The sequence below is a fragment of the Vigna angularis genome, chromosome 1, assembly GCF_016808095.1.
Source record: "Vigna angularis cultivar LongXiaoDou No.4 chromosome 1, ASM1680809v1, whole genome shotgun sequence".
NCBI classification, from domain to species: domain Eukaryota; kingdom Viridiplantae; phylum Streptophyta; class Magnoliopsida; order Fabales; family Fabaceae; genus Vigna; species Vigna angularis.
The window spans coordinates 21,087,519-21,139,950 of record NC_068970.1 but is presented as its reverse complement, the minus strand read 5'-3'; the positions used below and the strand labels follow the sequence as shown (position 1 = coordinate 21,139,950).

General features: G+C 33.7%; 7 protein-coding genes across 9 annotated transcripts; 1 reads left to right on the top strand and 6 right to left on the bottom strand.

Moving 5' to 3' along the window:
• Positions 1-7,059: 7,059 nt before the first annotated feature.
• LOC108339505 (transcription factor bHLH103) lies at positions 7,060-10,528 on the top strand. Of its 3 annotated transcripts, XM_017576643.2 has the most exons (8): positions 7,061-7,195; positions 7,318-7,464; positions 7,908-8,499; positions 8,824-8,937; positions 9,029-9,097; positions 9,204-9,269; positions 9,880-9,933; positions 10,124-10,528. In XM_017576643.2, exons 2-8 carry the CDS (start codon positions 7,331-7,333, stop codon positions 10,223-10,225), a joined length of 1,131 nt encoding a protein of 376 aa, XP_017432132.1. In that variant the 5' UTR covers positions 7,061-7,195; positions 7,318-7,330; the 3' UTR covers positions 10,226-10,528. The 3 variants fall into 3 exon arrangements, with proteins under 3 accessions (XP_017432124.1, XP_017432132.1, XP_017432140.1); XM_017576635.2 differs by having other exon boundaries at positions 7,060-7,464; XM_017576651.2 differs by having other exon boundaries at positions 7,061-7,464; positions 9,032-9,097.
• A 199-nt stretch (positions 10,529-10,727) lies between these two features.
• On the bottom strand, positions 10,728-15,292 carry LOC108336185 (phosphatidylinositol/phosphatidylcholine transfer protein SFH12). The gene is made up of 14 exons (XM_052866816.1): positions 15,139-15,292; positions 14,659-14,863; positions 14,204-14,303; positions 13,800-14,066; positions 13,595-13,672; positions 13,403-13,504; positions 13,274-13,323; positions 12,999-13,098; positions 12,801-12,875; positions 12,599-12,661; positions 12,036-12,138; positions 11,477-11,856; positions 11,281-11,355; positions 10,728-11,187 (listed from the first exon to the last, which is right to left on the bottom strand). Exons 1-14 carry the CDS (start codon positions 15,164-15,166, stop codon positions 11,176-11,178), a joined length of 1,638 nt encoding a protein of 545 aa, XP_052722776.1. The 5' UTR covers positions 15,167-15,292; the 3' UTR covers positions 10,728-11,175.
• Positions 15,293-23,670: 8,378 nt separating this feature from the next.
• Positions 23,671-29,278, bottom strand: LOC108347518 (thioredoxin domain-containing protein PLP3A). Its single transcript, XM_017586851.2, has 9 exons — positions 29,049-29,278; positions 28,880-28,972; positions 27,297-27,371; positions 27,145-27,192; positions 26,894-27,036; positions 26,723-26,795; positions 26,547-26,608; positions 24,326-24,423; positions 23,671-24,259 (listed from the first exon to the last, which is right to left on the bottom strand). The coding sequence occupies exons 2-9, from the start codon at positions 28,961-28,963 to the stop codon at positions 24,153-24,155; spliced, it is 690 nt and encodes a 229-aa protein (XP_017442340.1). The 5' UTR covers positions 28,964-28,972; positions 29,049-29,278; the 3' UTR covers positions 23,671-24,152.
• A 1,864-nt stretch (positions 29,279-31,142) lies between these two features.
• Positions 31,143-33,109, bottom strand: LOC108333949 (AAA-ATPase At3g50940). The gene is made up of 2 exons (XM_017569480.2): positions 31,994-33,109; positions 31,143-31,810 (listed from the first exon to the last, which is right to left on the bottom strand). Exons 1-2 carry the CDS (start codon positions 32,972-32,974, stop codon positions 31,301-31,303), a joined length of 1,491 nt encoding a protein of 496 aa, XP_017424969.1. The 5' UTR covers positions 32,975-33,109; the 3' UTR covers positions 31,143-31,300.
• Positions 33,110-38,541: 5,432 nt separating this feature from the next.
• On the bottom strand, positions 38,542-41,580 carry LOC108328699 (uncharacterized). Its single transcript, XM_017562597.2, has one exon. It carries the CDS (start codon positions 41,578-41,580, stop codon positions 38,542-38,544), a length of 3,039 nt encoding a protein of 1,012 aa, XP_017418086.2.
• Positions 41,581-42,350: 770 nt separating this feature from the next.
• LOC128197587 (uncharacterized) lies at positions 42,351-43,709 on the bottom strand. The gene has a single exon (XM_052879718.1). The coding sequence runs from the start codon at positions 43,707-43,709 to the stop codon at positions 42,351-42,353; it is 1,359 nt and encodes a 452-aa protein (XP_052735678.1).
• Positions 43,710-46,749: 3,040 nt separating this feature from the next.
• LOC108335746 (AAA-ATPase At3g50940) lies at positions 46,750-49,350 on the bottom strand. Its single transcript, XM_017571877.2, has 2 exons — positions 48,121-49,350; positions 46,750-47,386 (listed from the first exon to the last, which is right to left on the bottom strand). Exons 1-2 carry the CDS (start codon positions 49,144-49,146, stop codon positions 46,892-46,894), a joined length of 1,521 nt encoding a protein of 506 aa, XP_017427366.1. The 5' UTR covers positions 49,147-49,350; the 3' UTR covers positions 46,750-46,891.
• Between the last annotated feature and the right edge of the window lie 3,082 nt (positions 49,351-52,432).

Here is a 52,432-nt window from a genome sequence, read left to right as displayed (position 1 = left end):
TTTTGTTTTTGAACGACCGTCCGGTAGTTCCGTTTGTAAACCGTTTGGTCAGAAGTGTACCTTTGTACAGTTTTAAATTCTCGTTTTGCTTTGTACAGCGTTCGGCCATAAACTTACGTTTGGCTCTTATTAGTGTAAGACTGATCTGTATTATTATTTAATGTAATTATTCTATTATATAGTTTTAGACTGTATGGATGAGACCAATTTTCTTGCTCTAAAAGAGAAGATGGTGGTAAATGGTATGTTGTAAGGAAGTAACCAAGTAATTCAAGTGAAAAAATATCGAAGGAATTAATGTTAAAGTGTAGTGTAGGTTGCAAATTTGTCACTAGTATTGTCCTGTTAATAAGCTTGGCGATCAAAAATAATCATCACAATGATCAAGGACACTACAAAACAGGAAAAATTAAATCACACTACTACACCCTAACTGAAATAAAAAATACTAAATTTTACCAATATAATTTAGATTGATTATCAAATTATACATATTAAATTATATATAATCTTTAATATATGGTTTTTATGTAAGTTAAAATTGGAAGTTTAAGGATTTAAAAATACAAAAATGTAAATTGAATAATAAAGGTATATAGCAAAGTCAAAATACAAATTCATAGATTAAAAAACCAAATAATATGAAAATCATAGTTTTTTAAAGGTTAGGTTTATGTTAAATAATTAACCAATTCAATTAATTGACTAAACCGATTTATACAAATTAAATTTTAATATAATTCAATTCATATTCAATTATCAAATTGTAAGATTCAATCAATTCCTTATTCGAATTTTAGTTTCAAAAATGCAATTTGCTATGATAAAGAACAAAACTGAAACTAGGAAATAGAAAAACAAACTCAAATCAAAGAACAATTAATGCAAAATTCAATTCATATTGTTGATAAGCTCTTAAAATAGGCTTTAAATATGAATATTAATGTTACAAATTCTAAAAAATAATTAGCTTAATTAGGTTTAGAAACCCAATTAAAAATGTGCAAAACCGGCAAGATTCATTTATAGCAAATATGCCTAAATTTCTAAAAATTGTAAATAATAATATAGGAGTCCAAATCCAACTATATTGATTTTGAAGTTATGAAAGTGTAGAATTCAATGCAACTAGAATACGTAGAAAATTATATTTATAAAATAAGTCATGACCAAAATAATGAACTAAAAATATGAAATTAAAGTATTTATTAATAAATTCAATTTATTACTAATGATAGAAAATGAAACAAAAGCTAAAAATAAACAAAATAAAAAATGCAGTCTATGTATAGTTAGGTTATAAATGTATATACAATATGTACTATTGTGAAAAAAGAAGCACGAAGAAAAAAAAATACAGAGGGAGGATTGAAAGGAAAAAATATACAAGAAGGTGATACTTTTTTGTAATATGCAAGACTGTTAATTCAAGGTTAGACTAAGCTAGAGAAAACACACGAATATATAATATAAGATGGTATATAAGGAACACAAGTGCTAAAAAAATTGGTTAAGAGGGAGAAGGTTTAAAGCTCTAAGAGGATACAACGCATGCTTTTTTTTTCTTTTTTTGTTATCCTAGTGGTAATTAATTATTAAATATTAGTAAATGTGTTAATTTGATATATGGCTTATGTTCTAGTTCTAATTCACTCCTAAACAAACTCCTTTTTATATACCAAATGAGTGGACCAGGAAAAAGTCTTCAACTCCAAAATCTTCTTTTAAAATAGGTTAGGATCAAGACTAAAGTAAACTTAGAGTTTGTAAAGATTGGTTGATCTAAGCCAAAAATCGAGACCAATTGGATCAAGGCAAAGGTTGAAATTAGTCAATCAAAGACGAAGGTCGAGACAACAAGCTAATCCTAGATGAAGGTTGAGTTGGGATAGTTTTGGGACAAAGGTCGAGATAAATCAACCCAAGATAAAGTTTGATACGGGAGTGCTGGAGAAAATATTCGAGACGGATAAGTTTAAAGTGATGATTAATATGAGTAAGCTTGAACCTAAAATCAAAACAAGTAGTTTTTAACAAAAAAATCAAAACAACTTAGACTAGATCGGTAGTTGAGTCAGACCAACCAAGTTGATAATCGAAATATAAATTCTGATGTGAAAGACTAAATACATACATTTAATAGAAATTAATAATACAAAATTATGTTTTACACAAACTCATGATTATTTTTTACTGTTAAAGATATATGACTTTTTTAGTACACTAATCCCCTCCTTTAAGAAAAATTAGGTACAAAAACTAAATGCATGTTCTTAATATGTCTTTTTTACACAAACTTATCATTATTGTTTACTATTATCTCACTTTATAGATATTTTGTTAGAATAAAATTAGAGAATTTTTTTTATATTTTTAATTCAACATGATGTTGTAATGTTACTTAATATAATTTGCAGAAGCAACTAATTGAAAGACTTATGTGACTACAAATGTAATTATTTTTTAGTCTTATTATTTTATTTAATTTAGTCTAATTTTTGTGACTAATATAAATAAAGAAGGGATAAATTTATATATATTAAGGATGAACATTTGTGGAGTTAGATCGGATTTGGATCTAATCTGACTAATTTAGTATAATTCAATTTAATATTTTAAAATTCATATTTGATCATTTAATATATTGGACTAATCATTTAGATTATTTGAATTGTGAGTTAATTTAATCAAAAAATTTGAATAACAAATTTATATTGAAATTAAAATTTTTAATAATTTTTTATTTTATTTTGAACAAATAACATAAATATATTGAATCTTTAGCTACCTGTATAATTTTAATAATGATTATTATAAGAAACTATAATTTTATATAAATTATTATTAAATTTTAACAAAATAAAAAATATTAAAAATAAAATTTAAAATTTAAAATATATTTAAAAATTTATAAATATTAATTCTATGTAAATTATAAATAAGGAAAGACTAATTAAGAATAGGTCTACTAAAGTTTAAATTAATTTGTAACTCCATGTTTTTCCAAGGGAATTTAAATGAGAAAGAAGGAGAAATTGAGAAGATGAAGTAATCTTGTATGAATCTAGTTAGTCTCACTTATCCCGATTAAAGACTTATTATACTTGCCTCCACAACAATAAAAATAAAGTGAAAGGGAAATTTATAAATGTATATTACTACATGTGGATAGTGTCTTCACATATAAGATAATTTTGTACATTGATACGAATTACATTTCTGAATATGCCATGGAATATGAATAATCAAAACAATATCATGACTTTTAATGGACAAGGATCAACACTCCTGATATGATTATTTGACCATAATATCTCTAACAGCCTTATTCCAGTTACGTCCACATATATGAACTCACTATACACTATACCGTTAGACTAGTCTACCTTTGAAAATATGAAATAATGTTGTAGTGCTACTAGAAAAATATGTTTATAACTATATATATGCAAGTAAACAAACACTGATGTATAATTATGGTTAAAACTTTTGTTAAATATTGATATATGAAAATGAAACTGTGAAATATATTTAATAAGTAATTAAAATGTTATACTTTATTTTAGAAAGTATATAATTAGGAGGTCACAAACAATACTAATAGAAAAGAAGAAAAAGTTTGTTTGATAAATATACATTTTAGGAGATGTGCACTGAGAAGTCTAAGAGAATTGGTGGAGAAATCACTTAGATAAAAAAAGTTGGTGATGGTCAATGAATCCAATTTTGAAAGGACATATTGTTAAGTGATTTAGGGTTTAGGATTTAGAGTTTTAGGGTTTAGGGATATCACCGGTACAAAAAGGACTTGTAACATCATTTATGTATAAATAACAAAATTTGACGTTAAAAATGTGTGGTAATATTTTTGTAAATATCTCGGGATCTCTCTTAATAAAAGTTAATTTGCCTTTTAAAATTAAAAAATAGCGCAAGTGCCTTTAACTTTCTATTGATGGTTTGCACAAAACCTTCAACCAAAGTATAGTGACAACCTCAAACTTGTAGGGAAAAGTTTTTCAACCCATTTTCCATCTTTTTGTCATTATAGTGTTTGTTTTGGCTAAAACTTTCATTATCTCCTATTGTGTTTCATATTAAAGTTAGTTTCATTTATTAGCCATTGTTGTGTCTTAGATATTACATTTTTTTATTTTTAGTTTAATCTTGAGTTTGTAAATTTCAAATGATCATAACTTTTGTTACGAATCTCAGATTGAGACACTTAAAAAATGAAAGTTATAAGAAATGAAGTGATGAAATTGTTGAAATTTTAAAAAATTCATCGTTTAAGGTATGTTTTTTATTTTATTTTCTAAGTGTTTTTCACTCATTTTTTACACTTTTATTTTAAATACCCATTCTACTTCTAAAATTTTAAAAATTTCTTTAGTGTACTTTTGTATTGAATGTTAATTTTCCATGATTTCAATGGAGAAAAATATTTACAAAAAATTAAAAAAACCCACAAATTAACTGACGTTGTTCTTGTAATAGATGTCAATTAACGTTTTTTATAAATGCAATAGACGTTAAGACATCTCTTCATAGATAACATCTCCTACTATGATTTTGAACCTTCAAGACATCAAAAGCTTAAAATGAAAAGCCTTTTTTATGTTAGTATATCTTCACATTTGAGAGAAAAAAAACACAAACACAAATAGATGGAAAGATTGTAAGAGAAATGAGAATGAAACCTTAATTGGAGAAGAAACTGGTTTAATTGGAAGGTACAATAGATACATAAGATCTTACAAATTATTTCTTTGGTAAAGTACAAAAAAGTATAGGTATATAAAGGAGACACATATGAGACATACAAGGTCAAATCTTCATGCAGTCCGGTACACTAAGAGGGGAGACCTACAACAATAGGGCAGAATAAAAGTAAGTCCTTATATTGACAATTTTGAAAGATAACAGTCAAATATTGTCCTATAATACATGGAGAATGATAAGGAGTATATTATAAATGAAAGATGGTTTGTTAACTAGAAACATAAACAAGAACAAGAAACTAGTCATCATCTATTTATTTTGGGTAATTTTTCTAACTTTATTTGACTCATGATTGGTTACACATTTAGGTGTTTGGTATAAAGAGATTGTTACACATTTTCTACAATATTATCATCACACCAGGGACAGCGTGGCGATTCGAATGGTTTGCAACAATAATCATTTTGGTTAGATAGAATCATTTCTAAAGAACTAGAACTAAATAGCATTATGGTTATTGTTGTTACTAAATTCAAATCTTATATGCTTGATTGTAAAAAAAAAAGAGCGCAGAAATTTTATTTATCGTTTGTAGAATAACTTATAGAGGGATGAAGAAAATAACACGTTGATACACACTTCTTACACGTACATGAAATATAAGAAAATGACAACAAATAAGATGTATAAACAACGAATCACAAAAGAGAGGTTCAACATGTAATTAACTTACCTATTTTAAAACACATTACATATAATCTTGTATGGTATGGATAAGTGTCAGGTCAATGGACTAGACAAACAAACAATTAACAACTCTTAATGAATTGGTTAAGATAACCGTTGAGATAGTTACAACTGATTGATATTTAATAAAAATATTAATCATTTATTGGTAATGGGTCAAGCTTAAGGATGAGTTCATTTTAATATTTATAAATATATGTTTGACAGGAAGGTCAGGTAACTAATTCTGAGTAGTCACTTTTTATTAAATATTATCATGCAAAATCACTGACTTGAGCGTTGAAGTGTCTTTTGCAAGTACCTTCCCACGGTGGGTGTCAAGATGTTTCGAGTTAGGAGTTTCCTAATGGTCTTCCGATTAACCGATTGGTTTAGAGTTGTTAATTATTTGTTTGCCCAATCCATTGACCTGACAAGTATCCATACCCTACAAACTTTTTTTAATCTCACTATCTTTCTTTTAATCTTTTTACTTTTTTCTAACTATTTCACAGCAAGAGATATAAGTAATTTAGTCAGTTAGATAAAATTTGCTAATCACTCTTATCTTTTATGTGCACAGGTATTAAATTTTACAAAATTTTTCCTTGACCTTTCAAACCGAGAAATGAATATTAAATTTGTTAATTATTTATATAATCTTTTTAAAATTATAATTGAAATTTTTGGAACCCATCATCCCGCTTCCCTGCGAATTAATAAAATGCACTGAAAGAGAATTGTGATTCTATGCATTTTATCTTATTACAATTTCGATGTTAGTCTTTTTTTTAATCATCCCAATGAAAGAAACATTTTGGAGAGAGTTTCACAAAAGAATCTAGCTAGTTTCTGAAAAGATTCCTACATAAGAAATTAAAAGTAATGTTTTTAACCTGAAAAGTTCATTTTATTTAAACCTTTTAAAACTTTCATTTTTATTTATGAAACTATTTCTGTGAAAAGTTACAAATTTAAATTTATGTGACTCGAAAACCTAAACCGATCTAATCCAAATTTGATTAGATTGGTGCAAGTTAATTAGGTTGAATATTACTGAAATTGAATAACTTTTTCAACCTTACCCTAAACCTAAGATAAAGAAAGTGATGTACCAAAAAGAAAAACTGATAACCCTTAGCCATCAGAAAAACGATTGACCAAATACAATACAACTTCCCTAAGTAAGATCTGGCTTAAATTATTAAACCAAATCACCATTCCCAATCAATAATGATGGTGGCTAAAATTCTGGTTTGAGAATACAAGTACAATTTCCCCAACAGAGATATGGTTCAAATAATTAACTCAATCACAGTTTGGCGCATGAGTCACATTCGATCTTAACCAAAATTAAATATAGTATTGTTTTTTAATACTCTATATTATTGTAAGCAAAACAAAAGGTCCACTAACCTTTTACCGAGGAAAAAGGTCCATACCACTAGCTGAGCTTTACAAAGAATTTACTTATATTCATGCATATTCCCCGAAGGTGTCATGTCTGTGTCTATCCTAAAAGCATAAACACAGTCAACTTGCTGATCCAAGAGGACCAGTATATATAATAACCTTGCTGTCTACCACCATAACCTTCTTTCAGGACCCTTTTTCAAAGCTCTATGCAGTTGCTTTGGGAATTTCCCTGTATAACTAGAGTTCTTTGGACTGAGCATAGTGATCTCAAAAATATCACTTAACCAGGGAAGAGAGCAAAACAAGGAAAAAGGGCTTCAACTTGTGCATGGTATCAAATATATATATATCAATATATCCCATCTTGTTACATTGTAAAAAGTTAAAGGTCTCTCAAACTCGATTCCCTACCTAGCTAATTAGCTCCATCTCTTTTGTTTGGGGATCTTCAAGGTTTTAAGTAATCATGGAGTTTGCTAGTTTCCATCTTCAGCATCAGCTTCAAGAAGAATCTGCTCACTCTATAGCTTCAGCAACCCCACCACCTGACTCTAAACCTTCCATCACCTCTCATCAATCATGGATCCCAAGCAACATATAGTAAGTTCCTTCACACTCCTTCAACATGAACTCACTCTCTAATATCCCCTTATATAATAATCATTGTCTCAGGTGAAATTACTATGAATTCTTATTACCATGTTTGAAACCCTCTTAATTAAACATTAGCTGGTTTCTTTTATTGCTTCTTGGGTTTGTGGTTCGACAAAACTAACTACTTATGGAGAAGATATGGACATATATAGTAGAAAAGCATGTACACCAGTTTGCACAGAACTCTCCACTACAAAATCTTTTAATTATTATAGTCTGATAGCTGTAGTGATGCTTTTAAATAATACTACTGATCTTGATTTCACATTTTACCATTTCATGATTATTCTACCGCTCTTCTTTGATTCCTTTTTAGTTGTTTCATCTTTGAAACAGTGATATAACATGCACCCATTGGCTTATATATCTACGTGTGAGTTTGTTTGCAGCAATGGTTGTAACAGTGGCTTTCTAACTGATAGCTTTACAAATTCAAGAGAAGTACAGCACAAGCACGCCATGACTGACTCACTTAGAATTTCAACAAGGCAAGCCTTGGGTTTCCACAATGGAAAAAGCGTTGCTCAACAGCCAGTTAGTGATCTCTTTGCAGCAAGAATCAAAGGTGAAATGATGAACACCTCCATGAAGGCTATGGAGGAATCGTGTTCACTAATCCCAATTCATGAACCACGATATCCTCCTAGTTTATTACCTAGTCTTGGTGTAACTGGTGTAGAGTTTTTTCCTTCGGAGAATGTCTTTCATAATGAGAAGCCTATTGATGGAAAGACCTTAAGCAAGAGATATAACAACTTTGGTGATGCTAGTTTAATTTCGAATTTACCAACCCTAGATATGACCTCTTCTTTGGTTTCAAGTTCTTTGGGTTTAAATCCTAAAATGTTTGATTTGCATACAAGTTACAGTGAGAGTTGTGAAATCCAACCTTGCTATGATACTTTTGGTCTAAACGAGAGCATAGCTTTGTGCCACAGCGACATGCATGGCCGCGAAAATAGTCCATCAAATAGCTCAAAAGTGAGTACTATGCTTTCTCTACACCTCTTCTCACGTGCAATGCATACAAATACTACGAATTAAACTTTTCTTGTGCTTTAACATTTATACACAACTTTTGCTTATGTTTGTTCGCCAATTTTGATTTTTGCGAAAGTTAAGCAGTAATAGTAGTCATTGATTGTGTGTGTTTGAATTTCATACTGTTTAAATCAGGTGTCTTTAAGCATAGCAATGGCTAAAAATAATTAGTAAATTTGAGCAATATTTGGAACATGAATTTCGTTTTTACATTCCTATAAACAAAATAATTGTCTTTTCGTTGATTCTATTCAATTGGGTTAGTTAAGTTTTTCAAGTGAAGTTGCAACGGCAAAAAGGCCTAGTAGTTGCTCTCTACCAAAAGATTCAGAGGCCAAAGCTAAGAGGTCGAGGCCATCATCATGCCCTCCCCTGAAGGTAATATCTTTTTATGATGAACACTTATTTAAATTGATGATTTGTGTCACTTTCACGTTAAAGTAAAACCATGTGTGGACTGATTTTAAAGCAGATAAGAAAGGAAAAATTGGGGGATAGGATTCAAACTCTTCAAAGATTAGTAGCACCTTTCGGGAAGGTAAATCATTTCTGATCTTTAGTTATAGTCTGATACATAATGTGTGTGTATATATATATATATATATATATTATTGTTTTTTTACTTTATGTTCTTTAATTTGCAGACCAGTACAGCCTCTGTGTTAAGTGAAGCCATTGGCTACATCCATTTCCTTCACCAACAAATCCAGGTGGATATTTAGACACCATTAGATCAATCGTTCTTTATTGAACAAAATAATTATAACATTGTGCTGTGAGTATAACTATAAATAGAGGTCTTTATATTCTTGTAAGGTAAGGATACACACTGAGTAATAGTTTACTACTGATTTCAAATGACATTTAATTCTTTAATTTCAAACCAATTAATGATATAAACTTCTACATTCTCAATTTTTGTTTCTTTACTTCAATTAGAAATATTGCATTTTCTTAGGTATATATAGTACGAACATTACATATACATCTCATTATTATTTAAATTATTTTATAAAGTAATTGCTAATGAGACGTTTGTGTTTATTAGTCTATCTAGGAAGATTATTAAAAGAAAGAGTTCAATATGTTAAACTTTTTTATTTGTTCTTATATATGAGACTTTTATAAGTGAAGTTTAAATTTTTAAAATAAAATAAACTAGAAACATAAAAAATAATGTTACACATAAATGTGTATGTGGAACCTAGGGCTACTTAATTAAAGGATTTAACTAATTAATAGAACTAAGGGAAAATAAATAAATTAAGAAATGACGTTTATATATTTCTTTCATACTCACATTCTCTTTGTTCACTACAGACTTTGAGCATTCCTTACATGAAATCCACGCAAAGCAATAGAATGGTGCAGCTGGTAAGAAATGCAGATACTTTAGCTTCGTAACTTTCTTGATATTTCTGTTCGCAAATTGACTCCTATAGCTAAGAGTAGACTAAAAGAATATAAATGTGATTATTATGGCGTAGAAGTATTAGGTTAGATTATAAAGTGATAATATATTCAATACGTGATATTGATCATTTATTGTTTTGTGGGTTTACAGAGTACAAATAAAGTAGATAAAGAAGTGAAGCCAGACCTAAGAAGCAGAGGCTTGTGTCTTGTTCCCCTTTCTTACGCATCGTTTATTCATCGTTGTGTTTAGTCATTTTCATACTATTATTATAGTAGCAGATACCAGAGATAACCCAAAATTTGAATCAAAGAGCCTTTATTGTGTGCTTGTTTTAGTTTCTGAGCAATGACAAAGTTGCAATGTAACATTTATAGAGCATTGAAAATTAAAAAAAGAAAAAGAAAAAGAGACTTCACTTCGTTATTTTTGAAAGAAAAAAAAAACTCAATTCATGTTATTTCTGTGCTTTAAGCAAATAGGAAAAATAATTATCAGCTATATATGGTAGCTGTAATTAGTTTACACTCAAATTCAAGTCTGCATTTTTGGTAAAATGGCTTTTAATGATTTCCGTTTTTCATTTTTATACTTTTCACATAAAATATAAGTCTTTCAAATAACTAATTTGATGAGAAGTTCTTTCAAATAGCCTCTAATGAAGTTTAGCATTTTAAGCTTCTGATTTTGTTAAAGAAAAACTGTAATAGCACATAACAAAGTGATTTTTTTAAAGTAATTATTTGATGAAAAAGGCTTAACGAACATGCCTATATATGAAATGAAATAGGAACTTTTGCATTTCATAATTCGTTACCCACAGGCCACGTTTGACCAAGTTGACTTTGTCACCAAAACACTTTTGTATTATTATTTTTTAAATTGTTATTAAGCATCTTAAGAAATTATGAAGTTTTCTTTTTGTGATAATTAAGTTTCATATGTATGTATATTTGATGTAATAAGAAAAGAGAGATAAAAAGAAAAACAAATATATATAATAGATGTAGACAAAATCTAAATGAATTTGTATCATTACTCAGATTTGTTATATACATTGAGAGAAAGTCCAATCCTTGAGTGCTAGCAAACATGCTTCGGTTTAAGGTGTTCAAAATTTGAACATTTTATGAATATAGTAATAAAATGGCATTTGGGAAGTCTTCGGAAAGCCGAGTGTTAGAACGAAACCCCAGTTAAATTTACCAAACGAACTGCAAAAAGAAACAAAATATTAAGCAACAAACAACAACTTGGATAAACAAATAACTACGTTAAACATGGGTATGTAGTTGTCGTGTACGTACCAACAACTTCTTCTTCTTCTTCTTCTCAACGTAAGCCGAAAGCTCCTCTTGCTTAGAAAGGGACTCCTCCAAAGCCTAACAGAGCCGATACATTATTTTTTTTATGTGAACATTTTATAAAACGTTGTGCAGCAATGTGAACGCAAAGATCATGCATGTGGTTTTGAAAGAAATAATGAGTTATTGATCTGTTTACCTTTTTGGTTGCCATGAGTTCTTGCTCCAATGCATCTGCTCGGGTGATGGCAGCATTGAGCATTTCCTCCTTCTCAGGTGGCATGCAGATGGCGAGGTTGTTCATGTTGCTCATTTTCTCTTCCAACTCAGCCATGCGCTTCATCACAGTCATGAACTCTTGAGCAGAGATTGCAGGGACGGTCATTTGTTCGTTATTGGCCTGCCCCTTGTATTCACCACCGAAGTTGGAGTAGAAGTTGGCGTCTGTGAGCTTCTTCGGCATGTTCCTGGTCATCCTCACCATTGTCACTATGCCCATCACGAAGGCCATCACGCCAGTGAAAATTTGTGAGTTTACTCTCTCGTGGATATTGAAAGAATCCATGGCGTATGAATCAGCTGCATCAGTTCCACAAAACACATTAATTCTTCACTTCACAAGTTGCCTTCAGTACATATATATACAAGAATAACCCTTTTGTCATAGGCACACATAGAGGACTTTAACAAGTCTCTGTCATTAGGAATTAATATGCATTACTATAAAATAGAGCCAAACAAAGAAATTTCAGTTCTACCTTTCGATACTGCATATCGGTCGTTGTCTTCTACCTTCTTCCAGGCAGTTTTTTCAGCTGCGGGGACAAAGTCCTCGTATTGGTAACTCTTGGAAGGAGCAGCCTGTTATATTTTGACAAGGTTTAGTACTTAAAAGTTAAGGAAACATGGGCCACTTTTATTATTTTTTCAAGCAAACACTTACAGAATTGTTAATCTTCTGTAAATTCTTTTTATGGGCAAATAATGCATATATATTGTTTACATAGTTAACCAGTATACATATACTTACAAAAGCCTTCTTCCACCACTTTGTACCTACAAGATACTCTAAAGATATTCATTTCAACAATCATCCATTTTCAAGGTCTCATTATTCTCCCTTGTGCACTCACTGTCCACATGGAGATACCATTTTACTTCACAACATCATAGTATAATTATCCAATGTAATGTGAGTAACTTTTCCTTGTGCATTAACCCCACTAGCTATGTTTTGTGGTAAGGAAGTGACACTGATTTGCCGGTTTCCATTGTTAACTGGATCAAGGGTGGTTGTTATGAAAGATGTATGATAGCATACCTCAGCAAAGGCAGAAGACAATTGTGGGGTGAGATTTGCTTCCAACTTGATAATCTCGTGTTCCTAAACAAGCTTATTGATTAGTTAGGATGTTAATCAATAACAAAAGGAATCAAGGGTTGCAAAAAAAAAAATCAACAATTGGTTCAATAGAGAAAACTGTGTGTAAATGGAAATGCCAAATGAAAGCTATGGCTCTCACCTCAGAAGTTGTCTTGTCTTCCATGACTGGAGCCTCACATTTCCTTGAACATTTGTGCTCACCATTTTGAACCATCTGCAAGTAAGTATATTACATAGATATATATTAATCACATAAACTTGCAAATGCATGATGGAACGCAAATTGTTAATCAGATGAAAGCATAAAAGGAGGGCGGAAAAGGAATTGCAACTCCACCCTGATTATTTCTTCATCCTTCCAAGGGCCCTTATCAGAGCGCATGCAGCCTCCTTGATCGGCACAAGTGCATTTGCCTCCCAAAAACTCTGGCAACTCACTGCCAAAGCAAAACCATTACATTATAAAGATTGTCAACAACCTTAAGCCAAAGGTGATAAACGCATTTGGATACTAGAACAACAGCTGTGGAGCAGAAAAAGAACGGAAAATAGTAGTCGCACAAGGAAAATCATGATGCTACAATGTTGAAATATCCGCTATCATGAACTCACCTCTCATCAATTATTTCAAGCAATTTGCTTTGGTACTTGTTGCCAAGAACCTGATAAGTTTTAGCTCAATCAGATAAAATGTTATATTCAGAAACGGGCAGATATTTAAGGTAAGGTGTTTGTTCTCACATGGATTTTTGATGTGGTCTTTGGGTCAAGGAAGGATTTAACAGTGCCCCACAACATTCTGAATCCAGAACCTGCATTGATGATGAACATGCGGTTCAAGGTCTGCAATGAAGGCACCAATTTTATGATATTACAACTCAGTAATCTACAAAAAATTTATGTAAATTTAAGCAAATTAGAAGAAAAACGTACTTCAGGATAGTTGTCTCCGTCAATCTTCTGAAGGGATGTGATCAGCTCCCTGGCATGCTTGTTAAAGCTCTTAAGGCCCTGTGACATTAAAACATAGCAAGTTTCCATCATCTTCTAGTATTTTTCACGTTTCTTTCTCTTTTTCCATGCTGTTTTTAACATTAAAATTCGACTGGCTTATAGATAAATTATTTGCTACACGTACCACTCCTTGCACATCAAGGATGGTTGTACTTTGATCGATGTGTTTCTTTGCAGCAATGGAGCAAGCTGCGAATTTCACATCAAATGTTCTCTCGAACTCTTTGACATGGTATTTGATATATCGCTCCATGGTTGTGACTTGCATCAACTTGGTGGCATCGACTTGGCCCAATCTCTCGATGTATACTGGTCGCCCATCTTTATCGACTCCATGATGCCCATGAGGATAATATTGCAACACTTCATCGAGTTCCTTGAATTCAAAGTCCTAAAGTATAAAAGGCACAAAGGTGAGTGAGCAGAAGGAGAAAACTATAAACAACTGGGAAAAAAAAGGGTAATGTATACGAAACTAGTAACAAATCCCCTGAAGTCTCATAGATATCATTGTTCAAAAACAAATACCTCGGTGATGGTGTCAGCACCAAATTCCTTCCTCCATTGAAGCATGTCAGACCACATTTGCTTAGATTTCTCAAGGTCAAATTTCCTGGCCTTAAGGAACCTGTTCAAAAAATAATGCAGGAAAACTGTCAAACCAATTGAGTTAAAAAATGCTTCTCTATTTCTTTACTCTCTGAAAATCTCTGCATATGCAAATTGGTTCCTAAAGTTACCAAGATGTTAAGAATAACATATCTTAGTTTATACGTTTACTTTACAACAATTATTTGTAGGAATAGAATCCATGAATGCAAGTTTGAACGAAAAAAATAGTTAATTAGATTTTATTATCAGAATAGCATTGCTATTATAGTATTCACCATTCTGAAATATACATGGCCAAACCTTGTGGAATGAAAGCAAATTATATCAAAACTTTGCTCAAGAATAAGAGGAAGCAAGAAAATTAAGGTGACCTGAGCATCATGTGATAATCATCGTGCTTATCTGGGAGGAGCTCGTCCAAGAGAAGAGCCTGACGGAACTCATCTACGGCTTTGGATTCTTCAGCATCGCGGATATCCTCGATTTCAATCGACATGACCTTGCTGCTGCTTCTTCTCCTACTCCTTGTCAAGGAATTCCTCAACTTCTTCTTCAATGAACCAACACGATCAAGAGCTGCAATGCCACCATCAACAAGAATTGGCTTAGCATTTTTACCAAGTTTCTGATATATTGATCGGAGAAAAACATACTATTTTCTAATCCAAATTGGAATTTTACATCAATAACATATGTTCAGGAACTTGTATATTGAAATATTTATTACTGGAATTATCAACAGAAACTCTACCATTCTAAAAATTTACAAAGGATTTACATTTAAGTTCTGTCTGCAATCTAATTTAAAATAAAGCTGGACAGAAAGAAAGAATGATGGAGATGAAACTGACATGTCTTGGGAGATAGCGGTCCAGACATGGTTCGGCTTCGTGTTTAGCTTCTGCAGGGTATTCAGGAGAATTACTTGCTCGTCATACGAATTAGCAGAAATAACGTTGCACTCCCAAATGCCCTGCATGCATGGAAAACCCTCACAATTCAATGATAACCCATTAAACACCAACAACAAAATAATTAACAGCACAGCAACGTGCATGCCATGGAAAACACACGACCCTTTTGTTTTGAAGGCTATTTTTCATCATTATTCCTTAAGTGAAATAAAAAAGGAAAGTGAAGAGTACGAGAAAGAAGAAAAGATGAAAAAGAATGACCTAATGGAAGCGATGGGGACGACAAGAAAGGAAGGAGGGTGAAGTTATAAGAAGAGAAGAGAAGACTGAAAATAGGTAGTTGTTTCCGAGACAGCGAGGCTTCCATGATTGGCCATTGACGAATTCTCCATTTTCTAAATGGAGAAGAAGACACGGTGAGAGATGGAAGAAGGAGTTTGGACGAAACGTAAGGCTATTCCATTCATCTCTTCCATGCTAACTTTCTCTTTCCCCTACCTGTCACTTCTAAAATGCTTCTTTATTTTAGTATCAACAATTACACAAAATATTATTTAACTAAGTTTAATCAAGAGTTTTAATTTTATTAATATTATATATATTGTAACATTAAATAAATCTAAAAGAAAGTTTATCTTTTATAATTATTCTATAAATAGGTTTGTTGTCGGAACAAATACACATACATATATAATCTGGACTAAAACAATATCATTCCATTACAATCTTGTATAAGTTTTGCCACATTAGAGTTTCATGGATAAATAGTTAAACTCTAACAAGTAAATTTTTGTAAACATACCAATATGTTATAATAATTAGGCTTAATTATATTTTAATACAAATTTAAGAACTTTTAATTAGGTTTTTAATGAATTTTTATCACATATTAATTACTTAATAAAATTCATTTTTTTTAATTGTGTTTAAATTTTCTATTATGTGGGTAATATAATTATTAAGTGATTTACGTGATTGATATATTATAATTGTCACCATATATTGCTTTATTATTATAACATTTTATAATTTTAACATTTATGAAATTATAAAATTTTAATATAATAAAATAACATGTAGTAACAATTGAGAATATAACTAAGTTAATCATTTAACATCATCCAATTAATAAAAAAAATTAATAACGAAAATTCTATTAAAAAACATAAATTTATTAAGTATGATAAAAAAATTATTAGAAACTTAATTAAAAATTTCCATATTGATTAGTAACTTACAACTAATTAAGTCTAAGAGGATACAGTGATAGACAAACACCTATCCTAAACTTCTATCCAACACCTATAAAATAATACTTTATATAAAGTATAAAATATTATTTTTTAATTAGTCTTGGAAGGGTCTACAAAAAGACAGAGGACCATGTAAATTTTTCCTAATAATTAGTAAATTAAATTCAATTATATAGTCACCTAACTGTAAAAAAAGTCGTATAGTTTATATAACTAGAAGTTGATATGGATACAAATAAAAAAAAAAAGGTTACTTATTTTTGTTTTGTGATATATGTATTGACAAGTGAAGGCAAATAATTTTAGAGGTTGCTACTCAAGTTTTCTAATCATAACATTATCAATATAAAATATTTAATTGAATTAAAACATTGTAAGAACATACTTACTAATTAAACATTTAATATTTAATTAATTTAGAAAAATTATCAAATCAATGATTGAATCAGTTGAAGGGGAACCACAGCGAGGTTATTTCGCGGTAAAGTAGTAGACAATGTTAATATTAATTATTCATGTTCTAATATATAAATTTTGTAATTCATTGGTAATATTAAATATTTGATAAAGTTTATTTTATAAAAAAAAACCACCATGAAAGCTCTATTAATATTAAATATTATGTTTTAAAAAAAAATATTTTAAATATTTTGGTTTTGATTAATTAGGAGGACGTTTGGTAAAAGAGGGTTTTTTTTAGTTTCATTAGAGTCTTTTTATATTTGATTTCTGAAAATGTTTTTAAAGTTTCTAACAAAATTGTTTCAATGACATGGTGAAAATCTATTTTTTTCCACGTTAATTATTTTTCTTGTAGTAAAATAGAATATTACTCTTGTTATACGTGATAATAATTAAAAAATTGAATAAAAAATTATGATACTCTTTAATTCCTACGAAACTTATATAAATATTTTTTTTAAAATTATAATATATTAAATCAATTTTAGTAATTCCTAATAATAATAATAATAATAGTAATTGTAATCAGATATGGAAAAAAAAATTATGCACTAAATGTCTCCTATAATTTTAAGTATAATGTTTAACAAATTTAATTTCTTTTTCATAGAGATATATCACTAATCATTTTCTTCGTTATTTCTCATTTTAAAATTTTTAAGTAAATTAGTTTAATCACATGCAAACCTCGTAAATTTGAATTTTATGTGGGAAAGATTTGAGATATGATGATTATATGTATTGTGTTAAACGGATGTATAAAATTGACAAAATTTTATCGATATAAACAAAATTCAATAGTAAATTTGAATTATTAATGAATTTCAAAATTTTAATGATAAATTTTATTAACGAATTTTACCTACATCTAAAAGAAATTTATTCATAAATCCGTTCATAATATATATTTTATTTATAAAAATATTCATCAAAAAATCTCTCAATAATATACATTTACTTGTGAAAAAATTTATCAATAAAAACCATCAATAATTTAAAATGTTTATTAACAAAAATGATATTAATATTTTTAATTATAGCATAATATTTTTTTATATTAATTATAGATATTTTATTACTCTTTTAATTTTTATATTAATTAATTTTTCATTCAACTTTACTGATAAAAATAATTTTATTTATAGAAAAATATTTATTTTAAATTTTTTTCTTTTAAAGTATAATATAATTTTTCAACATTAATTATTGATGTTTTATTATTCTCTTAATTTTTAATGATAAAAATATTTATTATAGAAAAATATTTATTTTAAAAAAATTTGTTATAATATTTTCTTCAACATTAACTATTGATGTTTTATTATTCTTTTAGTTTTTATTGATAAAAATATGTATTCTAGAAAAACATTTATCCCAAACATTTTTTATAGTATAATATTTTCTTTACCGTCGATTATTAATATTATATTACCTTTCTAATTTTTATGCTAATTAAAAAATTATTTCATTTAAATTTTATTAGTGAAAGTAATTTTAGTTATAGGAAAATATTTATCTTTAATTTGTTTTTCTGTTATAGTATAAGATTTTTCTTTCATCATTAATAATTGATATTTTATTTCTCTTTTAACTTTTGTGTTGATAATTAATTCATTCATTAAAATTTTATTGATAAAAGTGATTTTTATTGAAAGGAAACATTTATCTAAATTATATTATAAGATTTTTTTTCACAATTATATTATAAATATAGGTTAAAGTGTTGTTGGAAGAAAAGATGTTATGAGAAAATATTTTTGCAAAACATCATATTGTAAAGAAAAAGAAACCATCAAATTATAAGAAGATGAAACTTAATATAATATTTGAAGAAATAATTTATGATATTAGTAGTTTTTCTTTTAATATTTCATTCTAATTTTATTAATAATATTTTTATGTCACTTGTTCGTTACTTTGTGTTTGTGTGTCATTTATTTTAAGAATTAAGTGGTTAAATTGAAAATATTGATGACAAAAACATAAATATTAGATTATAATATTATATGAATTATTTTTTAAATTATTTCTAATTGAATGTATGTTTTAAGTACATAATTTTTATTTGGCTTTCTTTTAATTTATATTTTTTATTATAATTTTATTTTGATTTCATTTTAAAAACATTTAAAATAATTGTTTTTTAAATATTTATGGGTATTCATGATACCCACAGATTTTAGAAAGAAATTTAAAAATATTCTTTAAAGAGTATCCAACCAATAATAAAACAAGTAACGAGACAAATTTTTAATACAAGTCAAATAACAAGTATACACTATTTGTATTTGACCTGACTCATTTATTTCTAATTCTATATAATTTAGTTTTGAAAAATGTATCAAATAACAATCTAAAATAATTAGGTGTGAATCATTCCATTTCCTGATTTTGAGGATAAAAAATATTTTTTAGTATTAATATCGATACAATAAAATTAGAAGTTAGATACTTAATTATCAAGTAAATATGCAGACATTTTTTTAGAAAAAAATATAGTTTTATAGTTATTTTAGCTATTGGTTTATAAGTTTATTTAACCTTGATTGAAACTATTAACAAATGAATAAATCTCCATATATTTTTAGCTTAATTATTCATAGAGTCTCCACTTTGGTAAGAGTGTGTCAACTTGGTCTCTGCTTTTAATTTTGTGTCAATTTTGTTCTCAAATTTATTAATGTGCATAAATCAAGTCATTCCAATTAACTTTCCAGAAAAAATGCTAAGAGTGTGGTGATGTGGTAAAGGACAACATATATGTGTCAAAAAATTTAATTATACAGTAGAAATGAGGTTGTTTACATGTGAAGTTTTTACTTTTAATGGAAAAGATTGAAGTTTTCCTAATGAGTGGTTTGGGGCCTCCATTTTCTTATTCTCCTTCACAGTTGGTTAATGAAGTGTGGTCCTAAACGGGTCATGGTTGATGAAAGTTACAATGTCTCGCAATCAAGGTTGTTCATCTTGCTCATGGGGGACATAAAACCACAATGTCTAATCTCCTAGTGGTTGGTCTAGGGGCTTGGGTTGAACACCAATTTGTCATTGTGGGGAGGTTATAGTATCCAAAGTGGCTAAAAGTTAAGAATGATGGAAAAGAATTTTGGGGTGACCCTAACTATAAGGTTTGATTTATGGTTTTAATTTTCATTCAACATATATATATATATATATATATATATTTCTAGGTAATGAGTGTTTCATGTTAATAAAATCTTTGTTTTTGTTGGATTTTTTTAACAACAAAGTGGAAATGATGATTTTAAAGGGTGCAATCATTTCAAATGGTGAAATGAAGATACTGAGGATGAAATGGATGTTATTATTGGTAAACAAAGGAGAAAAATCTATAATCTAGAAAAATTTCTTATGGTTTCTAAAAAATTGGTTAAGTTGTTAATAGGGATTATATGTTTTGTGAGTTTGATTAACATAATCATTGTTGGTATGTTGTTTATAATTTCATGAAATATTGTAAAAGTGACATTTGTTATTATTAGCCAGCTATGTACTTTGTGGATTGTAATAAGTGTGATGTACTTGGTTGTATGTTTTTGTAATGTGATCTTATTAAATGAATGAGAAGTTTGAGCAATATAAAAAAAGCATAAAAGTTAAATTTTATTGCAAATACACGTGATATTAATTCCAAATAGATTCATAAAAAGCATTGTTTTTCAAAAGATATAAGCTGCTAAGAAACATATGTACATATCGTAAGCAAAATAAGGTGCATAATACATATTGAAGTTCCAAATTTATGCCTTCCAAAATAGGCCAAAATACACAGTGAAGTTCCAAATACATATGGCAGCTGCAGAATGTACACAAATAGAGTTTTATGGCTTCCAAACTAGGCCCTTCCTATATGATAATTTCTCTCTAATGATGGGTCTTATAGTTGGCTAAATTTGTTGGGTCTATTGAAGTTGGCATGTAGTAATCTGACTTCCTTCAGATGATATTGTTGGGTTTGTTGAAGTTGGTTAAGTTCCTTCAGGATGTGTAGGAGGTGTGCTTGTTGGTTGTGTAGTTGTTGGGTTTGCTTGGTCTTTTATTTGAGGAGTTTGTGGGCAACTAATTTTTTCCTAAGTTGTCTGCATATCTCATATCTCTTATGTGTTTCACCTTGTCTTAGTTGTGTTTTATCCCTTTTTAGCTCCCAAGACTCTATTCTTCTTTTCTTTTAAAGTATTACGAGTTAGACAAGAAATGTAAAGCAAAACAAGAATAAAATACAGAACTTACTTTCTATTAGTTTGAAATAAATGTACATCTTAAGCACATTACAGCCTTACAAGGGTCACCAAATAACCACTCTAAAAACCAACATCATGTTTCCTTATTCTCAACTTCAAGAACAGCGTGTGCCAAAGTTTGCTCATTACCATCTCTTGCAACAACTGTTAACAACTCCCCTCCATATTTTTCTTTTAAAAAAAAACTAAACCAATAATAGGCCTACAGGATATAAAGTTGTCTTTGAATGCCTTTAAACTGACATACAATCTCTTAAATATTGGGTTGTCCTCATTCTCTTCTACATTGACTTTCATAGTAGATCCAGAATTTGACCTCAGAAGCTCATTTGCATAGTCATATAATATTTTATATTGTTCTTGGAAGAAACCATCAATGTTGGTGTATGTCATTGCTTTTGTCCTAAAGGTAATAGACCTAGAGACATTAATGTTCTATTTCCTACCAACTTTGTTTCGAAGGTTAGTGAGATTAATATTTAGATTTTCTTATTGTCTTCTCTAACCTGCCACTTAAACACTTTGAAGTCATTAACGAATATTAAATTCCCTACTACAACTATGCTTGTTGACAATTTTTCTTAATTGTCAAGTACTATATGGAGCTTTATAAGCACAATAAGCATACCACTCACATTTGCCTTTTGTACCACAACATTTCACACAAACTCTTCATTTGTCACTTTTAAAAATCTTCAATTTTTTACCATTGTGCACTCCATAAGTTCTTATTGTTTCAGTAAACTCTTCCTTTTATATGAAGTGCATGCCAACTTCCCATTTATAGTCTTTAATACTTTTGGGCATGAAAAATATCCCAAAGTTTTCATATATGTCTATCTTCATTGAATCACTATTTCACTATTGTCTAAACTTTTAGATTCTCATTCAGTGTCAGACAAACTTGTATCATGTACATCTTTAACTACTTCATTTGACATTCGACCAGAAGATCCACTTGGTCCAACCACTTCAACTTCGACATTGCCTTCTCAAAATTCATCTTCCACTTCATCTCCATGAATATTAACATCCACTAGATCATTTTCACTCAAAACGTCTTCTTTGGACTCATTCTAACTATCGAGATCAGAGTCATCCTGACCATGACCCTCCCCTTTCGCATCAACTTCAATCTCACCTCTACCTCCATATCAACTTCACTTGCACAATCATCCTCTCCCTCTACAACAACCTCAGGCTGAACCTCACCCCCAACCTCCACATCAACTTTTTGTTCACAATCAACCTCTACCTCTGCAACAATTTTAGGCTCACCCTCACCCTACCCTCTACCTCCACATAAACTTTAGGCTCACAATCACCCTCTTCCTCCACAACAACCACAAGTTGACTCTCACATTCCCTTTTCCCTTACATATCAATTTCAAGTTCATATTCATCCTCACCCCTAGCCTCGTACATACAACCATCTTTTTACCATCACCCGCAAGAGGAAAATATTCGAGCATATCTATTATTTGATATTCGAACACTATGTGTACAACATACAAGTGAACTTGACCATTGAGTATGATAATGTTCACCATCGACATGCACCTTTGTCATCACAACAATTCCAACCTTCCTTCCAACATAGAACCTTCACATATTGAATACCACATCTCTTTGACATTGACATAATCTTTCAGAATATATATATATATATATATATATATATATATATATATATATATATATATATATATATATATATATATATAATCTTATGAAATATGAAAATGTCCAAAGAATATAAGAGATATTACATTCCATATACCACAAAGACACCAAAAGACCAATTTGAAATGAGGGACCACAACTTCAACACCCTCACAAATAATTATAGAGAATCACTCTCAAGTAATTCCATATACAAGTATTGACTCAATCACACTACATAAAAAATTACGAAAAAACACAACATTAAAAGATGAAAAATATAAAAACACTAACCCTAAACCAAACAATCATCGAAACAACACGTGACAAAAACCCAAAATTGATATGTACAATAATACATATTAAAGACATATACACCTTTGATAAAAAAAATCCAACCGATTTCACTATCAATGAAAAGTTCATTTTTCACTTTCACTTGCAAATCACACAAAATCGATGAAAAGTTCATTTTTCACTTTCACTTGCAAATCACACAAAACCCCCGCACCAAATCCTCAAATTTGACTTTTAATTTTCATATCAACCCAAATTTTTAATTTTCGTATCAACCCAAATTTTCACATATCACAAAACTATGTCTAAACCGTCAACATTAACAATTTAAACAATATCAACAAAAAAAATTTGACTAATGCACATTAATGAATTTAGAAGCAAAATTAACACAATTAAAAACAGAAACCAATTTGACACTTCCACCAAAGTGAGAACCATCAAAATAATTAAGCCTATACTTTTTTCTTTCAAATGCGGCCTAAAGTAGCCTTTTTGTCTTTTATATATGGATATTATTTTGTAATAATATATTTTGATGTACCAATAAATTATTTAATGATATTCATAATGCACTCATTTTTGTTTTTGGTACAACAGTAATAGTAATGAAGTTTCAAGCCCCCCTGTGTGCCAAGACTTTCACAGGATACAGAAAAGAAAATGTCAAGTTTCCCGTAAACAATTCAAGCACGGGCCCATTTCTAGTATCTTTGTACTGCACTCACATGAACAATTAAATCCATTTTAGAAAATCTATATCAATTTCTTCTGTTACAAATGATGTTCAACTTTTTGACACCCTTGGATGGGAGACACGTTATGCGATTCCTAGAGGGGCAAGTTCATACAATAGTGGTCGCGAGGTAGAGTTTCCTCATGATTTCTATGGATGCAAACCACCTCCCAAAGGCAAAAGACCAAAAGTGTAACAAGGATACAAGCCCGAAATCCAAAAGATATGTAGAGGATAAACTGCAGATTCTTCGTTTATGAAGCCACTGGCTGATTAACTTTATTCAGAATCAGAACCAGCAATTGTGGAGGATCTAACTACTCTGCGTGTACTGTCAAGATATTCATCATCTTCATCATCCTCATCTTTTTTCTCGGCAATTATACCTGTCAAATGACAGTTAAGAAACTTTCCAGTCCCTAATAAACGAAAAGGTTAAGTAAAAGCACTACCTTTCTTTATCAGCAGAGCCTCCAGTGTTCTTGTAGTAAAATCATCTTTCCCTCCCAGATCTTGAAATCCTACCAATCTATCTACTGCAACTCCTTGTCTGAAGAAAGAAACACCTAGCCCTTAGCCATTATACTGATATAACAAATCAATATTATCCTCATTTGTAATATATACTCTGTCAAAATTAGGGATGGCAATAGGTCGAGTACGGATAATGTCTATCCGCAACCTGATCCGACAAAAAAAATTCACCTGCTACCCGACCCGTTACCAATACGGATATTCGTTTAAAAAATACTCGCAGATATTTTAAAACCCACAGATATCCGTAGATACCCACAAATATTTAAAAGAAATATATTTTTATAAAATATTATAATAAAACTTAAATAAAATTACAAAAAATATATAAAATATAATATATATTAAATTAAATATAAATTAAAATTTAATTTTAATTATATTTAACCTTATAAAATATAAATTAATGTTAATTTTAATTAAATTTAACTTAATAAAATATAAATTAAATTTTTATTTTTATTTTTTGTGGGTAGCGGATATCTATGAGTACAGATAGTATAATACCCGCACCCGACCCGTTTATAAGTGGGTATTAAAAAACCCGCTACCCGCAACCCGCGGATTTTATTCGTCGCGGATTTTATCCGCGAATATCAGCAGGCATGGATTTTTTTGCCATCTCTAGTCATAATAGTTCCTGTTTTTTTATCAGCAAAGAATATTCATATATACATGAAAGACTAGGGTTGTCTCAACCCTTTTACAAATTTGTTCCTAACAAATATATAACAATTATACTTAACAAAATCACATTTACTTTTACTACCTTTGTTACAAAACACCAGCTACAGATATTGCAATGTATCCCTGTTTTCCCAGCTATAATTGCCTCTATTTTATGAATGAGTTATGCATTGCATGGCAGCACAATGCAACCCTTAACGCTGCAGTACTTGTAGAGAGCATTTCAATCTAAAATAATTGCTTCATGCGGTATAACAAAATCTAGGGTTACTGCAACAATGATTCCTAGAGTATATGGAAACTCAATTACTACGAATAAAACAATCCGGGAGTATGGTGAATGGACTACCAATGACTGGGAATGGAAAATGGAATGGAGAAGAGATTGGTTCAAGTGGGAATTGCCTCAATTTAAGGAGTTTAGACAATTGTTAAATCAAACACAAATATAGAGAGAATGAGAATACCTTTGGGTATGGAAGGATGAGGAACAAAAATTAACATCATACTTAAAACTGAAAACTCCATTTCTCGGGAAAATTCTGATATGTTTAACTTATTTTGGAGTATAAAGGAGCTCCAACACCACAACATTTCACTTGGAGGGCAATGCTGAAGGAAATAGCAACAAAGGAAAATTTGAGGAGGAGAGGATCACAATTATCGCAAACATCATGTCCTTTATGTGGATTGATGGAGGAAAACACAACCCAGTTATTCTTAACATATAATATTGTAAACAGAGTGTGAAATTTGTGTAATAAATGGGCGGGTATATGTTCAATGCAGTATAATCAGTTAGATATGCATTTCCAACAATTCTATTTATTGGCTTTGGGCAACAAAGGAAATAAATTATGGAAGTGCTTATGAATTTCTATCATTTGGAACATATGGAATCATACGAACAGGATTGTATTTAGACAAGGAAAAGTGGATCTAGAGATAATTTTTACTTTGGCACAATTAAAAGCTTGAACATGGATGAAATACAAAGACTAAAATGTTTTTTTTTCTCTTATAATGATTGGAATCTATACCCTATTGAATGCATCAAATTTGTAACCCAGTATCCTCTACTCAGAATCTAATGTGGAGGAAGTCAATGTTCTAAAATCCAACTTTCTTGTCTAGAAGTCTTTATTGCTTTTTGCAGATCTTTACAGAGGTAGATTCACTTAGGGGTTAGAGCTTTGGGTGTACAACACGTTCGAATAGTTCCTTGACAACAGAATTTTATTTCATCTGGGATTACTTTGCCACATTACACCTATTAGCTTCTGTGTTGATCTTTTTTAAAGGGGAAGGGGGTGATATTGAAGATAAAGATTGTTTTAGGATTTTAAACTCCATTCTCATCTTTCTTTTAGACCTAACGGAAACAATAACACACTCATTAATAGTGAATCACTCAATTGACCAAGATCCAAAAGCCACAGATTTAGGCCTCACCTGAACAGTATGACACAAGGCAAAGTCTTGACAGCCAGTTTTGTAACAAAGAAAGGCGCATTCTGCATTTCATTTTCAATAGTGAACTCCATTCAATTTCTTTACCAAGTCAAACAGTTGGATTAATAAAACATGTCAAAGGATACAGTTACATCCATAGAATGGTTCGTGCTGACCTCTGCATCAAGCTTGATGAATTTTGTATCAATATGCTTTGGCGCAAGGGACTTTAAATGCTTATCAATTATCCTGGAAATATAACAGACACATGTATCCTTGTGTGTCAGAAATTGAGACCGAAAGATGTAGAGCCACAAGGAATAATAATATTTAAGTCAATAACATACTTGCATCTATAGAACTCCTTATGGTAGAAGTGACAAATCACCTTTTCACTTCCAGTGACTTCGCCTAAGAAATCACCCTCTGTTACTTCCCTGTATTCTCCATGACCTTTCTTCTTCCATTCCTCTCGCTTCTCTACTTCTTTCTATTGAAGACAAATTAAGTTGTGAATAGCAAAGAAATTTGTAAACAGAACAAGTAAAAACAAAAATTTGAACATCATTTGCATCTCGGTACTTAAGTAGATTGCCACCTTAAGAGCTGCAATCCTTTCTGCATGCAACTTTTCCAACTCAGGATCCTGAAATCCGCATAGGGTAGACCCGTTACTGAACGTATATGATGAGATTGAAAGGTTTTCAAAGCACACATATAGAACGAAGTTGAAAGGTTTGCAAAACATACATCCATCAACTCATCAAGGTCAACCTCCTCATTTACTGAACTTGATGCCCCGGCCTTCTGTTGAGCAAGCAATTCCTGCAGTGATCATAGCATGTGTAACGTTACATCAGTATGTAGCTGCTGACATAAGATTTATACACAACAACAATCATCAGAAGAAATTTTGCAAAAATGTTAACATATATGAGTAACAGTTTTGCTCTTTACAAATAAACTTTTTATAAGCACTTACAGGAAAAGAAAACAAGTGGATAAAATGAATTGAGCTTTTCACATAAGCTAAACTTAACTTTTATAAAAGTTCTTTACGTTTAGCTTGAACCTCTCCAAAAGCTAAGGTTCATAAGTTGACAGAAGCTTATGGAAAAGCTCAACACATTTTATAATCTTACTTTATTCTCTTATAAGATTTTATGGATAAGACTATCCAAAAGCACGACTTCAATTATATACAACAAAATACTTTCAAGAAATTAGTGCGAAAAGTATCCATGCATTTGGGGAGTCCACCCTCAAAAGCTAGCTGAAGAGGGAAGAACCAAAAACTAAATAGCCCACCAAGCATCCCAAGCTACTTGATGTGGGATTTCACCAAACCATAATACAAAGTTCCCATCATAAATTGATAAGTATCCAAATTATTAGGATGGGAGAACCAAGCACCTAAATACTTCAACAAGCATTTCATACTAATAGATGTGAGACTTATCATAAATAGATAAATATCCATGCACTAAGGGAACCTATCCTCAAAAGCTAGTTAGTTTATAAAATGGGAAAGCCAAACATTTAAATATTTGATGTGAGACTTAAACTCTCCTTAAAACACATGTTCCGATCATAGCACCGCCCCTAAAAGCCAACATCTTGGCAGCTTTTCACTTTTAAGACACTACAGTTGGTGACACTTCACTCAGCTCCTTGTTAACCGGAACCTTCCGTAGGTAACCCTTTGCAAGACACTAACAAGAAGCTCTAATACCAATTCATAAGTATCCAAGCATTTGGTAAACCCACCTCAAAAAGCTAACCATTAAGAAAGAATAACCAAAATACTTACTACACCGAATGTCCTATATTATTCCTCATGTGAGACTTAGTCACCTCAAAATACTCAAGTTCCTAACGTAGACTTCAAAAACTGTCCCAAAAAGCAGAGTATTAAACTATTTACCATTGCAAGTTTCTTAAACACAGCATTATTCCAAATTACCAGCATTAGTAGTTCAATTTTATTTGCGACTGAAGAAAACACTTGAAAATGACTGGCCATGTTCAAGAAGTGAAAAAAAAATTATAATATCATAACATTCTCCATTTAAAATATACAAAACATGATGCAATGTAGGATATTAGTTCCATTAATCTTTGTAAGCATATGACCATCAAATGATGAAAATGAGCATCAAAAAAGGAAGAATGAATTGCGTTATAACCTAGGTTGTCACGAACAACCACATGAATTGTGTGGCATGCATAAAATTAGCTTCTCCGATATTACGCACATATCACAGAGAAGTTATGTTTCCTTTTATGCGAATCGTGAAGGTAATAACATTGTGAAGTGAAAATTATTGAATTACCTTCTGATAATCACGGGCAGCTGCTGCCATTACGTTTCCAAAAGCCAAATTGGACAGAGTGGACTTCACCGCGTTCGGATCCATCTTTGCTATCTACAAAAATGAAAATCAGAAATTAAAGGTAATAATAATAATAATTATTGAGACGCAAATTAGAGTTTGTTCGCACATTTTAGATTTGTGGGAAGACGCAAGGATCTTTTCAATGAGTGGTAGAAAAAGTTGAGAACCGAGAAACTCGTTCAAAAAATGAAGGAATCGGAAATTGAAGGTTTTCTGCGATGTGTTTGTTTTGTTCCTTTCGTTGATGGAAGCTGTACCGGCTACCTGCGTAATCCACCAAGGACGAAGACGGGGAGCGGACGTGGGCTAGGCTAGGTTCAGCCCGGCCCAAAACTTCAAATCCCTGTTGAAAAGATGCTGAAAAATGTTACAATTAAAAAGTTACATAATTTCTTTCTTGGTTAAATTAATTAGAAATTATAGAGGGTGGTCTAACATTCTACTTAGTTATTATCGTTTCATATTTTTTTTATCTTTAATCAATAAATATTACTACTATAGTTATTTAACTCAAACTGGGGATATTTGATATGTGTAAAAAAAAAGTAAGATTTCGAATTGTCTACTTGGAATACGAAAATATAAATTATTTATACAATCATGATTAGGAAACACAAGTTGGTGCTCTTATGTTATTCAATATCAGTGACCAAAAACATGCAAATTTAATTATTAAAGTAAGAACCTAGATAAAGAAAAAATGTCATACAAAAAGTTCTTTATATTTTAATAATGTACAATTCAGTTGCGTCTTTTTTATAGAATATATATAAAAGCCAATTCATAAGTATAAAAGAAAAAGATTAAAACATGAAAAAGGTTGTATATTTTGAAATACTCGAATACATCGTTAGTGGGTACAATTTATTATGAGTAGAAAGAAATTACCATTATCTTATAAAAAGAAGTAAAATTGAAAGTAAGTTTAGACCAGTATCAAGCATGAGTAAATAAAGGTATCTCGTTATTTGAAATAGGACATATTTGAGTATTTTTTCCAATAAATATTTATGGGAAAAGAGTTTGTAATTAATTTGTATAAAAATCAATTTATTTCAATTGTATTTTTTATAAGTGATAATTGGCATCTATATTCATAACTTTTTAAGATTATATTAGATGTAATTATATAACATTTTTATTATTTTTAACTTTAATTGTGCTGGTTTAAATTTAGTTTTGAATAAATTACTCTTTAAATTTAAATATGGTTTATATTTTCTTTCGTATATTATCTTTATTATATTTTTTATTAGTTTTGAAGACATTGAACGTAAGAAGCTCAAATTTCTCATGAATATAAAAAAGTTAAAAAAAAATTGTTTGTACTTAGACTCTATATGACTTTCTTTGTAACTAAGGTTGGACTTAAAAAGATAAAGAATAAGTTTTTATAAGGGTTTAAGTTGCTTTTCTTATACAACTTAAGCACTTCCATTCAAAACTCATTAGAAGACTCAACTTCTCTCTATGATTTTTTTTTTTAATTTTATGTTAATAAACTTCGAAATTTGGAAAAACTTTTCTTTTAAAATTCCTCATTTACTTTTATTGCTATTTAATGTAATTATACGGAAAAATATTAGTTACGAATTAAAAAAAAAAAGTTAGCCAATAAGTTTTGTGCTTACAAAGATAAAGAGGATTGATAATCACTAAAACTTTTATTATTATACATTGATAATTGATAATAGAATTAAGAAACCTAAATTCTTTAATAAGCATTAAACTTAAAATTGTTTAAAATAATAATATGGTATGATTAAGTGTAAACTAAGTTAATTTAATAATTGTCTTAATTTTATTTATATTTTTTCCTACAGTGCAGACTAATGGTTTGATTTTTTTTATTATTTTCACTTTTCAGTCTTGTTGTTCAAAAAATATATTAATTCTTTTGGTTAAAACATCTTTAGTGAAAAATCTAGAATAAAGATGGAATTATCACAATTATCACTCAGTAATAAAGTGCATTGAGTTTTTTCATAGGAATTATCTACACTTCACACAGTTGGAGAATCATTTTTGCAGATGAAAATGTTCTTGAACTTCATCATTCTTAAATTTAATTAAAAACATTGTTATAAGTTATCTTTCTCAATCATTTCTCTACAAAGCTGAAGTTGTTTATATTTCTAAGCACCAAGCAATATGGTGAAAGTGGGAGGTTCTTTCATCCCTGCTCAACTGCCATTGTTACTAAAGCTATGCTACATTTCCTCTAAATCACATAGTCTGTCACATTGGCAACAAGAACATCAAAAATCGCATAAAGTCAAAATTAACAAAACATCATCACCTACATTATATGGTAGACACAACATTATTAGACCGTTCAAAAAAACAAAAGTTCTAAGTTTATTGCAAAGTACGTGCTCTTCTCCCTCTCTTAGTACCCGTACTATTTTTTCTCTTGCTGATACAAACTGATCTTTTCTGCGTGGAACCAACTTTGGACCTTTTAGATTGGTTAAGTTCTGTTTTATCTGAACCATCATTCTCAGACACATCACCTTCCATCTTCTTTCGCTTAAGCACCTTCAGGAATCCTTCTAGTGCAACCTCAGCATCTTCGCTCTTCATCAATTCCTCTGCAACTTGTGCTGGGGTTATGTGCGTGCCCTCTATCAGGCCTTCAATCTCCCCAAACAGGTGATGATCCCAAGAAACGTCCAAGTAGTTTGAGGCCAAAACCTTGAAGCCGTGGTAGGAGCAATAAGACATGTGAATGTGCATGTCCATTCTTCCAGGCCTCAACAGTGCCGGGTCAAGCCTCTCCTTGTGGTTGGTGGTCAGTATGATGATTCTCTCGTCTCCACAACTCGACCATAACCCATCTATGAAGTTCAGTAATCCGCACAAACTCAACTGCATCCATCACATCGTTTCAGAAATTATTGCATTCATTAAAATCTACCAAATAGTGTTAAGATTATGGATATAAACAGTGAAAGAATGAGGCTCTTCACTATTCGCACAAGACATTATAGCCATTCAATATGTAGTTATTGAGTGAAATAATTGAGAAAAATACTTGAGAAGATGACCGACCTGCACATTAGGTTGCTTGCGTCCTTCTCCATGTCTTCGACCCGGCAGATCAACACTACAATCAATGTCTTCAATCACCAGAATAGACCTATTTGCAGTTGCCAGCAACAACTTTCTGAGGTCAGAATCGGTGACTAAGTTGTCAAGTTGGAGATCATAGATATCGAACTTCAAGTAATTCGCCATGGCTGCGATCAAGCTCGATTTGCCGGTTCCCGGGGGGCCATACAACAGGTACCCTCGTTTCCACGCCCTCCCAGCCTTCCTATAAAACTCCCTCCTCCTCAAAAACCTATTCAAATCCTCCATTATGTGGTTCTTCATCTCTGCCTCCATAGCCACGGTCTCAAACGTTGAAGGGTGGTCCAAGTTAATGGAATCCCACATGAACCCTCCATGACTATAGAAAGTGTTGAGAGTGTGCATCTTCAACACCCTCTCCTCGTCCTTCATCTCCTTTTCTTTCTCAAGAACGAAAGGCAAGTAAGTTTCCACCACCATCTCCTTGTGCTTCTTCTCAAAGGTTAGCTCAAAGTACTTATTTTCTGTTCTGGTGGAGCTGTTTCTGGAGTGGTCATAGGAACCATTGCCCGTCTCGAACTCTGAGCAGATTAGATTCCAGTTGAGTTTAACCCCATGAAACAAATCAACCAGCTCTTCACCCTTTTCAAGTCTTATGGAGAGCTTTTTCTCCTTTGGAGTCTTGCTGACGCTTAGTCTCTCGTTTTGGGGGGTGATTTTTGTGGACAAGTAAACCTCCGCAGCATCGTAGAGATGGTTGCGCGCTATGCCGCCGGAGTACTCTTGGATAATGAGAGTGAGACTGTCGGAGCGAGGCTTGAAGAAGTAGCGGAAGGTGTTGATAAGGTATCCACGAATTGGTTGAGGAATGAGGTCGTTGGTTATTGAACGCAGAAGCATGATGGAAGCTGTCATGGAAGCGTAAGCAGAGAAGATTGAAGAGGGTGAAGCCATGGCCATGTCTCTAGAGGGAAATTTGGTGGTATTATGAGAGTGGTTGATTCTGCACAGAGACCACTGGGAAATTGAAACTAAATAAAAATTGCCGGTAAAAAGTTTGTGGAAAAATCTGTGTTATCTGTACCAAGTCATAAGGTTCATGAATGTATCTACAAACCATGTAGAACTCTGCGAATATGCTTAAGCTTACTTTATTTCTTTTTGTCAGTTATTTATTTTTTTACCATTTTATTTATCGTTTTCTGTCAAATAATTGAATTAAACTGATTTTTAAGTTAAAGTAAAATGGTACTCTTTGAGTCAAAATAATAATATTATATAATTAATAAGAATAATCCCACGGCACAAAAATCCACCATCCTAGGAAGGCATGTTGCGGAGCACACATGTTCCAGTCGAAAAAGACAAAGGAAATGAAATAGTGATTTGATTTAATATAACAAAGAAGAAAATGTATTTGTACACGAGAAAATAAGTTTTGGGATTTTATTTTCGTGCTATTCAGCGTAATAGAAATATTACAGAGATATTAAATAACATGATTTAATAATATTTATTAAGCTTTTTTATCGTGGAATAATTTCCACGTTTATTAAAATAATATTCACACATCATAATTAATTTTTCACAGTTTTATTATTATTTTATTATATTATTATTAAATATATAAAATATCATTTCAATATAAATATAAATTTATTATTTATGTTGATTGTATAAATATAATCAGTATTTTTAAAGTATTTATTTTATAATTATTCATATTTATTCGGTTTTTTAAAAATTTAAATTTTCTTATTAATTTGAACTGTGAGATAATCTTTTAAATTTATCGCAAATTTACGTTCATTGTTCCGATATGATTCCAGTAAGATGTTTTTACTGCGAAAAAAAAAGAGAGATTTATCTATTATGGACGAGGATGGAAAAGTTGAAACATATATTTGTGAATTGAGGGGCAGCTTTATATCTAGTCTCTTTATAAAAGAAAGTAAAAGAGGATGGTACAAAAGCATCCTCTTTTATTATTGGTTTTGAAATATGTACCAGCCGACCAAATTCTACGACAAAAGCATCATTAAAGTTTTCGCAAAAGTTATATATAAAGAAAATAATAAATTAATGTCCAATTTTCTTTTACAATATTTTCATTTTTTATTAAATTTAAAATATGTTAAAGTACTAACAAATAAATAATAAATTAATAAAAAATAACACATATATTCTCCTAAAATATTGTTAAAAAACTTTATGTTAAAATATTTAAAAAATAAAAATCTGACACCGTTTTTGTCGTCACAACTTGTTTATAACAGTAAAGTCTTGTTCACTTGAAGGAATTTGGGAGAGAGTAATTGAAAGGATTTGAGAGGATTTGAAGATAATTTTTTTTGTTGTTTATTTAAATGAATTTGAAGGTAAATTAGAGTGTATTTGAAAGTACGTGACAGATTAAAAAAATTTACTTCGAAATCCACTCTCATTTACCTCCAAATTCACTCAAATAAACAATAAAAAACTTTATCTTTAAATCCTCTCAAATCTCCTTAATTACTTTTCCCCAAATCCATTCAAGTGAAAAAAGTGATCTTAATCTATATTTCTAAAACAATAAAGAAAAATATATCAAACAAATAATGTAAAAATGGGAGTGTTTCGGTAAGAGGTATGGGGACCAAAATACCAACCTAACAATTCTGGATTCCTGCTTCTGATCAGACCATTTCCATGTTATCTTGCCTTCGACGGTGTTGATCCTCCGAGGAAAGCGGGCTGGGCACCTGAAAAAGGCACTCCGACGCTCAAGTTAGAACAGAACCCTATCTGTCTATGTATTTCTTAGTTCAAAAGTGAATGGAATCCTCTCAACTCCCTACCTCCCTCTCTTTTTACCCATTACCTGGATCTATTGGAAGTGGGCAGTAAGTGAGTGGTGGGTCCCTCCACTTCTAGTGCTTGCCGTTACTTCTTACCTGGATCTAATGGAAGTGGGCAGCAAACGTGAGTGGTAGGTCCCTCCACCTCTAGTGTTTTAGCCATTATTAGGGCCTTTATCATTGTATGGATCAGTTTATTTCCCTGATTCGCGGTGACAGTGTCTTTTTGTTCGTATCTGCAAAACCGCTTGACTTTTGTGTGAGAATTTCGTGTCGCGACATCAGACCATAAATGGTCTATCGCCAAGTGATCGACATCTAATCGTGAACAATGGCTCCTCAATGGTCAACATTAAACGGTCGATCGTGTAGTGATCGTCGATCATCAGGTGATCGACATATATATACTAATATCTGTGGAAGTCGACAGTTGCCAAGTGCTCGACGTTAAATCGTAAACGACCGACCATCAATGGTCGACATATCAGTGCTCGACATCAGTTCAGACTTGTGTGGTGAACAGTGATCGACATTAAATGGTTGATCTTCAAGTGGTCGACATCAGTTCAGTTATGTGTTGACGATCAGTGGTCGACATTTTAATGGTCGACACTTAACGGTTGGTCGTCGAGTGGTTGACGTCAGTTCAGATGTGAGTTGGTGAATAGTGGATATCTTACGGTACATGCCCCCCGAGTCCTAGTAAATAAGCGTAAGAGTCGCTTACGTGTTTTACTAAAGGACGTTGAGTGAAGTGTTATGGGGTATGATACGCACCGTTTAGATTTTTAGGGTTTTCCCGCTTTCTTCGGGTAGCGAAAAGACGCGGAAGGGCAGCCGTTGGATTAAAAGGAATCGAACGGCGCTGACGCTTGACCTTCCAGCTTCTTCAACACGCTTCTGAAGGGGAACTAATCACTTTTGTGGGAAAATAGAAATTTGCTTTGTTTGCTGTGAGCGAGAAGATCCTTCGAAAAACCTCCATTGCGCTGTTTCAGGAATCTACCAGGTAACCATTTACTTCGTCTTAGTGTGTTTAGTTCTGATAATGGAAGGGAGTGGGCACAACGCTGGTGTTCGTATGCCGAAGCAATCCTCCGTGGCGGAACGCCCTGAAATTACCACCGTTCCTTGCGGTGAGGCTGCCTTTGTTTATGGGAATGTTGTGGGTGAGGGTCCAGGGGTTCGTTTGATGTCTCCCATTAGTGGGGACGAGTATCATTGGGCCGCTAGTGAAGTGAGGGGGCTCATGAGTCAATTTAGGAGTAGGGCAGTTTTAGAAAACTGGATAGAGAATAGCTGTATTCTGAGAACCTTAGGATACCAAACGTGCGTAAAGTTGATTGCCTGCCGGGAAGATGAGAGGGTTTGCCACGGTAGAGAGAACTCTCCAGACGAGTTTTTTTTATTGTTATGCCTCGCCATTTTACGACCTGTACATGAGATTGTCGTTCACAGTCTTCCAAATGGAGGTGTTGCGGACCTTGAACGTGGCACCTAGTCAACTGCATCCCAATAGTTGGGGGTATATGCAGGCATTTGCCGTGTTATGCCGAGCGGTAGGTATTAGGCCAACTGTAGGGTTATTTCTGCATTTTTTTAGGTGTCGACCCGTAGAGAAGAAGGGGTGGGTGTCATTGATATCTGAACCCGGTAATGCGCTTTTAGAGCTGTATCTGCAATCGTATAGGGGTTTCAAAGATAAGTTTTTTAAGGTGTCGATCACCCCTGCCGGGCAGAGGCATTTTTTCTGTGGTGATGGGAATCCCCAATTCCCATTGTATTGGACGCAGGACCCGCTGAGGTTCACCTCTTGGCCTGAAGATAAAATGACAATTGAAGAGTTAGAGGCTCTGAGTGTCTTGACCTCGTTGCCCCGTCCCTTTTCTTCCCGTGAGCTAATAAACTGCCTTGAATTCGATGACGCTGATGCGAGAGTTTTTGGTATGTGTCTTTACTGGATATATTTGCAAGTTGCTTTGTCGTTGCTGATTATTGTATGTTATGGTTTGAACTTTGTTTTACAGAGATAATGGGAAGGAAAGGTCGTGGTATAAATTGGTTTCAGTCTATCGGTGGTGAGAGGAAGGTAGACGCTACTTGCCTAGAATCGTCCTCTGGACGTGCTGCCGATCCCCAACGTACACAAGCACATCAAGCCGCTCCAGTGGTTGTGTCGTTGTCAACTGATGAGGCGACAACCGTTGAGGAGCCTCTGGTGCGAAAAAGGAAGCTGAAGACGATTGGCACTAGCGGCGTGGCGTCCAAGAAGCAGAAAGAGGTAGCGGATGAACCAAAGCGTCCTATTCCTCTTGGTGTGTGGGATTCTTCTTTCACTCTGGGCCATAAGGTCGAGCTCAACTTGGACAGCTCAGAAAAGACCATCGTCGAAAATATGAGCGAGCAACAAATTACTGATGCCATGCTGGAGATGTCGACTCGTGTTCAGATGTTTGCTTGGCATATGGCCTATGCCTCTGATAGAGGTCAACTTCGGGTCGAGCTGGAGAAGTTAAGAGCCCAACATAAAGAGGTTGTCAAGACTCATGCTGCTTGTGAGTCGAGACAGAGGCAATCGGAGCAACTCATGAGAGAGGCTGAAGTGTTGTTGAGGGAGGCTCGTGCTGCTGGCCAAACTTTCAAGAAGGAGCGTGACCAGATGTCATCTGAGCTGGTAGCGGCGAACAAGGCTAAGATTGAGCTGGAACAGGCCAAGAAAGAGATGGCGACTCTCATCAAGGAGAGGGATGGCTGGCGGGCGGAAGCCTTAGAAAGCAAAGATCTGGTGGAAGATCTTAAGGATGCTGTAATGCTTGAACACACTAGGGGCTTCCGGAAGGCTTTGAGGCAGGTCGGACATCTGCTAAATGTGTCGACTGATGGAGTGGAATTTGATGTCCAGAAGGACGTGTATGAAGGCAAATTAAGGCCTCTCAGTGAAATTCTTGGGGACGCCTTCATGGGAGAAGAAGAGGTTGAAGAGGTGGCCGCTGCAGAAGGACCGAGCGCGGAGACTGTCTCTAACGCTGCCGGCCATACTGAAAACATTGTAATAGATTAGGATTTTTCCTTGGCGTGTAAATTTAAACAATTGTGTTTGTCTAAATATTTGAATTTTGGTGGTATTTGAAAATTTTGTGATTGTCGACATTTGATTTCAAAATTACACGTGTTGACGGATGTTGAACATTTTCTCTGTTGAAGCCAATGTATTGAATAAGTATGTTGAATGGACATATGTTGCAGGTGATGGTCGACTGTCGAACTGTCAGTTGAACGTCGATGTCGAACCTTTTAATAATGTCGAGTACAGTCGTCGAGGATGAGATCCCAATATTCGAATTCTGGGTGTTCAAGGGTGAACATCTACCAGTGGGAGTGTGTCCCAAGGAGACTGGGTGTTCGAGGGTGAACATCTACCAGTGGGAGTGTATCCCGAGAGAACTGGGTGTTCGAGGGTGAACATCTACCAGTGGGAGTGTATCCCGAGAGAACTGAGTGTTCGAGGGTGAACATCTACCAGTCTGAGGAGTTCCAAGTTTTTTGAAAAGCGGTCGTGCCTTGGGTGGGAGATCACGATCCTGAATTCGACATAGATAAAAATATAGAAGAAATGGAACAGTAATGATAGCGCAATGTATATTTTCAATTGAAACTGAAATGAATGATATGCCATTGAAGAGATGAATGCTAACTAAAATAATATTTGAGGTGAGTAGCATTCCATGTGTTGGGAATGGGCTGCCCGTCGAGAAGTTGGAGGCGGTATGCGCCATTAGACATCTCCTCGGCTACACGGAAAGGGCCCTCCCAATTGGCGGCTAGCTTACCGTGTGTGCGATCTTTCCTAGCTTCTCCTCGTTTCCTCCATACTAAATCGCCACTTTTGAAGGATCTGGGTTTGACCTTGCTGTTGTAACGGCGACTGAGCATTCTCTTTTGTGCCTTGGCCCGGATGGTGGCGATCTCTCGACGTTCAGGAAGGACGTCGAGATTCATTCGTAGCTGTTCTTCATTGAGTGACATATCTGTGATATTTCGTCTTAATGAAGGTTCTCCGACCTCGACCGGGAGCATGGCATCGGTGCCATAAGTCAGGTTGAATGGCGTGTCTCCTGTGGATCCGTGAGGAGTGCATCTATATGCCCACAAGACCTCTGGCAGCTCCTCTACCCACAGACTTTTAGCTTCGCCGAGTCGTTTCTTTAATTCAGTGAGTATGGCCTTGTTTGCGGCCTCGGCTTGGTTGTTCGTTTGTGGATGTTCGACTGATGAGGTGATATGTTTGATGCCCAAACTGTTAAGGAATTCTTCTAGCTTACGTTCGATGAATTGTCGACCATTATCAGTAATGATTTTTTGCGGCAGACCAAATCGACAGACGAGGTGCCAGATGAATTTCTGCACCCGTTGGGCACTAATGACGGACAATGGTTCGGCTTCTATCCACTTTGTGAAGTAGTCGACCGCAACAAGGAGGAACTTGTTTTGTGCTTTGGCAGGTGGTAGTGGTCCGACTATGTCGAGACCCCACTGAGCGAACGGCCATGGGGCGACAATATAGTGCAATTCCTCTGGCGGGGCGTGAATTTCGTGGCCATGTGCTTGACAGGAGACACACTTCTTTACGAATTCGTCACAATCGTGGTCGATCGTGGGCCAGTAATATCCTGCGCGAAGAATCCGGGCCTTGAGTGTTCGTTTGCCTGAATGGAATCCACATATCCCTGTATGTAACTCACGTAAAACGTAGTCGGCATCTTCCTCGGATATGCATTTCAATAAGGGAGTGCTGTGCCCGCGACGATAAAGGTCGTCGCCTATGCACACATAACGTGCAATGCGTTTGGAGTCGGTCACGCTAATGTCCTCTCCTTGTTCTTGTTTCATCATAAGATCTTTGACCTTTAGGCGCCAGTCTACTCTAGGGGTCGACATGTCGATGGCGAGTGCTTCCACGACTGGGTGGTCTAGCGTCATCTTAATTATTGAAGATAACTGTGCTCGCTCCTTAGAGTGAGTCAATTTAGACAAGATGTCTGCCCTTGCGTTTTGCTCCCTGGGTATATGGACGATGCTAAACTCTGTGAAGTTTTGAAGCAAGGTCTGAGTTTTGTGGAAATAGCGCAGCAACTGATTATCCTTGACTTGATAAGTTCCGTTCATTTGTCCGACAACCAACTGCGAATCCATCCGACACTCTAGGCAAGTAATCTGGAGCTCGACGGTTAGGGATAGACCAGCAATTAAGGCTTCATATTCTGCTTGATTGTTGCTGGCATGAAATTTGAACATGATGGCTTGCTCTATAATTAAGCCATCCGGTCCTTCCAGGAGAACACCGGCTCCTCCTCCCTTTTTGTCTGAGGATCCGTCGACGCTGAGGAGCCACTTTAATGTTGAATTTCCAGGTGGGGGTACTAATTCGGTGGCGAAGTCTGCCAAATGTTGACCCTTAACGGATCCCCGTGGCTCATAGCGGAGACCGAACTCTGACAGTTCTATCGACCATGAAACTATGCGTCCCGCTAAATCGGGTTTACGGAGTATCTTAGCAATAGGATGATCGGTACGAACTATTACTTGGTGGCTTTGGAAGTATGGTCGGAGTCGACGCGAAGCCGTAAGGAGGGCCAATGCGATCTTCTCGATTTGAGAATATCTCTCTTCCGCTCCCTGAAGTCTACGGCTGATAAAGTATATAAGCTTGAATGATGGAACCTCCTGTATCAAGGCAGCGCTTACGGCATGATGGGATGCCGCAATGTATAGCAGTAAGTTGGATCCAGCGTCTGGTCGAGCCATAATGGGAGGGCGGGTGAGTATATGTTTGACTTTGTCGAATGCTGCTTCGCAATCGTCATTCCAATGTTGTGTGGTGTCCTTTTTTATACTCCTCAGAATGGGTTTGATATATTCGGCTAGCTTTGGTATGAAGCGAGACAAGGCCGTGAGCCTACCCACCAAACGTTGTACCTCCCTCAGAGTCTTTGGAGAAATCATGTCGAGCACGGCTTTGCATTTATCTGGATTAGCTTCGATGCCTCGACTGGTAAGCATGAAACCCAAGAATTTTCCTGCTGGAACTCCGAAAGTACATTTGGAAGGGTTGAGACGCATGCTGTACCTGCTGATTTGGCCGAATACTTCTTTTATATCACGCAGGTGTTGTTCCATAGAGTTGCTCCTGATTACCATGTCATCGACATAGACGTCCATGCAACGTCCTTTCTGTTGATGGAAGACTTTATCCATTAGACGTTGATAGGTAGCCCCTGCGTTCTTCAAACCGAATGGCATTACTTCGTAACAGTAATTAGCCTGTTCAGTGATGAAGGCTGTTTTGCTCTGGTCGGGTGCGTACATGGGGATTTGGTTGTATCCCGAGTATGCGTCGAGGAAGCTGAGTATGGTATGACCGGATGCTCCGTCTACCAAGCGGTCTATGCTAGGCAAAGGATATGAATCTTTGGGACACGCTTTATTGAGGTCGGTAAAATCGACACACATTCTCCACTGACCACTCGACTTTTTGACCATAACTACGTTCGACAACCACGTAGTGTAGGTTAACTCCTTGATGAACCGGGCGTTCATCAACTTTTCCACCTCGACCTGGATGGCTTTACGCTTCTCTTCTCCGAATCGTCGTTTCTTTTGTGCGACGGGTCGTGCTTCTCGGAAAATGGACAGCTTGTGTGACATAACTCCAGGATGGATTCCTGGCATATCAGCAGCGGTCCAAGCGAACAAGTCTGCGTTCGCTCGTAATATACGTCCCAGATTATGTTCATCGTTTAAGTCCAGATTTCCACCGATGGTCGTAGTTTTGTTTGGATCCTTCGTTAACGGAAGGAGTTTGACATCGCCCTAAGGATGGAGACGATCCTCTGTATTGGTTCGCGGATCCAATTCGATGGCCGCTATATCAGCCCTTCTCGATTTTCTCATGGGTACAAGAGGGGAGAGTTTCAATCCTGCAACATAACATTGTCGAGCTGTTCGTTGATCTGCTTTTACAGTGCAAATGGTTTCGCGCTCCGTAGGAAACTTCATGGCTAGGTGAGGGGTCGACACGATTGCCCCAAAGGCATTTAGACAGGGCCGTCCTATCAAGGCGTTGTACGATGTATTGGCTTCGACCAGTAAGAATCGGATTCTGAGTTCCGGTGCCTCCCGAGATATTCCGAGCCTTGTTCGTAGGTCGAGATATCCTCGGGTGTCGACTCTTTCTCCTGAAAAATCTACAATTTGTTCATTAAAAGGGGCGATGAGGTCTTCTGATAGGTCCATCTTTTTAAATGTTGACCAAAACAGGATGTTGATTGAACTTCCCTGATCGATTAGAACCTTGCTGACATCGTATCGAGCGATGTTGGCGGTGATAACCATGGGGTCATCATGATCAGGGTCGGGTGCATGGAAGTCTGCGTTGGTGAACGTAATATCAGGAATCGACCGGGGTTGTTGGTCGACCATGTGCACTGATTTTAGATTCCTCAAACTGCGTTTCCTGGCAGAAGAGGATGCTCCCCCCCCCCCCCCCCGGCGAAACCACCAGATATGGTGTCGATCCGACCTCGGACTGAACGTTCCCGTTCTACCCGTCGAGGCGGACTACGTGATCTCCTGTGACGTCGCTCGACTCTGGGAGGCGATCGCTCGGGGCCTTGTCGAAAAGGATCTTTTCGAGGGGAAGCGGTGGCTCTGGTGGAGATTCTGTCTTTAACGTAATTTTGGAGGTATCCTGCTCGGATAAGCCGTTCCAGTTCGTCCTTCACTATATTGCATTCCTCAGTGTCGTGTCCATGATTCACGTGGAATAGGCAGGCTTTACTATTATCTACATTTTTTGGGGTAGCCTTTCGTCGGATGGTTAAGAGTTCGGCGTGTAAAGCCTCTTCGAGCACCTTCGCCCTTGGTGCGTTAAGGGTGGTGTAATGATCATACTTTGATATCCATCCCAGTTCTTTTCGAGGTGCTCGATCCGGTTTATAATCGTTGATTGATCGTTTCAAGGGTTTCTTGATGTCATGATTGGAGGTGTCTTGTTGTTGCTTCTTCCGAGAATTCCGGAGATCTTCAATGCGGATGAACTTCGCAATTGTAGATTGCAGTTCTTCTAAAGATGTGGGAGGATCGGCATAAAGTTGCTCTGCGAAATGTCCCGGCTTTAAACATGAAGGTAGATTGCTGATAATGAAGGTGTGATTGATATTTTTCACACGCCGGGCAGTTTCATTGTATCGTTGCATGAACGCCCTTAACGTCTCATCCTTCTCCTGCTTGGTATTCACTAGCTCGGCAGCCGTCATCTCCGGTTTTTTATTGGTTGCATACTGCTTTCGAAACAGAGTCTCAATAGTTGCAAAACAATCTATTGAGTTCCGTGGAAGAGTGTGGAACCACTCTAAGGCATCATCCTTGAGAGATAAGGAGAAAGCTCTGCAAATGACGGGATCGTTGTCGGTGTAAAATGCCATGGAGTCTATAAAGTTACGCATATGATTATCGGGATTGGCGGAACCATCATAACGATCTAGCACCGGTGGAGGTTTATCTGGCATATGTGCTTGCATGATGGTATCTGTGAATGGGAGCAGATTGGTGATACGTGCAGAGGAGGGCCCCCTTTTTCCCCCAGCTAAGGGATCAGATGGCCCTCCATGATGGCTCCCTTCATTATTGTCGTGCCGGTTAGAGGCTGACAATTCTGGCGGTGGTTGTTGCGCCCTCAGTGCCGCCAGCTCTTCAGTCTGCTTGCGTTGAATTTCATGTTGCTCCCGTATAGTTTGTGCATGCACCTCGATCTGTGTCTGCAGCTGCTGGATCAACTCGCGAGTGCTGAGATTGTCCATAGTTCCGGTGGTCGTAGTTGGGTTTTCAAATCTCATTCCCCACAGACGGCGCCAAAATGTTTCGGTAAGAGGTATGGGGACCAAAATACCAACCTAACAATTCTGGATTCCTGCTTCTGATCAGACCATTTCCATGCTATCTTGCCTTCGACGTTGTTGATCCTCCGAGGAAAGCGGGCTGGGCACCTGAAAAAGGCACTCCGACGCTCAAGTTAGATCAGAACCCTCTCTGTCTATGTATTTCTTAGTTCAAAAGTGAATGGAATCCTCTCAACTCCTTACCTCCCTCTCTTTTTACCCATTACCTGGATCTATTGGAAGTGGGCAGTAAGTGAGTGGTGGGTCCCTCCACTTCTAGTGCTTGCCGTTACTTCTTACCTGGATCTAATGGAAGTGGGCAGCAAACGTGAGTGGTAGGTCCCTCCACCTCTAGTGTTTTAGCCATTATTAGGGCCTTTATCATTGTCTGGATCAGTTTATTTCCCTGATTCGCGGTGACAGTGTCTTTTTGTTCGTATCTGTAAAATCGCTTGACTTTTGTGTGAGAATTTCGTGTCGCGACATCAGACCATAAATGGTCTATCGCCAAGTGATCGACATCTAATCGTGAACAATGGCTCATCAATGGTCGACATTAAACGGTCGATCGTGTAGTGATCGTCGATCATCAGGTGATCGACATATATATACTAATATCTGTGGAAGTCGACAGTTGCCAAGTGCTCGACGTTAAATCGTAAACGACCGACCATCAATGGTCGACATATCAGTGCTCGACATCAGTTCAGACTTGTGTGGTGAACAGTGATCGACATTAAATGGTTGATCTTCAAGTGGTCGACATCAGTTCAGTTATGTGTTGACGATCAGTGGTCGACATTTTAATGGTCGACACTTAACGGTTGGTCGTCGAGTGGTTGACGTCAGTTCAGATGTGAGTTGGTGAATAGTGGATATCCTATGGTACAGGGAGTAAAAGAAATTTTGGTGTTAAAGAACACTGCTTTATATATACCACACAAATAATTAATCAGATTAAGAACAACACACGCATATATTATATGTTTTTTTCGTAAGTTTTTTTACAAAAGTGTTTTCTATTAAAAAAGTAGATGATGATATTTTAAAAAATAAATTTACAAATTTATAAAGGTAATTTAGCTAATTAAAATTATATAATTTTAAAATTTAATTTAAAATTAAGCATTTAAAAGTTTTAATATATCTGCTTCCTTTAAAGTTAAAACTTTTCTTTTTATATTCTTTCTTTAATTTAGTATCACTAACTCAATTTTTATTAATAAAAAAATACTTTTATTCTTATTGAAAACGTCTCATTTAAATAATCTAAACACCGTACAAAAAATACTACATGTATAATAAGCTAGAACACTTGACTAAAAGAAAAAGTATATAAGAGTCTTTCCAGTTATTTAAAACATAACTATAAGTCAAATTATATATATAATTCTAAACTAAAAATTACTTCATTAAAAAAAAGTTATTATAGTTTTGACCCAAAATGAATAAGAAAACAGACTAAATATTTGCACCCTCGCCGTTTAGGATTTGCTCCATTGATCTCTCCTCTAATTTGTTCACACCTATCAAGTGATCATTTCAAAACATACAACAAGCACAGATAAACACCAATACAAAAGTGTAACCTAATATTATAAAAGAATCAAACCATTTCAATTATAAAACTTCATAAATGTACAAAATCTTGCATGTTTGGTTAACATCTAGACATGTGGATCATCATCATGCTCATGCAAAGACTTGCATGTTTAGTATTATTTTATTTTATCATAGAATAAGACAAATTTTCATCCAAACCTAGACTACTCATTCATTCCTACAAAATTTTATGAAATAAATGAAAAATGCGCTACTTCAAAATACAAGAACAAGTGTAAGTGAAAGCTAGGGTAAATTAACAAACCCAAACCCCCCATATCTCAACTATCTTAATATTTTAAAGCCTATTAATAATTTGTTATTTAAAATTATTAAAATAAAAATAAATTAATATAAAATATAAAAAATTACATGATGAAAATTAAAATTTATTAAATGTAGGCAATTATATTATTATAAATAAAATAAATATATAAATACAACACATTAATTCACATATTTAATATTGTTATAAATAAAAGTCAAATTAATTAACTTAAGTCAATAACTTTTCTTAAAAAAATAAAAAATTTGAATTGTATAATTATAAAAATATAAATTCGAACATAGTTTATTTCTAAGATTTCAAGAAACAACTCAACTCATAACAAATAGAATCATTTTCTAATCAAAATTGGTAAAAGTTCTCATAAATGCTTTAAAACATAAACAACCTGCATAAACTTAGTCTATATATACTATTGAAGAAGCTGATAAACTACCACAATTTTTTTGAAAATTTAATAGCAAATATCTTTAAGATAAATAAAAGAACAATTTAAGAAAAATAATGTATTTTATGTAAGTAATTGTGAAAGAAACACAGACAATTGCTTAATGCCAAGCAAGTTAAATTAGAGATATATATCCATTATCGTTGAGAGAAAAAAAATGTGAAAGTAGTCTTGATCTTTATACAATTCAAGTGTTTTTGTCACATTATTATATGGTATCCCTGTATAAAAATTTGTTATAAGAAAACACAGAAAAATCGTTGGGATACGAAGTAGTATTTACTATACACCCAATGAAAAGTACTTAGAAAAAGGATAGGAAGTAAAACATATGATAAGTAATTTCATGATGGAAAAAAAATGATAAGAAATGCAGAAAAGAGATGGGAAAAATAAGATGACAAAAATGTTCCCTTTCAAATAGTATAGTATTAAATATATTTATCTCTCTTCTTGCACAATATGGTAGACACGTACAGTTCTCCCGTGGATTTAACAAAGGATAATATACTTTAACAACACTTTTTTTGATAATATTTTAATATTATTTAAATGTTATTCTATGATTGATTATTATTATTAAAATGTTGTCACAAAATATCGTTATTCTTTAACAAAACAGAAAGTGAAACAGTAAAATAAGTATACTAGAAAATCTTAGTTCACTGAAAAAGATAAATAACCATACCATATATATACTCCAAGTTCGAGCTAAACGAAATGGAAAATTTATGGTAGTGAGTAATTGACCCTACCAAATCTAAAATTTCAGCAAGTGTTGTTTAAGTCGGTTGTACTTTTCTTTTCGTCATTATCAACCCCCTCTCCTTTATCACCATCATCGAGCTCCTTCTTCTGCTGTTCCTCTTTATCTTTGGCCTCCTGTTCCTTCCTTTTAGCCTCCAGTTCCTGTGTTTCTTTCTTTTCTCTTAGGAAATCTATAAGCTGTTTAAGACAAGTTTCAGTGTCGTTGCTCTTCAGAAGCTGTTCTGCCACTTCAGCTGGAGTCACCTGGGTTTTCTGAATTTCTTCCTCGATCTGTGGGAAGAGATCATGTTCTTTTAGTCCGAGGTAATTGGAAGATAGCTGCCTAAAACCACAGGGAGTGCAAAAGGACATGTGAATATGAACATCCATGCGACCAGGGCGGAGCAACGCAGAGTCAAGCTTCTCCTTGTGGTTTGTTGTGAAAACTATTATCCTCTCGTCCCCACAACTTGACCATAACCCGTCAACGAAATTCAGCAACCCCGACAGTGTAACCTGCATTTTTAGAAGAAATTTTAGGATGAAAATAATACATACGAAAAAAAAATGAAAAAGTACAAGTGAACATGATAAATCAATTTTTGGGCATCCAGCAACTACACTGCGCGATCGCCAACACCAGAACAGAACAACCAGGAATAATCACCTTACTTTAGGAGACTGAGCATAAGCCCAACACTTACCACAAAACATATATTAAACAAAATGAGAGTTAACTTCATCTAGAAGGACTGTCTAACTTATCATAGTAAATTGGGTTAAAAATCGTGTAGAGTTGACACATGTATTAATCTACAATGGGATTATGTAACCCAAATTTTCCTTGAGATAAGTTAGACTACCCTTGTCTAGAATTTAACTACCCTGAATAACAAAGATAAAAGAAGGTAAGAGAGACCCAATTCAGTTTAATGCGATTCGTATGCAAAAACATGATTGGGAGGATCGAAATCCATCCCAAGTTTATAGTTTTCACATACAACGCAGAGGAAAAGCACAGTAATTGACCTTCTCACAAAAGACAGAACAAAATCACAAAAATAACAAACTTTGTGGTTCTAACAAATGTTTTCAATTTAAAAAATAGAAGAAAGGAAGTGGACAGAACCAATTTTCCAGCCTAAAACCCACACGTGTCACAGAAGAACTTTATCATGTCTTTTTCTGTGAATGTAGACTCCCATCAAACAGGAACAAGTTTCCATGGAATAAAAGGAAGAGGGAAAAACCTGTCTGTCGTTATTATTTGCAGAGCGAAAGGGTGTGACCTCCGCTCTGCGCTCGTGAAACTCAATAGTGCAATCAATGTCCTCAACAACGAGAATGGACCTATTAGCCATGGCAATGAGCAATCTCCTGAGATCGGAATTGCTCTGCAACTGGGTGAGCTCCAAGTCATAGACATCAAAGCGCAGGTAATTAGCCATAGCAGCAATCAAACTGGATTTTCCTGTACCGGGAGGTCCATAGAGCAAGTACCCTCTTTTCCATGCCTTCCCAACTTTTCTATAATGCTCCTTCCTCGCCACAAACGTCTCCAAATCCCTCACCACAAAATCCTTCACGTCACGCTCCATAGCCAGCGTGTCAAAAGTCGCGGGGTGGTCCAGATTGATCCCAGTCCAGGCGTCGTTGGGGTTTCCGTACATGCAGTGATAATCGACGGTGAAGATCCTCAAGGCCTTCGTCTCCTGCTTCAAGGACTTGGCCTCCCTCAGAATGAAGGGAAGGTAGGTGTTGAGGACCATGTCTTTGTGCTTCTTGTGGAAGCTCAGTTCCAAGGACCGAACCTCCGATTTCAAAGTGGAGTTCATGTGGCGCGGGTTGTGGAAGAGTTGTGTCTCCACTTGACGGCACACCAGGACCCAGTTAAACTTGACACCGTTAAACACGTCGTTGAGGCACTCGTTGCGCTCCATTGTGAGGATGAAGGTGTCTTCGGTTTCGGGTTTGGTCACCTTGAGTCTCTGCGTGAAGGGGGAGATTTTGGAGCCGAGGTAGGTCTCCGCCGCCTCGTAGATTTGGTTGCTCACGAGACCATCGAACTCCTCGATCACCATAGTTGTCTCCGATGAGAACCGCGACAGCGCGCTGCGGAGGCCATCTCTGACGTACGACATGAACTCCGGCGGGAGGATCTCGCTGGCTACCGAACGGATGACCATTGCAGTGGCGGCCACCGATGCCGCCGTGGAGAGGACCGCCTTGGCGGTGGCGAGGTTTGAATCGGGCTTTGAAGAGGAAAAGAAGGACATTGTGGCTTATTGGTTTAGAAAATAAACGGTATTGGCTTGGTTTGTAAGTGAGTTTATATCCATTGGTATATATTGGGATGAATTGAGAGTGTGCATGTGCGCGTTTGGGAGTGCAGAATTTTCAAAGGGGAAAATGCAGAGAAGGAACGGTGACCCCAACCAACGTATTTGACTGACTCCATAGCCTTGCAGACCAAGATAAGACATTAGCAAACACTTCTATTTTCTTTCTCCACTATGATCTATTTATTTCTTCTCACTCTCACCAATATTTTTTAATACATATATTTATAATTAACTAACATACTGTCGAAACTACAAAATAGAAAACTGTGTTCCTACTATATAATATTAAACTCCTTAAAATTGTAAATTTTTAATAAATTGCAGTCAACGTAAAAATATGCCCCATTTAGTATACTTTTTCATCGAAATACTATATTACATATAAAGCTAGAACGTAAGGAGATGAATTTCATTTTTTTTTTTAAATTTGGACTAAGAAAAACTGTGTAAACCAAAATATTTCTAATATTTTTTTGAGAGCGGATTGCAATTTTAGTAAACTATTTTAAGACGATTATTTGTTGAAAAAATCCGTGAGGATAGGTGGTAAAGATTAATTAGAATTTAGTGATGTCATTTAGCTATGGTTTAATTAAATGTCGTAATTAGTTGACTTCTTTTATATTTTATGCTAATTTGTAATTGATTGAAATTCACATCATAATACATGAAAGTTGGAGTTTTTCCATTATATTTTCGCTTAATTTTATAAACTAATTTGTTGAGAATAATAGAAAGGAAAAAACATATAAAATAACAGGTACATGAACAAATGAATTCAAGGGTGACTTTGGATTTGATAATAAATTTGGAAGAATAAACATGAGGAAAAAAAAGGTGGGATAAATCATTTGAATTAAGAAAAAGATTTATAATTTAAGTGAATTTAAAACTAAAGATTATGAAAATTTGTGTATGAAAGGTTAAAAAATGTTTAATTGATATAATTAAATGATTATCATTTTATTCTTAAAGACAAATGTGATATAAATTTAAATATAAATAATAAAAGTCACGTTAAAATAAAATAAAAATAATCATTTAAAATTACATAAATATAATTTACTGTTATTTTGTTATTATTATTGTTTTTTTTTATTATTTGTTATTTTATTATTATTTTATATTATATGTATAAAATAGAAAAATTAAAAATTTATTATATATATGTATAGTAGGATATCTGAGCCAATCGACTGGTAACCTAGGCGACCACTGAAGATAAATAAATAAAGCACACAATGGCGAGCTATCTTATGTCCATCCCTGAACGATCGTCCACCCATTAGGTAGAACGATCGTTCAGGGATATCATATGTTTGTCATCGCCGCTCTTGGCATCAATCATCATTCAGCGATCGTTTTCTAACGATCGTCTGTTGATTGAATTAAAGAACATTCTGTCAATTTTAGTCAAAATAGACATATTAACCCTAAGAAACTAAAGAACAAGCAGTTAGAAATATCTGGCCATAATGTCGTAAATTATGGGGTCAACTCACGACATAACGGTTGTGTTTTCTAGATGGTCAAGTTCTTCAACCAACCGGATTTTTAGATAAACGGTTTATTTTAATTGTTAGGTTAAATATGAAAAAGCAGAAGAAAAAAAGGTACGTTTTTACTGGAGAGAAATGAAGAAAGAGAATATTGATTTTCTTCTTTGTTTAATCTGGAAAAGGTTCTATCAATCCTTTTTTCTGACTTGAGCGTCTGAGTGCCTTTGCAGGTACCCAGCCCATTTTTCTCCAAAGAGTTCTACCTAGAAGGAAGACGTGAAGATAATTGCACTACTAGAAGTAACAAAAGTAACTCATCAGACCCACATCTCAGCCTCAACTATTCTACTGAAATAATATATATATATATATATATATATATATATATATATATATATATATATATATATATATATATATATATATATATATATATATTATATCCGATAATATCTTATTTATTTGAATTTTTTTTTCTGCAGTCAGCTGAACTATTTTTAACCTCACGAGAACAACTTTCTAACAAGTTTCATCACGACAGAGGGTTATGTTTGAGATTTTTTACCTTACTAACGTGGTTTTCCTTTACATTTTTTTTCATTTGAGGGCACTCTCGCGAGCTTCAACTACAAATCCATTTCCATTTTTCATTCAAATCACTCGAACCAAACTCATCAACCACTCGCCTTTCGTTGCTCGTGAATAGTACTTCGATGGAAGCAAACACAACATATGAGTAATTGATAGAAATAATGATTATTGATTGGTATGCAATCTGGTCTTTATTATTTTTATCTAAACCCCCACCCCCTTAAATTTGGGTGAGAAAAAATCTGATCGAATTAAAGAATTTTAAAATAAATTTGACTAATAATTAAGTTGAATTGAATAAATAAAATGGAGTAAAATGAATTGTAATCGAGTTCGAATAGTAAATTAAAATTATTTGAATTTTCGAATCAACTCGAATTTATATTTTAATATTTATAAATTTATAAAGAAATTAAAAATTTTATTTTTAATATGATATTTAAAATTTAATAATAAATTATATAAAAATCACAATTCATTATAATAATTATTTTAAAATTATAAATGTCAATTTTTTTAAGATTTATTATATTTATATTATTTATTCAAAAAATAATACTTAAAAAATTTAATATATAATTTTATAATCCGAAAAATACAGTCAAATTAATCTGTAATTTAAATAATCTGAATACAATTAGTCTAATAAATTAAATGATCGAATATATACTTTAAAATATTAAATCTGATCAACACCCTACGTACCCATCACAAATACGCAATAGTAACAATTTGTGTTAATCAAATAGTCCAAAATTAATACAACGAACAGTCACTAACATACTTTGCAAAAGTTCTATCACTTCCCTTATCCCATGTTTTAAATTCAGATTGAATGAGCAACACCAAGATTTAATAGTTTATTTATAATTTAATTGTGATTAAATTACCGGAATTGCGTTAATTTTATGTGATACTTTAAGATATAAAAGATTATAAATTTACGAGAATCAATATCTAAAATTATAAATTAATGTAAAAGACTACATTATATATCTTATAAAATAAAAGGTATTAATAATTGATAAAATAATTTATAGTCTAACGAAATAGTTAAATGTTTTTATTATTATTTTAAAGAGTAATGACCAATGTTTACAAGTTATGAGCTTCTTTGACCCTGTACCCTA

What these genes read in the sequence shown, in the direction of transcription:
- LOC108339505 (XM_017576635.2), top strand. Translation starts at nt 7,331, where the DNA reads ATGGAGTTTGCTAGTTTCCATCTTCAGCATCAGCTTCAAGAAGAATCT. An exon ending in TGGATCCCAAGCAACATATA is followed by an intron (nt 7,465 to 7,907) that starts GTAAGTTCCTTC and finishes GTTTGTTTGCAG; the next exon opens with CAATGGTTGTAACAGTGGCT. An exon ending in TAGTAGCACCTTTCGGGAAG is followed by an intron (nt 9,098 to 9,203) that starts GTAAATCATTTC and finishes TTTAATTTGCAG; the next exon opens with ACCAGTACAGCCTCTGTGTT.
- LOC108336185 (XM_052866816.1), bottom strand. Translation starts at nt 15,166, where the DNA reads ATGTCTGGACCGCTATCTCCCAAGACAT. An exon ending in TCCTTGATGTGCAAGGAGTG is followed by an intron (nt 13,673 to 13,799) that starts GTACGTGTAGCA and finishes TTAATGTCACAG; the next exon opens with GGCCTTAAGAGCTTTAACAA. An exon ending in AGACCACATCAAAAATCCAT is followed by an intron (nt 13,324 to 13,402) that starts GTGAGAACAAAC and finishes AAAACTTATCAG; the next exon opens with GTTCTTGGCAACAAGTACCA.
- LOC108347518 (XM_017586851.2), bottom strand. Translation starts at nt 28,963, where the DNA reads ATGGATCCGAACGCGGTGAAGTCCACTCTGTCCAATTTGGCTTTTGGA. An exon ending in CTGCCCGTGATTATCAGAAG is followed by an intron (nt 27,372 to 28,879) that starts GTAATTCAATAA and finishes TGATCACTGCAG; the next exon opens with GAATTGCTTGCTCAACAGAA. An exon ending in TCATCAAGCTTGATGCAGAG is followed by an intron (nt 26,609 to 26,722) that starts GTCAGCACGAAC and finishes AATGAAATGCAG; the next exon opens with AATGCGCCTTTCTTTGTTAC.
- LOC108333949 (XM_017569480.2), bottom strand. Translation starts at nt 32,974, where the DNA reads ATGGCCATGGCTTCACCCTCTTCAATCTTCTCTGCTTACGCTTCCATG. An exon ending in GCAAGCAACCTAATGTGCAG is followed by an intron (nt 31,811 to 31,993) that starts GTCGGTCATCTT and finishes TGATGGATGCAG; the next exon opens with TTGAGTTTGTGCGGATTACT.
- LOC108328699 (XM_017562597.2), bottom strand. Translation starts at nt 41,580, where the DNA reads ATGCCAGGAATCCATCCTGGAGTTATGTCACACAAGCTGTCCATTTTC.
- LOC128197587 (XM_052879718.1), bottom strand. Translation starts at nt 43,709, where the DNA reads ATGGACAATCTCAGCACTCGCGAGTTGATCCAGCAGCTGCAGACACAG.
- LOC108335746 (XM_017571877.2), bottom strand. Translation starts at nt 49,146, where the DNA reads ATGTCCTTCTTTTCCTCTTCAAAGCCCGATTCAAACCTCGCCACCGCC. An exon ending in CAAATAATAACGACAGACAG is followed by an intron (nt 47,387 to 48,120) that starts GTTTTTCCCTCT and finishes CTAAAAATGCAG; the next exon opens with GTTACACTGTCGGGGTTGCT.